A 53,125-nucleotide genomic window follows, 5' to 3' on the forward strand; every position below is an offset into this window, starting at 1 on the left:
TCACAGAGCTTGTTGCTCAAGCTTCGAGCATTCGTGTACATTACCCGAAGAACATTATTTTCATTATTAGTTTGCCCCTTATCATCAACAACTACATCTATTTTATTTACAGCTCCCTTTTCATAAGCTTCCAGAAACTGATTTATCATCATTGGTCGGGGACAGAAATCCTCCACATCTGGTAGATCTCTGTCCCCTTTACCTAGTTTAAATGCCTGTCCAAAAAAGTTCTGAATTCCTCACCGAGCACCTGGGTACCTCTGTATGATGGATGCAAACCATCCCTCTTAAACATTATTAATAAATAATTAATAATAAAATTATTATTATTATTATTATTATTATTATTATTATTATTAGATTTGTATGCAGCCCTTTTCCAAAGACTCGGGATTAGATTAAAGTTGGGGGGGGGGTTATGAATGAATTTTATAAACAATAACATTTTTGGGAAGACTTAGGGGTAATTTTTCAATTTGAATATATACCATCAGTCTGCTAATTATGAGTTGACCTAGGATGGGAGAAACTCAGGAAAGGCTAAAGAGGGTGGAAGAGGAAGAAGAAGGGGAGGAAGAGGAGGAGAGAGAGGTAGTAGAGTAGGAGTGAAGGAATTAATAGGTAGGAGGAGGAGGTGGAGAAAGAGGGAGGGAGTGCAAGAAAGAACAAGAAGAGGGGCAGACTGGTGATGGATAAGGAAAGAAAACCAATGAGGTGAATTCTGGAATAATGGACTAAATTGTGTAACTATATAGGATGCTTGTAATATTGAAAGGTAATGTAAATTAATTGGTGAGAAGATGGAGAAAAATAAAATGCTGAATAAACTTTTGCAATAAAACAGGGATCCCCACACTGGGCAATTTTAAGACTCTCAACTCCCAGAATTCCTCAGCCTGCAAAGCAAAAGGAGTTTGAGGTCTACGAGTTTTAAAGTTGCCAAGCTTGGAGATCCCTGCTCTAGGGGATCACAGCCCCTGAGAGGCCTTGGGAATTTGCCCTCTGCAACCCCAGATGGCTCCCCCTCCCCCTTTCTTTCTTTCTCTTTCTCTCCCCCCTCTTTCTTTCTTTCCCTCCCTCGCTCCCACCCACGCAAGCTTCCTCCTCAGTCCTTCCTACCCTCACTCCCTCCCACGATTGAAACCCCTGAGAGGCCTTGGGAATTTGCCCTCTGCCACCCCAGCTCGGTCCTCCCCCCTCCAAGAAAACCCCGAAGGAAGTTTTACCTGTTCACACAGCAGTTCACGCGCTCTGCAGGGGGTCCATTCAGCTCCCGTGGCCGGTCACTTGCAAAGACATCCACCAAGCTGCTCTGCCGAAAGAGAACTACGCTGCTCTAAAACGTCGTCAAACAGCGTTCTGAGGAGAGAGGGCGGGCTTTTCCTCAGGGAGCAAAGGGCGGGAAAAGGAAACAGCTGAGAGGGAATGGAGAAGAGGGCGGGTTTCCAAAGGGGGCCCCTGAAAACTGACAGGAAGTCAGGCGCTACGAAATGATGTTGAGGAATGCCAGGAGAAGGGCACACAGGAAGTCAGCAGTGCTTACAAGGGCGCTGGGAAATGATGTTGGTGAGGGATGCCAGGAGAAGGGCACACAGGAAGTCGGCCATGCTTAGAAGGTCACTACCAAAGGAAGTTGGGGAGGGATGCCAGAACAAGCGCACACACGAAGTCAGAGTTGGTCAGGGATGCCAGGAGAAGGACACACAGGAAGTCGGCCATGCTTAGAAGGGCGATGCCAAAGGAAGTTGGTAAGGGATGCCAAGAGAAGGACACACAGTTAGTCGGCCATGCTTAGAAGGTCACGACCAAAGGAAGTTTGTGAGGGATGCCTAGAAGGGCACAAAGGAACTGCGGGCTTCCCCGCCCCCCCCCCCGCTATCCCTATTTGAGCCTTAATGATAGAAAACTGCCGCCATGTGGTCAAAACCGGTATTGCAGTCACAATACTAGTATTAATAGGCGATGATGCATTTTGCTAAATTAAAGGAATGGGGAATAATCCTGTAAAAGCCTGAAACCCAGTTAAGAAGGGTTGTGATGGCCTGAATATGAATAATAAGTTTTTAATAAAGAAGTTGGCAGCCATGCAGACAATTATTATTGTTATTTGTAGTAGTAGTAGTAGTAGTATTACTCTTATTATTATTATTATCATCATTATTCTTATTAATTATTATTAATAATAATAATAATTATTATTATTATTATATTTGTATTCCGCCCTTCTTCCGATCACAAACACTTCCCTCCTGTGTTGTAATCATAGGTTCCAGTTTGTTCCAAGCATCTACGACTCTTTCAGTGAAATAGTATTTTCTCCCGTTGCTTCTGATCTTTCCCCCAACTGACTTCAGATGGTGTCCCCTTGTTCTTGGGTTCACTTTCCTATTAAAAACACTTCCCTCCTGTGGTGTAATCATAGGTTCAAGTTTGTTCCAAGCATCTACTACTCTTCCAGTCAAATCATATTTTCTCATGTTCCTTCTGATCTTTCCCCCCAACTAACCTCAGATTGTGTCCCCTTTTCTTGGGTTCACTTTCCTATTAAAAACACTTCGGTCCTGTGTTGTAATCATAGGTTCAAGTTTGTTCCAAGCATCTACTACTCTTTCAGTCAAATCATATTTTCTCACGTTGCTTTTGATCTTTCCCAACTGACTTCAGATTGGGTCCCCTTGTTCTTGGGCTCACTTTCCTATTAAAAACACTTCCGTCCTATGTTCTAATCATAGGTTCAAGTTTGTTCCAAGCATCTACTACTCTTTCAGTGAAATAATATTTTCTCACGTTGCTTTTGATCTTTCCCCCAACTAACTTCAGATGGTGTCCCCTTGTTCTTGGCTTCACTTTCCTATTAAAAACACTTCCCTCCTGAACCTTGTTTAACCCTTTAACATATTTAAATATTTTGATCCTGTCCCCCCTTTTCCTTCTGTCCTCCAGACTATACAGATTGAGTTCATTAAGTCTTTCCTGATACGTTTTATGCTAAGACCTTCCACCGTTCTTGTAGCCCGTCTTTGGACCCGTTCAATTTTGTCAATATCTTTTTGTAATTTCGTGCTATCTCCCCCCTTACGGTCTTCCAGAAACCCGTTAGGATCTGACTTTTCTGGCAGGTCTGGAATAGCATTGACCGTGGGGTGTGTATGGTTCTTTTTAAGACATTACATTATTCTTATTGTATGACTGATATGTCCCGTCAACAAAACAATGTTGTTTGGTGGGCCCCAGGGGAAGAGCCTTCTCTGTGGTGGCCCCGGCCCTCTGAAACCGACTCCCCCCGGAGATTAGAATTGCCCCCACCCTCCTCGCCTTTTGTAAGCTCCTTAAAACCCACCTCTGCCATCAGGCGTGGGGGAACTGAGATATTCTTTCCCCCTTGGCCTTTACAATTCTATGCATGGTATGTTTGTTTGTTTGTATGTATGTTTGGTTTTACAAATAAGGGTTTTTTAATTGTTTTAGTATTAGTTTTTAGTATTGGATTTACATGATGTTTTGTACTATTGTTGTTAGCCGCCCTGAGTCTACGGAGAGGGGCGGCATACAAATGCAATCAATCAATCAATCAATCAATCAATAAATAAATAAATAATGTCATTTTCATTTAATACTGTTCTGTTTATACCACGTTAGCCTCTCTGAATCCGCTTTGGAATGAGCCGCGTATAAATACGATCGATCCACGCATTCCTGCATCGATAACTAAATACAAAAAACACTAACCTTTCCCCAAAGATGCAAAAAAGGAATTCTGCATCTATTACTTATGCGTAACTGTGCCGGAGACCTGTTCCCCGAATTTGGGAGAGAAAACCTGGACCTTTACTTTTCCCAGGGGCTTCTCGCCCTTGGAAAAATACAAAGAGCTCTTCAAAATAAATAAAAGAAACTTGCATTGACTAAAAACAAAGCGTATTTATTGCAAAGAAATAAGAATAACGGTTTACAAAGTGAGATGGATCTTTTAGCTTCGCTGAGCTTTCAGCCAAAAGCCATTCCTGAAAGCCGTCTCCTTTCTGTTCTCTGCTCCCCCCCACCACATCTCGATAGTGGAAAGAAGCAAATTCTTCATCGGCTGAGTTGAAGCTCTTTCTCTGGCTCCTTCGTAGCGGCGTGGGGTCGCTCTGTTTGCGCTGGTGTACGGGGGCTCTTTCCTGAATCCCTGAAACACACTTCTAACGCCTTCTGAGGAAGACTCTGGACAAATGCCTTTTATCCTCATTTTAGAAAAAAAGAAACGGAAAACAAACGTTATTTTTCTACCTTTCCTAGGTCAGGGGAACCACGGTGGCCTTCTCCTCTGCCTACCCCCGGGGACGGCCGATGGATGTGGGGTCAGCTGAAAAGTCTTTCTGGTCTGCTTTGACTTCAGAGGCCGGTATCTATGACGATGGACCGAGTGGCACCTGTTAAGAAATGTTATAGAAAACACCCGCTCCTTACCTTTAAAGGCCCAGCTCTCCCCGTGCCCCGCAAAGGACGGGATGGTCATCTTCGCCGGCGACACGCTAGGCGGGCTGATGTAACGTCGCCTCGGTAGGATTCCGCCTGCATCCCTCGAGTGGCCGGGTTCCAGAATTTGGGAGAAAAGAGTGTTATATGATATTGGAACCGTCCTATGCTTTAAAGTGAGTCTTGAATATTGTTAAGAATCAGTAGCCGAGCGGCTAAATAGAAACGACTTTATTCCGTTACAATGAGAAAATGCGCAACAAGTAAAAACCCAATGGCGCGGTGAAAATCTCTGAGATGCTGTGCTCTCCTGGCTCTCAAATATCCACTCTCCCAGGCTGTGACCGATCAAATGGTCCAGCTCTCCACCTGGAGATTGACCGGTTCGTGGTAGGATGGGCTGCCCCTCCCCGCCTGGCAGCTTTAACTCGTGAAGGATTCCTTCTGTGCCTGCGTTGCGACCCCTGGTAAATACGCTTTGTTTTTAGTCAATCCAAGTTTCTTTTATTATTTTGAACAGCTTTTTGTATTTTTCCAAGGGCGAGAAGCCCCCGGGTAAAAGTAAATGTCATAGATGCAGAATTACTTTTTTACATCTATGGGGAAACGTTAGTGTTTTTTGTATTTATTTATTGATGTATACAAGGATGGATGGATCGATAGTATTTATATGCCGCTCATTCCAAAGCGGATTCAGAGAGGTTAACGTGGTATAAATAGAACAGTATTAAGTGAAAATGACAATAAAATCAGTAATACAATAAGAACAATGTTTTTATTTTATTTTTTTATTTCATTCATTTGTCCAATACACAAATACATAGGAAGAAAAATAGACATGTGGTAATATAAGGGTAAAAGTGAACTTAGAGGAGAGGATATATGAAAGGAAGAGAATATATATGATAGGTGAAAAAAAGGGAAAGACAATTGGACAGGGGACGAAAGTCACACCAGTGCACTTATGTACGCCCCTTACTGGCCTCTTAGGAACCTGGAGAGGTCAATCGTGGAGAGTCTAAGGGAGAAATGTTGGGGGTTAGGGGCTGACACAATTGAGTCCGGTAATGAGTTCCACGCTTCGACAACTCGATTATTGAAATCATATTTTTTACAGTCAAGTTTGGAGCGGTTCGTATTAAGTTTGAATCTGTTGCGTGCTCTTGTGTTGTTGCGGTTGAAGCTGAAGTAGTCATTGATCAGTAGGACGTTGCAGCAGCATATGATCTTGTGGGCAATACTCAAATCGTGTTTTAGGCGCCATTGTTCTGGGCTTTCTAGGCCCCGGATTGTTAGTCTATTTTCGTAGGATATTCTGTTTCGAGTGGAGGAGTGAAGGGCTCTTCTGGTGAAATATCTTTGGACATTTTCAAGGGTATTGATGTCTGAGATGTGGTATGGGTTCCAGACAGATGAGCAGTAGTCTAGGATGGGTCTGGCAAAAGTTTTGTAGGCTCTTGTGAGTAGTGTGAGATTGCCTGAGCAGAAGCTGCGTAGGATCAGGTTAACAACTCTAGAATGAATGAATTTTATAAACAATAAATTTTTTTGGAAGAGTAAGGGTTTTTTTTCAATTTGAATATATACCATCAGTCTTCTAATTATGAGTTGAGTGAGGATGGGAGAAACTCATGAAAGGCTAAAGAGGGTGGAAGAGGAACTAGAAGGGAGGAAGAGAAGGAGAGAGAGGTAGTAGAGTGAAGGAGTTAATAGGTAAGAGGAGGAGGTGGAGAAAGAGGGAGGGAGGGAGTGCAAGAAAGTACAAGAAGAGGGGCAGACTGGTGAATGAGTAAGAGGTGGATTCTGGAATAATGGGTAACATTGTATAACTATATTTGATGCTTGTAATATTGAAAGGTATATAATGTAAATTAATTTGTGAGAAGATGGGGGGGGGGAAAACTGTTTGCCAAAAAAGAGAATAAACCTTTGCAATAGAGCAGGGATCCCCACAATGGGCAATTTTAAGACTGTTTGGACTTCAAGTCCCAGAATTCTTCAGCCAGCAAAGCAAAGGGAGTTTGAAGTCTATGAGTTTTAAAGTTGCCAAGGTTGGAGATCCCTGCTCTAGTGGATCACAGCCACTGAGATGCCTTGGGAATTTGCCCTCTGCAACCCCAGCTCGGTTCCCCCCCACACACAAGAAAACCCCGAAGGACGTTTTACCTGTTCACACAGCTCTCGACCGGCAGGCAACGCGCTCTGCAGGGGGCCCCTCCAGCTCCCATGGCCGGTCACTGGCAGAGATATCGCCCAGGCTGCTCTGCACAAAGAGACCGGTGCTGCGTTCGAAAGACCCAAAGTACAGCTGAGGAGAGAGGCCGGGCTTTTCCTCAGAGAGCAAAGTCGGAGGAGCAGAAAATTCCAAGGTAAAGAGAACAGCTGAGGGGGAAGTGAGAGGAGGGCGGGGTTTCAAAGCGGGGAGAGCGCTGAAAACTGACAGGAAGTTGCCTGTGCTTAGAAGGGCGCTGCGAAAGGAAGTTGGTGAGGAATGCCAGGAGAAGGGCACACAGGAAGTCAGCCTTCTTGAATCTGTTTAACTCTTTTGAAGGATTTCTTCTGTGCCCATGTTGCGACCTCTGGGCCTCCTGTTCCCTATGAATGTTAATAAGGAGTTTAATGATAAATGTACAGAATAATAAAGTTAAAATCCGTTAAGAGGGTTCTATTCCTTTTTTGACCAGAGGATGGCATGGTTTTCTGTCCCTTAAGGATAGAGTTGAGGCCATCGAAAAGTCCTAGGATGGCCTCGTTGTTAATGATAGAAAAGTGCCATCCTGTGGTCAAAGTGGGTATTGCAGCCAGAAAAATTAATCGATCTTTTATTTAGGTTTAAAATTTATTAACTTGTATTTGTATTATTAAAACCTTATTAATATTAATAAGGCGACGGGAGGCACGTTTGCTGCAATACAGAAACAGAAAAAGAAATCCTGTTTCAAAAGCCTTAAAATTGAGTTAAAGTCTATTATGGCCTATTAATATTAATGATAAGATTTTAATAGTAAAGGATAATAACCTTTCGCTGACGCTACACGAATCCTAACCCTAAACCCTAATCCCTAAACCTAACCAAAGAAACCTGGACTGATTAAAAACAAAGAGTATTTATTGGAAAGAAATAATAGCCGTTTACAAAGTGCGATGGATCTTTTAGCTTGAGTTTAAATTCATGTTTGAGCCAAAAGCCATTAATGAAAGCCATGTTCTTTAATACCTTTCCGTTATTGCTCATAAAATATTTCGCTAGTGTAGTTCTTTCTTATCTCTATTGCCTTGACGTTAAGGAATATCGCTTTTGGTTGCACCCCTTTCTAACTAAGATAATATCTACATGAAACCGCTGGGTGAGATCATGATGGGGCATGGGGTGAGGTGCCATCAGTACGCTCATGGCACCCAATTGTACATCTCCATCCCATGTCCAGTCAGTGAAGCAGTGGAAGTGATGTGCCTGTGCCTGGAGGCTGGTAGGGTCTGGATGGATGTCAACAGGCTCAAACTCAACCCTGGCAAGAAGGAGTGACTGTGGGTTTTGCCTCACAATTGACCCCCTCGGAAAGGGTCCGCAACTTGGGCATCCTCCTTGATCCACAGCTAACATTAGAACATCACCTTTTGTGGCAAGGAAGGTGTTAGCCCATGTTCGCCTGATGTTACAGCCCTATTTGAACTGCTCACAGTCACTCATGTCCTCATCACCTCGAGGTTCGTCTACTGGAACGCTCTCTACATGAGGCTACCTCTGAAGAGTGTTCAGAAACTTCAAATCGTGCAGAATGCGTCCGCCAGAGCAATCATGGGCCTTCCTAAATACACCCATGTCTCATCAACACTCCGTGGCTTGTACTGGATGCCTATTAGTTTCCGGACGCAATGCAAAGTGTTGGTAATAACCTATAAAGCCCTTCATGGCATCGGGATCGTCTTCTGCTGCACGAATCCCAGCGGCTGATTTGGTCCCACAGAGTTGGCCTTCTCCGGGTCCTGTTGACTAAACAGTGCCGTCTGGCGGGACCTAGGGGAAGATCCTTTTCTGTGGCAGCCCCGGCCTTCTGGAATCAACTTCCCCCGGAGATTCGAACTGCCCGAACCCTCCTCACTTTCCGCAAGATGTTGAACACTCATTTATGTCGCCAGGCATGAGGGGACTAATTCCCCCCCTTTCTGACGTTGCATTTGTGTGCGGTGTGATTTTGTAGCTTTGATTGTTTTTAGTAATAATGGGTTTTAACTTGTTATTTTTAATATTAGATTTTTATGATATTGTACTGTCGTTATTGTTCTGAGCTGCCCCAAGTCTTCAGAGAGGGGCAGCATACTAATCTAATAAATTAATGAATTAATGAATTAATTAATAAATTATATTATTATTATTATTAATTATTATATCCCATTAAAAACCATTTTTCTTTTCCTCCTGCTATCCCTGCTTGAGCCACGCGAGGGCGGTGTTTTTCTTTCTCTCCTGTACGGTTGAGAAAAAAAGTTGGAGAGATGACCAAAGAGGGACAGAGGGGAAGTCGGGTTTTTTCCCCTTCAAAAGGCACTGAGGGACAGACGGACGGTATGGACAGCAACTCGTCCGTGCTGAGGCAATTTTCGGTGCACTACTGGCACAGAAGTCGGAGCGGTGGGGGGGGGGGAGAAACGGACGGTTGCCCTTTCTTTTGTTTTCTCCTAAACAATGAAATGATTCTGTTAACGAACTACAGTATTTATACGTTTTTTCTCTATACTGTACTGTACTTTGGGAAATCGTTCTTTTTCCTGTGCCGGAACCCCGCACAGCTGCATTGCTACCCTTTGGCGGCATTTTAGATACAGATACACCCAGTAAAGGGCAGCAACATTTTTTAATACCACTGTGGGTGTGGCTTATTTATGGGTGTGGCTTGCTGGCCACGTGACTTAGTGGGAGTGCCTTCACAATCATCTGACGGGGTGGCTTAAAGGTCATGTGACTGGCTTAAAGGTGGCGGTCAAGGGTTTGGGATACAATTTCCCTGTTTACTATGACTCAAGGTTAAAAATATACTATTGAATTCTATGTATGTATGCCATAGGTGTACATTACACACAGCCATACAAAAATAGACATCTGCTATATCCCCTCCGGGTCTCCGGAGAAGGGCGGCATACAAATCCAATAAATAAATAAAGTATGTACGCACACACACACAAACCCCAATATCTTTGCTTTTTGCAGGTTTTAATATCCTGGGCTTTTCAGTTTGAAACAAAAGGCAAAAACCCACAATCTCAGCTTTAATTACACTCTTTATGTGAAAAAGCAATATTTACAAGCAGAATTCCCTTTTTAAAAGTTCGTGGAATAGATTTCACCACTGTGAACCTATTAGATAGGCCTCCGGGAAAGACAAGGAGTCACAGGGCATACAGCCTCTAGCAGAGCAAAAATCAGGTGTTTTCAGGGAGGAATTTCAGGAACCCCAAATCCATGACATTATTATTATTTATTACATTTGTATGCCGCCCTTCTCCGAAAACTCGGCTCGGCTCACAAGATGCAAAAAACAACACAACAACAAATCTAATTAATTAAAAATCCCATATACTGTATATTAAAATCAGTCAGCCAATTCATTCACAATCACACATTACATCTCGTAAACAGGGGAGGGGGGCTTGATCTAATTGTAACATAAATGAGTCTTCAGACTCTTGCGAAAGGCGAGGAGGGTGGGGGCAGTGTGAATCTCCGGGGGAGTTGGTTCCAGAGGGCCGGGGCAGCCACAGAGAAGGCTCTTCCCCTGGGCCCTGCCAGATGACATTGTCTGGCCCACTCTGTGAGACCCCACTTGGAGTGAGTCCTGTGTCCAGTTCTGGTCACCGCACCTCAAGGAGGATAGAATGGAACTGGAAAAGGGGCAAAAAAGGGGCAACTAGTATGATGAAGAGAATGGAGCCCCTCCCTTAGGAAATCAGGTTGCAACGGTCTCTTCAGCCTCGAAAGGCGGCGTTTAATCTTTGTTGTGAGCCGTCCAGAGTCCTCCGGGAGTTGGGCAGCATACAAGCGTGTTCATTAATTAATTAATTAAGTAACTAACATGCGGGCAACCACATTACAGGCGATGAAAAAAATGAGCGGCGAAGGGGGGGAGGGGAGGGTGTCATGTGACTGGTAACTAGGTAACGAGGGAGCGAGGGGGAGAAAGACACATCCGGGTATCTTTTGTCTCCACTACAGACTTCGGGTTCTCTTTCGACCAGGCAGCACTGAGGAAATGCGGGGCTGGCCCGGCTTTTGTCTCTTTCTTTCGGCCCGGCCATTCGGCCCTTCCGACCGACCACGCGGGCTCAACCGAAACAAGCAGCTCCGAAAGTCACCGCGGCTGTGAGCAGAGGGATAAGAGTTGACAGGAAAAAGGAGCGGACTCTGTTGGAAAGAGAGGCGAGAAAGGCCGGAAGTCCGCCACGGCGAGAAAGTCGTTCTGACAGGAAGTGGAGAGAGGACCGGAAGTGGGGCTGGGAAGGGGCGGCAGGCGACCTCCGTCCGGCAGCTGAGCACATGGGAGGGCGGCGGGCGCGGGAGGGCGGCGGGGGGGGCGCGGGGGGGCCTTCCCCTCCCCTCCCCGAGGGTGAGCGGCACCGGGGACAGCAGCGCCGCCAGTAAGAGATCTGCCGCTGCCCATGGCTACACCTCGGACCGCTTCGTGCCGCAGCTACTGCCGAGGGGGGGGTCCGCGCCGCGCCCCCGCCATCCACCGGTGAGGACCGCCCGCCCCGCTCGGCGCTCCCGGAGGAACGGAGGGGGCGTGTGGGGCGCCGCTCATGCTCTTCTCTCTCCCCTCCTGCCCTCCTCCCCGCCACGCAGGGGCTACTACATCCGGTCCCGGGCGGTGGAGCTGAGCCTGCGGGCCTTCCTGATGGGCACTCGGGACCTCCTCCGCAGGCAGGCAAGTTCGCCCCCCTCCCTCTGCAGCACCACCTGACCCCCCCTCCCTCCGCATCACCATCTGACCCCCCCCTTCCCTCCCACAGGTGGTGTCTCTGGGCGCTGGCTGGGACTCGCTCTACTTCTGCCTGAAGGATGCAGGGCTGCTGGTGGGAAGCGGTGGGTGGTTCTTCGAGGTGGACCTCCCAGAAGTGGCTTCCCGCAAAGCGGCCCAAATCTCCGGCTCGGTGGAGCTGCGCGCCTTGGCAGGAGGCGGCGTCCGCGAAGATCTCGGTAGGTATGCGGATGAGTGGAGGAAGGGAGCCGCCTGGCCGGGCACCGAGCGCGCTTTGCCTCCTCTGCAGGAAGTGTCCGGTATTCTGGGGATGATTACCAGCTCCTGGGCGTGGATCTCTCCCAATTGGCCCTGCTGGAGGGGGCCCTATGCAGTGCCGGCCTGGACCCCACGACGCCCACCCTGATCCTTGCGGAGGTGGTCCTGCCCTACATGGAGGTCGAGAGGTTCGTGCCTTGATCATTGCGGCCATCAGGTAACACCCGCCCCACCGAGGCGCCTGCCCTTCACTTGAAAAAGCAGGTTTTGCGTTATATCTCAGCAGATTGTGGCTTTCCAAGGTTAGGGTGCAAGAGTCATTCTTGTGTTGTGTTTTGCGTCTTACACTTAAGGTGCTTTGTAAGCAGCTTTTGTGGTATGTTCGCTGATTCAGTGGATACAACTACCATATCTTGTAGTTGTCATTTGGAGCTACAAAAGTAGAAGCAAGCCAGGTTTTCATACCCAAGAGCCCTATCACAATATGTTGGACTTGAAGCCCAGATATTCGTTTCCACTCTCACAAAGAGGCAGTTGGAAATCTGCTGCTAGCATCAATTACTGCTGAAAATTGCAGACAGATTGCAAGGTCAAAACCAGATAGAGCGCAGCTGCCCTGGCCACAGTTTCCTGCTCGGGAAACAGTTTTGGATGGATCCTTCTTCTTTCCCTTTAATCTCCTTGGGGGATACTCAGCAGCAGCTATTTCCAAGCTTTGCCAGGTGAGGCGTCTGGTCGAGGTCTCAGATCCATCTCCAGCTTTGAACTGGGCAAACCGTGAATGGCCCTGAAGCTCCGGACAGCTTAGACTTCCTTGTGGGCCAGCAGGCTCCCTGGCCTGGGCTCTTGCCCCTCCGCGTGCTTCCCCTTCTTTCTGGCTCCTTCCAGGTCGGATGCTCTGATTCAGTGGGCAGCTGGGCACTTCCTGAGGGCCTGGTTCATTCTGTACGAGCAGATTCATCCCGGCGACCCTTTTGGCCGTATCATGCAGAATCACTTCAGCCGCCTGCAGTCTCCGCTCCGCTCTCTGACCGCCTACCCAGATTGCCAGGCTCAACGGATGCGGTTTCTCCAGAGGGTGGGTGTGACACGCCCGGGGCTGGTGGGGGGAGGCCGGAGGGAGGGCTGTTCCTCGGTCTTAACGCCACGGCCTTCTCCTCTTTAGGGCTGGACACAGTGCCACATCATGGACATGAACGAATTCTACAGGAGCTTTGTGCCTGGAGAAGAGCAGGAGAGGATGCAAGCTCTGGAGCCCTTTGACGAATTTGAGGTCGGTTTGCCCCGGTGTGCGTAGAGAGGGAAGAGGGAGGCGAGGGGGCCGACAGCTGGCCACAAGGCCCAGCGATTCTTTCTCCGTGGCTGGCTCCATGGAAATAGGGTGGGAGGGCAGCGGGATATATATATTTTCATCTGGTGCAAACAAAATACGATATCGTAAACTAGAATATAAAATAATTCCTACTTGTAGTACTAAAGCAATTGCATTAGTGTGTGCAGCAATATGACATTTAGGTTACCCTAGAAGCGCAGCAGGTGTTCCTAGTTTGCTGCCAGTCCTCAGCGTGCCCCAAACTGTAGAGGGGTTTGTTGTGACCGAGAGCCTCTCTTGTTCCAGGAATGGCACCTGAAGTGCTCCCATTATTTCATCCTGGCCGCGTCCAAGGGGGAGGCCCCCTCTGCACCTCCTCTTCTGTCCAGGACGGAAGGTAAAAGCATGACCTCTCCTCTGCCCTGGGCGCCAGTGATGCCTTGGTGGGATGTTTCCATCCTGTCTCATCTCCCTGACCGGTGCAGTTGCACAAGGTCTAAATAGCACCACAGTGGCATCAGCTCTTCTAGCTCCTAGAGCGGTTCTGTTCAGAGAAGTAATTAGCTTTGAAGGGTTTTTTGTTTTGTCCTCTTGTCCAGATCTTCTCTTGAAAATCCCTTCCCTGAAAAAGGAATTAAAATGATACCCCCAAAATGTTTCCTTCTCAGTAACAATCTCTGCCACTGATTAATTCCTAGGTAATTGATCGGAATACCAGGGGTGTAGTTCTGAGCAGAGTTTACAAAAGTTCTCTTCCAGGGCAGTTTCTTTGTTAAATTTATTTGCACCCACTCGCTGTCATCTGGGCAGCTGACAATATGGTAGAAGTACATTAGAACATTAATACACTGCTCAAAAAAATAAAGGGAACCCTTAAACAACACAATATAACTCCAAGTAAATCAAACTTCTCTGAAATCAAACTGTCCACTTAGGAAGCAACACTGATTGACATTTCACCTGCTGTTGTGCACATTCAATTTTGTACAGAACAAAGTATTCAATGAGAATACTTCATTCATTCAGATGTAGGATGGGTTCTTTGAGTGTTCCCTTTATTTTTTTGGAGCAGTATACATTAAAACATCAATAATTAACAGTTTGAAAGCTAAGTTTCCCAACAGTGCTGTTGACTGTGAGATGAAGGGAATCCCAAGGGGGCCTCCCTTGCCCAGTCCAGGCCATCCCAAAGGGATGGCTCTCCAATCACCCCTTGAAAAGGCTTCCCCTTCTCTTGCCTCTGGCACAGATTCTCCCCATCCCGGCCACTTAATAATAATTAATAATAATAATTTATTAGATTTGTATGCCACCCCTCTCTAAGGACTTGGGGTGGCTCGCAACAGCAAAAACAATGCAATAAATACAAATCTAATATTAAGAAAAGGTGGCGCAGCAGGTAGAGTGCAGGACTGCAGGCCACTAAAGCTGACTGTAGATCTGTAGGTCAGCAGTTAAAATCTCATCACCGGCTCAAGGTAGACTCAGCCTTCCATCCTTCCGAGGTGGAATTAAATAAATAAATAAATAAAATAAAATAAGAAAAACAAGTTAAAATCCATTATTACTAAAAACAATCAGTGCTACACAATCGTACCACACTCAAATGCTACAAGTCTCCAAGGAGGTCAATAATCCCCCCCCCCCCCCAGGGTGATGGAATTGTCCTTGGGAGGCAAAACCCACAGCCACTCCGTCGTGTCAGGGTTGAGTTTGAGCCTGTTGACACCCATCCAGACCCCAACAGCCTCCAGGCACCGGCACATCACTTCCACTGCTTCACTGACTGGACATGGGATGGAGATGTACAACTGGGTGTCATCAGTGTACTGATGATACCTCACCCCATGCCCCTGGATGATCTCACCCAGCGGTTTCATGTAGATATTAAATAGTAGGTGGAAAAGGACTGACCGTTGAGGCACCCCACAAGGGAGAAATCTCAAGGCCGACCTCTGACCCCACACTAACACCAACTGCGATCAGCCAGAGAGGTAGGAGGAGAACCACTGAAGAACAATGCCTCCCACTCCCAACCCCTCCAGCTTTCGTGGAAGGATACCATGGTCGATGGTATCGAAAGCCTCTGAGAGGTCAAAAAGCACCAGGACAGAGGATAAACCCCAGAGGAACCACTGAGTGACGGCAGATTGAAGTCCCCCAGGATAATGAGTCCGGGGAACTCCACCGCCAGCCCAGCTACCTCCTTGAGCAGTGCAGGCAGGGTTGTTGTCACGCAGCTGGGAGGCAGGTACGTGAGCAACAGGCCCACCTGAACCCCTAGGTCTAGCTTCACAAAAAGGAACTGGCAACCCGCAATCTCAGGAGCAGCAAGTCTGCGTAGGCTATAATAGCCACTCCTCCCCCCCTTCTCTGGGGTCATGGCTGATGCCATACCTGAAACCTGGCTGGGCATATTTCAGGGAGAGGAACTCCTCCCTCTGGGCCCAGCCAGGTTTCAGTCACACATACCAGGTCCGCCTCCTCCTCTAGGATCAAATCCTGGATGAGGAGAGAACACAAGAACATAAGAAGAGCCCTGCTGAATCAGGCCAAAGCCCATCGAGTCCAGCATTCTGTGTCCCACAGTGGCCCCCCCAATTGTCCATGGGGATCTTGAGCAGAAAGAGAAGGCAAGACCCTCCCTTTCCCTGGACCCCCAACAAATGGTACTCAAGGGAACCCTGCCTGCCTCAACCAACATAGAGGCAGCACATAGAGGTCCGTTTCAATAACCACTTATGATACATTTTGCATCCATGAATCTGTCTCATCCTGCCTTGAAGCTATCAAAGCTGACGACCTCTTCTGGAAGGGAATTCCATCAACCAAGGACCCTCTGAGTGAAGAAATCTTTCCCTTGATTTGTCCTCACTTTCTTACCTATGAGCTTTAGGGGGAGGGGCTCGTCCTAGTATTGTGTGCTAGAGAAAAGAAATTTTCTCCATCCACCTTTTCTACCCCATGCAGGATTGTACACACTTCGGTCAAGTCACCCCTTCAGCGCCATTTTTCAAGGCGTTGCAACCTGGTTTCATAAGGGAGGGGCTCCGTTCCCTTGAATCATTCTCGTGGCCCCTTTTTTGCACCTTTTCCAGTTCCAAAGGAGAACTTTATTTACAGCCGACCTGGCATTGAGCAGCAGCAGCCTGAGCCCAGGGCCCGGATTACACTTGTCGCCAGAGCTCATGGGGCCGGAACAGGGGATCTCTTTCAAGCAGCGACCCCTCATTCCCCAAGAGCGGCCTACTCAATGGCTCCCGCCATATCTGCCTCTCCCCAGCAGCACCGGAATTTTTTGTCCCTCCACCACCCCGGAGATGGGCTCCCCCACCCCTCCCGTCTCTATGCCACTCTGACCTTCCCATCCGTGACATCACACTCATTCGTATCGTATGTACCCTCCGTCCAGCCCCAGTCATCCACCCCCCTCTTCTGGAAGGCCAGTCCCGTGCCCCCCCCGGCCTTCCCTCCTTTCGGCTGAGAGTTCTCCCTGAACGGCTCAGCCCCACTGCCTTGGCCGCAGCCCCCCCTCCCTCGCAGGCTGAAGGGAATCCTTGGGGAGTGGGGGAGGCGGAGGACTGGGGTAATAATAATTAATAATAATTTATCAGATTTGTATGCCGCCCCTCTCCACAGACTCGGGCCGGCAGTTTTGTTCACCAGGTGTTGGGCGCATAAGCAGCCGCCCTCTTTCTGCAGGATTGTTTGGTTTGGTATTGTGTTTTATATTTTGCTTTCTGTACCTTTTAAGAACTTTGGGGTCGATGTAACGTTTTATTTATTTCTTTTTATCAAAAACTGCCCAGAATCTGGTTTGTAAATACAACACTAATCCAGCAAAGTGGGGGGGACTTTTCCTGCCTCTCTCCAGACACCAGCCTGGCTTTAGTAGCACAGGAGGCAGAAGAAGGGGGGGCATGGAGTGGGTCTCAAGGGCCCCGTCTTCACTGGGGAGGGAGGGAGGGGCGGTGTGCCTCCAAACGATGGAGAGAGAGGCTCTCCCTCCCCCAGAGACACCAGCCTGGCTTTAGTAGCACAGGAGGCAGAAGAAGGGCGCCTCTGCACCCGGTCTTGACTTGCCCGCAGCCTTGGCTTCCAGGAAGGGGGGGGGGGGGGCTGAACCGGCGTGTGTGTCACCAGGGCATGGGGTGGGTCTCAAGGGCCCCGTGTTCACTTGGAGGGAGGGAGGGGCGGTGTGCCTCCAAACGATGGAGAGAGAGGGCTCTCCCTCCCCCAGAGACACCTGGCTGGCCACAGACCCCCCCAGCCCAGGTGAGCCCGGCCCGCCTTCCTTGTCTGGGTTAAATTCAAGGACAGTCCGTGGCCACTGGAAAGACGCGTCAGCCGGGGCTGCGCAGGGACCTTCTCCTACCGAGGCAGAGCGCACGCACACCCATCTGGACGGGGGGGGGGGGGGGGGAGGCTGCCTGCTGCAGGGGGGTGTCCCTACTGGAATGACGTGGCTCTTCCTTTCTCTGCCTTGCAGCCCCCCCGGCTCAACCCGCCCCTTGCTTTGCCGGGACCGTGGCGGCCGCATCCCTCGGTGGGGCTGGCCTGAAGCGCTACGGCCATTGCTCGGTGCTCCTCGCTCCAGGCGTAATCCTGACCACTGGTGGATTTGGGGACCAAGGCGGGCGCCATTGCCGCCTGACTGAGCTGCATGTTCTGGCCAAGGGCCCGGATGGTTGGAGAAGGGACAAGGTCAGACTGGCCGAGCTGGAAATGGCTTGGGGTAAGTGGTGGGGGTGGGGTGGGGGTGGGAGGGAACCACTTGGTGCAGAGAAGCACTCCCCCCCCCCGGCTACGAGCGCTCCCTCCTCTCCTCCCACAGACGGGCGACTTTTCCACACGGTGAACGTCCTGCGCTCTGGCCGGGCTCTTGTGCTCGGAGGCCGCAAGTCCCCAGCAAGCCCTGCCCTGCCCCCGCTTCTCCTAAAGGGGCCGGCGGGGGCCGATCCTTTGAGACCCGGCAGCCCCGTCCTTGAGCTCGCTCCGCTGCCGCCTGTCGAGGGCCTCTCGGTGCCCCGCTGGAGACACAGCGCGACAGAAGTCACGCACGAAGGTAGGAAGGGAGCGCTCGCCCCTCCCGGGTGGCCCCAGCAAAGGCCGCTCTCCTGAGGCTTCTTGGGGACCACTCCCCGGCTGGCCCTCGCCCCCCGTTTACCCCCCTGCTCGGGCCCTCAGGTCCTTGGCCAGCCGTTCAAGATCGAGTCGTGTGCCCCACCTGTGCAGACGCTCCAGATTCTCCTCAGAACAAAGGGGTCCTGGGGCTCACGGGGGTCCCCGGCCTTTGGCCTCATGGAAGGGTCTCTTCCCCCTAACGGGCCTGAGGTGAAGGAGGGGGGGAGAGAGAGGAGGGGGCCTTCTGACCTTCTGCTCTGTTTGTAGGGCAGGCTCACCTCTTCGTCTACGGCGGCTGCAGTGCTGGGCAGCTGGTCCTGGCCGACTGGCATTTTCTTCGCTTGGAGGAGGGGCTCCACCATCAGCAGGTGCGGATGGATTGGGGCCTCCTGGGGTCCGTCCGGGAGCCTGTCCTGCAGGAGCCCTTTCGGACGTTCCTTCGTGCCTGGGTGTCGAGGCCTGGGCGGGATGGGTGTGCTGTCCCTGGGTTTGGAGGCTGGCCCCAGTGCCACCCCTTGCACCAGCGGGGGGGGGGGGGGGTCGTCTATAGTGCTCTTCCAAAGAGCTTGGGACCCCGGGGGGCTCTTTCCCCAATTATCTTTTCTCCCTCGGCACGAATAGCAGCTAGCGAGCTTAAACTCTGCCCAAATAAAACACCTTGTGGGCCTTCCCAGGACAGTGATGGCGAACCTAAGGCATGGTCTGCCTGCCACAGGTGACACGCACAGCCATATCGGCTGGCACATGGGCCATTGCCTTAGCTGACCTCCAACGTGGCTGTGTGTGCCAGCCAGCTTATTTTTGGCTCGTACAAATGCTCCGTGAGGGCGTTTTTGGCTTCCAGAGAGCCACCCGAGGGATGGGGGAGGCGTGTTTGCCTTCCCCTGGCTCTGGGGAAGCCTTTGGAGCCTGGGGAGGGCGAAACAGAAGCCTACGGGGCCCACCAGAAGTTGGGAAAGAGGTCATTTCCAGCCTCCAGAGGGTCCCCGGGGAAGGGGGGGGGAGAAGCTGTTTTCGCCCTCCCCAGACATCGATTTATGGGTGTGGGCACTCACACATGCATGATAGCCTCTTTCGGCACCCGAGGAAAAAAAGGGTTCATCTTCACTGTCCTGGGACATAGGAACCTAGCGTTGCAAGGACTTGGGTTGACCCCTTGAGTGACCTCTTCTGTGGGAGCTGTATGGACTGCCAGTTTGCTTCCAGGTGCAATAAAAGGCTTTGGTAACTGCCTTTAAAGCCCTTGGTGGTTTGGGGCTGGGTTATTATTTATTTATTCATTTTTTTTTTTTATGCCGCCCTTCTCCTTAGACTCAGGGCGGCTTACAACATGTTGGCAATGGCACTTTTTAAAATAGAGCCAGCAATATTGCCCCCACAATCCGGGTCCTCATTTGACCCACCTCGGAAGGATGGAAGGCTGAGTCAGCCTTGAGCCGGTGGTGAGATTTGGACGGCTGACCGGCAGTCAGCTTCAGTGGCCTGCAGTACTGCACTCTACCCACTGCGCCACCCCACTTTATCTGAGAGACCGTCTCTTGCCAGTCATATCCACTTGACCCACCAGAGCGGGAAGGTGGTAATGTTGCAGGTTCTGTCCTCTAAGGAGGTCCATTTGGTGAGACCCCTGAAGAAGTGCCTTCTCAGTGGTGGCTCCCTCCCTTTGGAATATTACCTCTGCAGAGATTAGACTGGCCCCCGCTCTGAAGGCCCCGAAGACTGAGTTCTGCCAACACGCCCCGGGAACCCAAAGCGGGATGGAGCTCATCGAGGGGCCCAGTTGATTGGGTGTCATCAGCAAGGGGCGGGTGGGTGTTTGCTTTTTAAATTCTCTCCTGCTGGGTTTCTACTCTTTGTAAACCATGAGGGAGAAAGTGCACGGAACGCTTGACCCCCACCTCTCTCGCTTGAGGGCTAGGTTTTATTCAGGAGCGGAGATTGTGGCCCGATTGTGTCAAGCCATCCATCACCCGTTCTCCCATTTGGTGGTCAGTGGTCAAATGCTTTGGCCAGCTGATCCGGCCCTGTCCGAAAGTCTCTAAGGTTTGCCTACCAGGCACTGCAGGCTGCTGGCGACCGTCTGGTTCCTCCCAAAAGGCTTGTGACCCTGCTGGGTTGCTCTGTGGCCTCTCCCGAGATGGAAGTCCCTTCTCCAGCCTTCTGGTTGTCTGAATCATTGCCCCAGGGCTGTCCTGGGTCCCTGGGAGAAGGAGGCCAGTGGCTGATCTTCACCCTTTCACTCCAGATTGGTGGCTCTGGCGGCCTCTCCCGAGTTAGCTGAGCCGTCCGAGCTCTTTGGAAGGGGGTGTGGGGTGTGTGTGTGTTGGTAAGGCCTTTGTGACATGTTTCACTCTGTGCTGCTTGGTCAGAAGAGGAAGCAGTGGCAACAATGCTGTTGTCCCCCCTTCTGTGCACGAAGCCTTTTCCCAGTTCGGGACACTTATTAGCCAAATCCGGATTTCACCACAAGGGAGGTGAGTGTGTGCCCTGTGTGAAAGCCGGCCCACTGTGGTGTGCAACTAAGAAATGTGCGTGCTGGGGGGGGGGGGATATTTTTCATTACATTGCTTACTCGGGGGGGGGGGGCATGTGTCACGCATCTGTGCAAAAGGCAGTGGACACTGAGCTCTGTGTGTGTGTGTGCGTGTGCGCAGGGAGAAGCCGTGGTTTTGCCAGCTCCCTCTCTGGCAGGGGCTCCATCCAGGGAAGCAGCAGGGGTCCCCTTCGCTCACTAATGGGCAGCTAACGGTACAGCAGGGCCTCTCCTCTGCTCCCCCTCCTCAGATTCCAGTGGAGGGTCCCGTTCCAGCCGGCCGCCACTCCCACAGCGCCTGCAGCTGGGCAGGGGGCGTGCTCATTGCGGGGGGGCTGGCAGCTTCGGAGGAGCCGCTGGGCAGCCTCCTGTTCCTGAAGCCGGCCGGGAGAGGTTTCCAGTGGGACACCCTCGAGACCTGCCCCCCGCTCACACCCAGGTGAGTGTCAGCCCCGCCTCCAGCAGCAGAGCCCACCTGTGGCGGTTGCTGGTCTTTTTAGCTTCTCTGCCAACCACCAGCCGCTGCGCTGAGCCCTCTCGGGGAGTTTGCCTGCCACGGCTGCCCGGAGTCGCTTTTTTAGCCCAGGGCTTCCAGAGGGGGGGGGGGGGGGGCTTCCTGCACATCCTGTCAAGCAGCCACCGTGGCTTTGTGGGGAGGATCCCAACGTCCCTCTGGAGTTAACTTGAAAATAAGCCTTCACCCTGTTCAGCAGGAAAGCAGACAATACCCGCGGAGACGCTGCCCCTCCCCTGGCGCCTTCTGGGGTGGTGGGGTGGGGATCCCTGGAGACCTCTAAGGCCTCTCCCAGCCTTGGGAGTCTGCGGGTGAGCAGAGCCTTGTCGGCGTTTCCCCCGAGAAGACCGCCAGGCAAGATGCCCGGGGGGGGGGGGGGCAAACGGGAGCCTTTGTGCTTCCGAAGGTGGAGACTCTCGGCTGAAAAACAAAAATAGGCTCCCGGAGGAAACAAACCATCATGGCTTGTTTCTAACGGCGGAAAGCAAACTGAAGGACAAGAGGACAAGTACGAGAAGGGGGAAGAGGGGGAGGCATAATAATTAAGGCGGAACGACAGCACACAACCCGAGTCTGCAAAGGTGAAGTCAGGAGAGCTCAGAATGAACTGAGGCTTTTAAACTAACCTCAAAACTAATTTTAAAAACTAATTTTAAAAAGCTTTCAATGTGCAATGTGTCAACCAGGTGGACTGGTCCATTAAGGAGGGAAGGTGGGGGGGGACATCAGGGAGGAAGCGGAATGGCTTCCAGTCTGCCAAAAACCGTCATGCATCTTGACGAACCCTGTCCAGTGATACGGAATTGGGGGGTGGGGGTCCCTGGTGCATTCTGGGCCTGTGACTCTCCTGCAGAGGCCCCATTGCCCTGACCAGCTCACACCAAGAGTGCTGCTGCTGAGGAACTTGCCGTCCGCTTCTGCTTTGGGGTCTTGCCTGTCCAGGGGTGGGGGTGGGGGGCAGCCACAGGGATTCTTTGGGCAGGAGGCCGTTTCTCGATTTGGGGTGTTGCTTCCTGGAATGCTGGTCTGGAGCTGACCCTGAGTATTGGTTTCCTGCCGGAGCCTGTTTCTCTTTAGCTACCTGGCTGTCACCTACAAATCCAGAGGTGTAGAATAAGTGGGACCTGGCTCAGCAGCAGCTGCCGTGGGAATTCTCTGGAGGTCCCAGTGGGTGCTCGCCTGTGGGTCCTGCCCCAAAGACCAAGGCTACCCAGGCTGCACTAACAGAAGGACAGAGCCAACACCACGGGAAATGCTAGCACCACTTTATAAGGCCTCGGTAAGGCCGCCGTTGGTCACCCCAGCGTGAAAAGGGTGTTGAACGCCTGGAAAGACTGCGGAAAAGAGCAACCAAGATACGCCGGGGGGGGGGGGGGGGCAGAGGCCAAAACCATTCGAGGAAGGACTGCTGGAACGGGGAACACCCCCGGACTGAGATAGCAGGGTCCCAATATCTCGGGTTGCCACAAAGAGGGGGGGAGGGCGCCAACCTGAAATCAGGACAAGACGCCGTGGCTGGAAACTCAGGAAGGAGAGAGGCCCAGCCGAGGGATAAAAGGAAACTCCCAGGCCAAACAGTGGAACAGCTGACCTTCAGGAGTGGTGAGTGCCCCATCATGGGAGGAGAGACTGGACAGCCGTTCGTCTGAAGGTCCCCTGCTTGAGCAAGACCTCCAAGGTCCCTAACTAACAGCTCTGTTATTCCCTTGAGAGGCAGAAGAGGAATACAAGCCGGAACAGGCAAGGGAACCGTCAGAGATGAGTTCCTGGACCGTAAGGATTACGTCCCAGAGTCCTGGAGGAGCTGACAGGTGGGACCTCAGACCTGTCACAGATCCTGGAACCCCGGGACCAGCGGAGGGCTGTGAAAGGGTCGACGCACTTTTGTTCTTCAGAAAGGGGGTCCAGGAAACTACGGACATGACGAACCTGGAACAAGCAAGCGGTGGGTCCACTTACCTCGCCACCAGCTCGCTTCCTCCTGCGCCATGTGGCCGTGCGTCCATGCGCAGGGCTGAAAACCAAACCTCTCCACATGCCCAGAAGCAGAAGGCGGCGGCTGCACATGAGCAGAGGACAAGAACGAAATGGGGCCAACCCGCAGTGGGGGGAAATCCCCGCTTCTGCCTCTGTAGGACCGGTCCGAACCGGGAGCAGCCCTCCTCAGAGTGGACCTACAAACACCTGGAAAGAAGCAAAGCTGTTGCCCAGAAGTGGACGTGGGATTTGTCCGAAACACATCATGCCAGACAAGGGGTCCCGGGTCCCTCTCCACTCCGTTATTCTGACGTCTGTAAGTGTGAGGACCGCTCATAAGTCATTTTTTCAGGGCCACGTTAATTTCAGATGGTCACTAAGTGAATGGTCGTAACTCAAGGGTTACCTGTACAGTACAGAGCCAGAATAGGAAAGCCGGCACTGGGGCAAACATCAGTGGGTCTCCCACTACAACCCATCTTAATATCTGCACCTCTCGGGGGGGGGGGTGTAACGGTGTTTAAGAAGGTGAAACTTGTAGAAAAAACATACATGTCACCCCAGCCAGGAAAAATGAGAAAAAACCTCAGCCTTTCAGCACAAGGGGCTGCGTCTCAGGCCACCTCTGCGCCCTTGTTCCTTCCTGCTTGATTTGCCCCCCCCCCAGTTCGGGTTCAGGGAGAGCTGGGGGCCAGTTCTGCGCCCGGGAGGGGAGGAGAAAGCGGGTGAGAAAGAGCCGGGGGCCTGTCCACGTGGCTGGAGAGGGCTGGAGAAAGCCATTGAGTTTCCTCTCTTCTCTCAGCAGAATGACAGCAAGCAAAGAAATCTGATGCCCAAATTTGGACATGATCACAATTGTGCTCCCTATTTGGAAAAGGGTGTGGGGCAATTTTTTTTCTCCCGTTTAAACAAACGTTGCCTTAAAAACTGTATTTCCATCGGAATTGACCGTTTCATTCTTAGATGCTGGGCCTCCCTTCTTTCTCCTTCCACTTTGGACCTTGAACAGACTCTTATCGGACCTGCTTTTGTTCTGGCTGGAGGTCACATTTGCAAACAAACAGAACTTTTTAAAAAAAATTATAGCTTCTTCAGCTTTCATTCAAATTTGGATGCTGTCCCAGGTTTGGACAAGCTGGTCCTTATGCAAACACCCCTGAGCTCTCAGAAAATCCGAGGGCGATGAAGGGAGGGCCCCCCTCTTCAGCACCTTGGCAGAGGGGAACCCACCGTCCCCTAGCAAGAACCCCTGGGAACCGCATGGGAGTAGCTTTGCCCCTGTTTACTCACAGCCTGCGCCATCCTGGTCCAAAAGAATTTCTTTGGGGGAGGAAAAGGAGCCGGAATGTGTTCTGGGCAGAACTGCAGGGCTGCCTCCGGGCTCTTTCCGAGGGAGGAAGAGGAGGGCCTGGCATTGCTCTCTGGGCCAAGGAAGAGGGACAAGTGGCCTTGGACGGCCCCAGGACAGAGCTAGCCAGAGGTGTGAGGGAGCTGCACTGGCAGGAGGCGTCAGCTGCTGACCATGGTGACTCCAACCCTCGGGGTTTGGGGTGGGGCAGTGGGCACCCGTCGCTGCGTTCTCTCTCGCCAGGCATCCGTTGCTGTGGCCCACCGCCTGGAGAGGCTGGAGCCGGCCCTACACTGCAGGACTGACCCTCTCGTGTCCTCCGCCCCCCAGGTATTCCCACACTGCTCACGTGCACCGTGGGAAGCTGCTGCTCGTCGGTGGGGTCTGGCTCACCCCCCCTTCGGTGCCCGGCGTTGCTGTGATAGACCTGGTCACAGGGACTCTGGCTGAGTATCACATCGACACAGTGAGTTGAGACTTCGAGGCAGCTGGGTTCCCTTGGCCAGGGTCAGCGGGGGCCGGTCCTTTTCTCCTGAAATATTCCCCGTCCAGTGGTCTTCCAAGGTGGGTGGTGGGTTCAGGGGCCAGAGCATCAGCAAGTACCCTTGGGGTCAGTTCTTCCAGCTCCAGAGGTGTTCCCAGGCCAAGCCCACAACTGTCCACACTCCCTTTCCTCTTGGAGTTGGGGTGAGGGGTTGTCCTGAGGATCTTTGCTCCTTTTCCTTGGGGGTCTCGCTCCAGATGCCGTTCTGAGCTGATGTGTCACGTCTCCGGGCAGAGACCACTGAAAAGAATTGGGGGGCCAGGGGGAGGCACTGTGGTTTCTGCCTGGGATTTGCAGTGCATTGAGAAAGTTATTCACCAGAGTGTGGGTTCTGCTCCTCCTCTTCCTCCCCAGCACACGGGACCCAGTGCCCCCCTTCTCCGCCCTCCTCCTTGGCACGGACCCCTGCGCGCCTATATCCTCAGCTCCTCTGCCCTTTTCTATTCACCTCCACTCAGTGCCCCATAATGACGAAGTGAAAACAGAATTTTAGAAATGTCTGTACATTTATTAAAAAGAAAAGACTGAACTGTCACAAAAATATTCAGACCCTTTGTAGCAACATTTAGTTCAGGTGGCCAAACCAGAGCGTTGCTGAAGCCTTGGTTGGCGTTGGCCTGGCGTAGGTCGTGGCTCAGGGACAGCCCTGAATGTCCCCGAGTGGCCAAACCAGAGCGCGGACACGAACCTTATTGAACATCTCTGGAGGGACCTGGGAATGGCTGCCCACCAACCAATAGGCACCAATTCCAGCCTGACTGAGCTTGAGGAGGTTGGCCAGAGTGAAAGTGGCAGAAAGCCTCCCAGGTGGGCAACGTTTGTACTGAGGGGAGATGAGTGACCGACTGTAGAATCGGGCTGCAGCATAACAAAACGGGCAAGAGGGAAGCAGGCGGTCTGGATCCTTCCCGGACGCCCTGCGATTTACAAGGTGAGGAAGGGGCGAGAGGTGGACCACTCAGGTGCTCTCACCAGCAGGTCCAGAGTTTACCCTGCAATGTTGGGCCTGTGGCTTTGACTCCCAGAATCCTCTCAGTTGAGACCTGCAACTCCCTGCAACCTGAACCTCTTCTGGTCACAGTTGAAAAAACACTCTGGACTTCAACTCCTAGAATTCCCCAGCCAGTTCCAGCAGGTCCAGAGTTTACCCAGCGCTGCCAAGGGCAGAGGGGGCGGGCACTGAGGAAGGCCCCCAGGTATCCACGCCAAGAAGGAAGCGAGGCTGGAGAAGGGGGGCTCCAAATAGCACCTGGGGAATAAACCCCAGTCCAATTCTCTCCACCAGAGCTCGGTTTATTAACAGAACCATGTTGGCTGCGCCATTGTCGTTCCCATTCTGAATCCTTCCCAGAATCCCACCTGGGTTAAGGTTCATCTTGCATCCCCCACACCCACAAGTTCATCACGAGAGCCAGTCCGAGTGCAGGGGGCCATCCACGTTGAGGCAGAACAAACGTTGGCCTTGGCTTGGAGAAAGGAATCTTTGGTTGTGCCTGGTAACTTTCCCCTCCCGACCCCCCCACCCCCTTGTGTTGTGTCAGGCCGAACTCTCTAACTCCACCTGAAGACTTCGGCCTGACAGGGGCCCTGCGGGCTGGGCAGAAAGTGCTGCGCTGTGATTTGGATCTTCCTGGGATTTTTCTGACAGGCGGAGACGATCGTCCTGCTTCACATAACCCGGAGCCCCCTCGCCCACCACTTACCCCACTCACACAACCCGGAGTCCCCTCGCCCACCACTTACCCCACTCACATAACCCGGAGCCCCCTCGCCCACCACTTACCCCACTCACACAACCCGGAGCCCCCTCGCCCACCACTTACCCCACTCACATAACCCGGAGTCCCCTCGCCCACCACTTACCCCACTCACACAACCCGGAGCCCCCTCGCCCACCACTTACCCCACTCACATAACCCGGAGCCCCCTCGCCCACCACTTACCCCGTGATGCCCACCCTTACGGGGGAACGAGGGAGAGAGATGGTTTCCGGTTCCTGAAGCTGCCTCTCTTGTCTCTTTTGCGGCAGGCCTGTCTGGAGTGGCCCCTGATGCTTCACAACCACAGCAGCGTCATCGTGCCTGACACGGAGGAGGTGATTCTCACGGGTGGGGGTGGGAGCTGCTTCTCCTTTGGGACTCACCTGAACTGGTCGTCTGTCCGCCTGGACCTGAGCAGCGTCTGAGCAGGGCCGGGCTTTGAAACCTGGCAGGTCAAGAGGACAGGAGTCACGGTCCAAAGCAGCACTGGGTGATACAGCGGACTGGACTCCTTGCGTTCAAGGACATCTGCTGCTCCATGGAGAGGGCAGTCCATTGGTGGCCCAGGGGCAGGAGGTCACCCGCCCTCAATCGCTCAGCCCCGCCTCCTTTGCTGCCTCTTGGACCCTGGTCGCTACCAGCAAGGGGTCCCGGTAGCTTCCTGGGGGATTTTCTTTAGTTTCCTCCCTATACCTCCCTCCCCCCCCCCGCTTCACCGGTGCCACTTTCTAGGGATTCAGAGAGAGCAACACTGAGCCAAAGGGGTTTGTTCCCAGCAAAAAGCAAAGCCCGTTTGCCCCCCAGGGATGGACCTCTGTCGTGCAGGCCGCCTTGGGCTCTGGGCTGTAAACCCTGAAGAATTGCAGTTGCCTCCTGCTAAGTGGCCTGGCTGTTCGCCTAATAGCAGCAGAGCAAACGCAAGAGTTTGTTATACTGAGACAAAAATCCCGTCTTAGCAGGAGTCTGTGTTAAAAGAAAGGAAGCTGGAGACTGAAGGTCCAACCCACCAGCCCACAGCGCTTGAGCTGCTCCTGCTGCTGCTAGAGTTGGGGGAAGAAGCTCCTGGGCTCTGCTCCTGCTCTGCTCCGGTTCCTGTTTTGGCAGCAGACGCCCACCACCAGCCCAAAGGCGGCAGGGGCAGCGTCCATCCTGGGACAGAGCGGAGGGCCTCTCTCTCCTGTGGCCGCTAGGTGGGGGTGTTTCCCACCGGAGGGCGGAGGGGCTGGGTTAATTGGACCCCCTTCCTGGCCGCCAGGGAGCTGAGTTGGGAGCTCAGCCTGGGACTGCTGGTCAGCCACCAGGAGGCCCTGGCTGGGGTCTCGTAGCCCACCCGTCCCCATTCAGCCAATCTCTTTCCAGCCTGGAATGCTCTGCAAAGCATGGATTGCTGGCTCTCAGGTTGTGCAAGGAGGACTGTGTTGCGCCTCCGGGGCCTCCTTCCTTTGAAAAGGTGGCCCCCGTCTCCTTGGTGCAGGCTGCATCCTATTCCTGGGCAGGATGTTTGCCTGACAGCCCCTTCCTCCTCTCGCTTCTCCTCTGGCCCAAATGCCCCCCTGCTCTCTGCGCCCTCCCCTTTCCCCAGCCAGTTTGGATTCGAACTTGGCCCCGCAGCCTGTTTCAATCAGGACTAGAAGCTGAGTCTTTTCAGTCCCTGGAGCCCACTGTTGCGAAGGGGGTGCGTTTATCTTAGGATGAATCTATGTTTATCCCAGGCATGTTTAAATTCAGTTACTGTGGATTTACCTACCATGTCTGCTGGAAGTTTGTTCCAAGGATCTACTACTCTTTCAGTAATATAATATTTTCTCATGTTGCTTTTGATCTTTCCCCCAACTCACCTCAGATTGTGCCCCCTTGTTCTTGGGTTCACTTCCCTATTAAAAACACTTCCCTCCTGAACCTTATTTAACCCTTTGACACATTTAAATGTTTTGATCCTGTCCCCCCTTTTCATTCTTTGGGCCAGAGGAAGCCGGCTCGGCTGCCTTTCTCTTCCTCTCTGGAAGGGAGGTGGTGGGTGGCAGGAGACGAGGACCCACAGGGATGGCCTCCGGTCGGCAATCGCCTTCAAGGAATCTCCTGCCAAGGACTCCGTGGCCTCCTTCCCTCCACGTCGCCTTTAAAGCCCTAAGTGGCTCAGGGCCAGACTGTTTGCAGGACCGCCTCCTCCCTCTGTGTGGCCAGTCAGGGCCACAGAGTCGGCCTTCTCTGGGTCCCGTCTGCCAAACAATGTTGGTTGCCAGGACCTCGGGGAAGAGCCTTCTATGTGGTGGCTCCGACCCTTTGGAATCAACTGCCACCAGAGATCTGCACGATCTCCACCCTACCGTGGACATAGAATTAGGCTGATGTTGTTTTCTATGTTATTACTGATTTTTATTATTAGATTTTTAACTGTTTCTATTACTGTTGTTTTTATTCCTATTGTCAGCTGCTCAGAGTCCGTTTGGAGTGAGCGGCATATAAATACAATAAATAAATTACAAATAAATATATGTGCTTAACTATGTCAGGGCTGGGGCAGCGTGTTGTATGATTTCACCCAAACTGCTAAGATGGTGAAAAGATGGCAGTGTAGCGCCCCCCCCCAGCCCTCCCCCCAGTCCTGACCTTGTGGGATGCTGGGCAGGGGTGGAGTAAGAGGCGGGGGCTGATATTCCACACCACACGCCCAACCAGGCAAGGAGGGCTGTATAAGACACCTGCTTTTGAAGACCTGGAGGACCCCTTCCCCTCCAGGACCCCTGCGGTGGCTGCTGTCTGCGGTCTTGCCTCCCCCTGGGCACTCGCCCAGTGCACCTGCCCATAGACCCCGGGCGCTCCTGGCCTGGGAAGGCAGCCTGGAAGGGGCTGGGCCGTGCTGGCGGGCCATGGTAGCCGCAGCCTCTTGGAGGGAGAGGGTGGTGGGCCATTGCTGACCCCCGTGGCCAGCAATGGCCCTTTGGAGAAGGTGACTGAGTGGCAGCCCCAGAGGTTCTCAGAGGGGGCAGGATATCTCGGCCCATTTCAGTCAGGCGTGAGACTGGAGAAGGTTGTGGAGATGAAGTTGGTCACACCTGTGGGTGCCTTGGGCTGGTGCCTCCGTCCATCATCTCTCGCTGTTTCTGGTAGCCTTGAGCCCAGCTACGGGCCATGGAGTTGGGAGGTCGAGGTGGTCAGACCCTCGGTGGCCGGTCTCCGTCAGTGTGGGCAGGTGGTGGAGAGATTGTGCCCGTGGACCCTTTCTCCGAGGTCAGCGCTCTCTCCCCCCCCCTCCGTTTACTGGGTGGGGTCATGAGCTTGGGGCTTGTCTTGTAGGCAACCCGAGTCCTGCCTGGTCCAGCCAGTGAGCTGCAGAGGTGCCATTGCGACCCATTGCTACAGTGTCCCATTGGCCTTGCCGGAGGCATCAGTGCTCCCGGCTCTTGCCGTCTTGCCAAGGGGAGTCGTTGCTCTCAGGTGGGCGTGTGAGGACCCAGGGGTTGACACTTGGGGGCTGCAGAGGTTTTACCAGTGTTGGGTGAAGGTGAACTGCAAGATCTTCTCCCATCCATCCATCCATCTATGCCAGGATTGCTAATGGAGATATTGGTTCGGCTTGACATCTGTTTTGCGTAGAGTTGTCTATTTTAGGTTTTTCAGCATCTGCTTTCATTTGGAGTCCATGACGCAAACTAAAACTCTCTTCAGAGCTGCTGTGAATGTCACGAACTTCTCTGAAACTCCCACCCCCCTTTTCCTCTTTCCGAACACGCTGTGCTGCTGCAAAGGGGCAGGCGTTATGGGGTCTCAGCCCATCTTGGTTCAGTCACCATGAAGGTGGGCGACGGGGAGGCTTGCCATCCCCCCCAAAAGGGAGTTGGACAAAGGAGGAGGGAAGGGCTGGCCAAAACCTGCCCCTAGATTCCTGCATCTCTCAGGATTCCATCTTCTGCCTCCCCCACCTGCCCGGCCGATACTGTAGACGCTGCATTTATTTATCTCCTACCTGCATTGTTTTTATGAATGGTGGCAGATATCTCCCAACACACATGCCTGCCCCTATTTCTCTCCCCACCACTCCAACAACTGCAAACCTGTCAGGAGGGTCGGGCTGAGACAGTGACTGACCCAGCTGACCACCCATCTGGCTCTCCTGGCTAAAGTGGGACTAGAACTCACCGTCTCCCGGTTTCTAGCCTGCACCTCATCACTAGGCCACAGTTGTTCTCACAAGGAGGAAAGTGGTAATTTTAAAACACAAGTGTCTCCCTTCCATTCTATCCCTTTCTTCTCCAGTTCCTTCAGTTTGAATGCACTTCAGAAAAACAATTTGCAGAAAGTCTTACCAAGAAGTTAACCCCGCCCTACAATTCCCATGAGTTAGAAAGGGCCGAGATTGGCCGGTGCCGCCAGGCCACCAGTGATTCATTTGCAGGAGACCCTCCCCAACACCTCTGAACTGCTTAAAGGCAGCAGAGAATGCAAAGGAGTGGGGGGCACCCAACCCGGGGAGGAGAGCCCTAAAGTCCAGTCAACAAAGCAGTGGAAGTGATGTGCCGGTGCCTGGAGGCTGTTGGGGTCTGGATGGGTGTCAACAAACTCAAACTCAACCCTGATAAGACGGAGTGGCTGTGGGTCTTGCCTCCCAAGGACAATCCCATCTGTCCGTCCATTACCCTGGGGGGGGGAATTACTGACCCCCTCAGAGAGGGTCCGCAACTTGGGTGTACTCCTCGATCCACAGCTTACATTAGAGAAACATCTTTCAGCTGTGGCGAGGTGGGCGTTTGCCCAGGTTTGCCTGGTGCGCCAGTTGCAGCCCTACTTAGACCAGGAGTCACTGCTCACAGTCACTCCTGCCCTCATCACCTCGAGACTCGACTACTGTAATGCTCTCTACATGGGGCTACCTTTGAAGAGTGTACGGAAACTTCAGATCGTGCAGAATGCAGCTGCGAGAGCAATCATGGGTTTCCCCAGGTATGCCCATGTTTTACCAACACTCCACCGTCTGCATTGGTTGCCAATCAGTTTCCGGTCACAATTCAAAATGTTGGTTATGACCTATAAAGCCCTTCATGGCATCGGACCAGAATATCTCAGGGACCGCCTTCTGCCGCACGAATCCCAGCGACCAGTTAGGTCCCACAGAGTTGGCCTTCTCCGGGTCCCGTCGACTAAACAATGTCGTCTGGCGGGACCCAGGGGAAGAGCCTTCTCTGTGGAGGCTCCGACCCTCTGGAACCAGCTCCCCCCGTGTTCTGTCTGGGTTCCCCCAGATGTCAACACCAACTAAAAAGAATAGCCAGACACACTGGTAAAACACAAAGTCTTTTTATATCTTTTGAAAACAAACACAGATAACAAAAACTGTTCTTACAAACTGGAATGCTATGAAGCTTCACAGAAGAGTCACGACGGCCAGACAATACAACAGGCTTCTTGCTGGCACACACACCACTGTAGATAATAAAACCCACGCCTCCCCCAAGTTTTCAGCCTTCAAGGCCACAAGCCAGGATCAGAGACGCCAAGGATCGAAGCAAGGTCACAGGACTCCCAAAAGATAACTCTCCACAATACAGGAAGGGCGGGCCTGTCTTTTCAACCTTTCTGAGGAGAACCACACCCAAACCCAGCTGTTGCCTATTAGGGATGGAAATACCTGGCTAATTGTCCCCTTCATTGTGCTGCTCTTCTCTGCCTCATATCTATGATGGCTTGTGCGTTCTCATCTAATGATTCCAGGCTACTCGCTGGGGAGAGCTCCCCCCCCCGGGGGTCTCAGGCTGTTCTCCCTCCTCCTCGTCCTGACATTCCTCTTCCCCGTCTGCCTGGTCCTCCTCCTCCTCCTGTTCCTCGTCCTCCCCCTCTGAGCATGGAGCCGGCAGAATTCCAGCCGTTCCCTGAGGAGCCTCAGAATGAATCACAACACCCCGGATATTAGGATCACCCCCACCCTCCTTGCCTTTCGTAAACTCCTTAAAACCCACCTTTGCCTTCAGGCATGGGGGAATTGAGACATCTCCCCCAGGCCTATATAGGTTATGTATGGTATAATGTCTGTATGTTTTTTTAAATTATGGGTTTTTAGATTTTTTTAAATATTAGATTTTTATTGTACATTGTTTTTATTATTGCTGTGAGCCGCCCCGAGTCTATGGAGAGTGGCGGCATACAAATCTAGTAAAATAAGAAAAAATAAATAAATAAAATAAATTATAAAATAAAGACGAGCAGTGAATGGATGAAATGGATGATTTTCTTTCGCTGGGCTTTTGAGAGGAATGGGGAGTGGGGACTGACCATACTCCTTTCAGATGCAAAGTGTTTCCTACTTTATGAAATACCTGTTTGAAAAATTCTGGTTTATTACATGCAATGTAATATAAGTGCAACATTTCTTTTTGTTTGTTTGTTTCATATGGCTGCTCATTTCACAAAATAGCACTTCTATGCAGTATACAAAAATCAATGGAACAGCAAATGTACCAAAAACCATCACTATTAAAACATAAAACCATAAATATAAAATTATTAAAAATCATTAAACATTACTATATTGTAAATTATTATACCAACCACAATGCAGCGAGATTGACTATCAACTATTGTGGAGCATTCTGATATCCAGGGAACGCCCCTTCTCCTAAAGCTTGGAGATTTCACCGGGGCTTGGGGGGGGGGGTTTCCGTGATATTAACGGGGGTGGCGGAGCCAACTTGACTGGGGGAGGAGGGAGGCGTTCCATAGGGCGGGTGTCGCGGCAGAGAGGACCCATCAGACGCAGATCCCCGGCAGTCGGACCCCACCGTGCCTCCTCCGCCGGAGCCAAAACGAAGACGCGGGCATCCGCAATTGCCAAGCCAAAGGTTGCAAACGGCGCTGGAGGACCTGGAGCGCTTCCAGCTGTTTGCGGGTGGGGGGCGCGCAATTGCGTAGAAGAGGCGCCAATCTGATCAGCCCGTTTGGCAATTCCGCCCCCCCTCGCCCAGTCAGCGCCCCGCCCCGCCCCTTTCCTCCGCCTCTGGTCCTCTGGACGGCGTCGTCCCCCCCCCCCCCCAGTGCAGCGGCCAAGCCCTCCCTCCGCCTTCATCCTCCGCAGGACCTTCCCACCGGTTCTGCTGCCGAGGGAAATGACGGCTTTGAAGAAGGTTTGCTCGTTCTTTAGGCAGCCAAATCTCGAGGTGGAAAGCAGAAGCAATCATAAACTGAACTGAATGGGGGCAGGTGCTGCTAGCTGAGTTTATTTAGAAGAATGTCTGGTCTGATGGCCTTGAATGTTGAACTAAAGTCTACAAAGTGGACCCTTGTGTACGTTTTTGGAGATTCAAGATAGGATGCAGTGCGGAGCCACATTAACAGCATCATCTGTCGATCTACATGCCAGGTATGTAAATTGCAGGGGGTCTAACAGTGGACACCCCCTCCTACAGTATCTGCCCAGCTGGTTTGATCTGGCAGGGTTGGTATGATCCAGGCTCCGGGTATTAAAAAAGGACACTGGAAGTGTGCTTTCTTTGCAGCAGCACCGCCCCCCTGAATTGAGGCTCCCCCAGACTCACATGACTCCCACGGACTGGCATTTTCAAGGGCCCCGAAGAAGCGACTCTTCGCCCAGGCCCCTGGCAAGCGCGAATGGCTGCTCTTCATTCCTCCTCCTTCCTTTGCCACAGCCGTTCTGTCTTGTGCTGCTTTTGTGTTTTAGTTTTGTCCTTTGTTTTTAAACGTTTATAAACCATCCAGAGTCATAGGGAGCCAGGGCCTATAAATGTACTAAGTCCCCATCCTGGAGCATTTGATCCTTTGAATAATTGTGCCCCTTTTTTGGAACAACTGAAGACACCTTTGCCTGGACAGATCCTTTGGAGAGTTTAGCCACCAGATCTGATCCTTAGGCTCTTCGGTCTCGGTCTCTCTTTCTCACAGACACACAAACACACATACATACGTACACACACCTTCCTCCTATCCAACGGGCTCATCCAGGGCTGTCTGCCCCTCCTGCCAACATAGCTGGCCTTGGTCCCATCTCCCAAAAGGCTGGACACAGCTGTGTCCCAGGCGCAAGGGCTTCACCGTCCTCCGAAACAGACCTGGCAGCCGCAGAAGGGTCAGCGTGGGGCAGAGGAGGTGCCATTAAGGACAAACGGACACACCAGGAGATCCCTCTGAGGAGGCTGAGGGGCTTCGAGGAAAAGTGGGGAGCCCCCCACCTGCCTCCCAGCCGAGCTGGCAACAGTCCCTGGAGTGGAGGCAGCTCCCTCTCAGTGCTGCTGACATCATGGATCAGCACAATGTTTTGATTAAAATATTAGCACGAGAATATCTCCGTCAAGCACACTGTCTGGCATCCGCCCAGTGGGTGATTCCCAGGGAGCAGCAAGCTTGTAAAGGGCTTTTGTGCAGAGTGTCAAGGAGATAAACTGTGTGTGTGTGAACCTTTTTAATGAAACCAGGCAGCTTTGTTTCAGTCAGTCGCCATAGCTACAGGGTGAGCCTGGAAACCAGCAAGAGGGCACTGGGGAGACGAGCCCCCCTCCCCACACTTGGCCACCTCCTAGAGCTTCCTGGGCCTCCATTCCTTTGCAGCCCTGCCAGCCACAAATTATAGCCTGCTTCTCTCTGGGTATAAAAGAAGGAGCCATGTTGGTGCCCTTGGACGGCACTCAGACGCTGCAGAAGAGGGGGCTGCCGTGGGCTCCCTCACTGTGCTCCTGTAGCACTGCTGGCCTGCCCTGGTTCCCAGGGGACACATAGCGAAGATGCTGGTTGATCTCCCCCCCATTTATTCATTCATTTTCGGTGCCTCCGAGTCAGCCTTGACTGGTAAGGCTTTGGAAGAGGTTTGCCATTGCCGCTTCCCTCCGGGGCTGAGGGAGGGGCCCAACGTCAACCAGCTGGCTTCGTGCCCAAGACAGAAGGAGAACCGTTGTTTCCTGGTTTCTAGACTGGCACGTTTGGCAATTCGGAGAAAGAACGAGTCACACCCCCCACCAGTCCTCCCCCTCCATTAAGCAATGCCCTCCAACATGTGAGTGGTCCCACTGGTCAGTTTTCCTTAAGACGCTGAAGACATGGCAGTTCCCCAGGCCTTTTGGCTGGGATGTTAATAAGATTTGCCTTTTAGTGGGTTCGATGGTTTTGTGGTAAATTGGGAGTTTGTTGACCTTCGACCTTGATTCATGTGGATGTTTAATTGATTGGTTTTTTTGTTCTTTGGACTTAACCTTTGATATGCTACTGGAACAGTGAAGGGCTACAAAAACTTTTACTACCATGCTGTGGGCGTGGCTTATTTTTAGGGTGTGGCTTGGTGGCCATGTGACCAGGTGAGAGTGGCTTGATGGTCATGTGATTGGGGATGGCTTAAAGGTCACGTGACTGGCTTAAAGGTGGCCAACTTGACATCACTCACATCAAGGGTTTGGATTAGGGTGCCTGGCCTCTCCTCGCCTCAAAGAGATACAATTTCCCTATGCATTTACTATTACCGAACTTCCAAAATATACTATTTAATTCTATGTATATATGCCATATGTGTACATACATATTACACAGGCACATAAAAATATACATTATCTACTATATAAATGCACACACACGCAAGCTCTTCTAAAATTCAACCTCATTTACTGTGATAGGAAAAACATGCACAGAAGGGAAAAAAAGGGGGGGGGTCAGTTTTTTTCTACCAGTTCTGAGTACCTGATTGTACCTGTAGGAGCCCATCACTGCACCAGAATCATTGCTATGAGATGATGGGCATTTACATTGTTTAAATAAATATATCTTGAAAACATGCTAGCTGTAAGGTCATCAGATTCAAAGTGTTGGTAATGACCTATAAACCCCTACATGGCATCGGACCAGAGCACCTACGAGACCGCCTTCTTCACAAATCCCAGCGGCCAATTAGGTCCCACAGAGTTGGCCTTCTCCGGGTCCTGTTGACAAAACAATGCCGTCTGGCTGGACCTAGGGGAAGAGCCTTTTCTGTGGTGGCCCCGACCCTCTGGAATTGACTCCCCTCAGAGATTCAAACTGCACCTACCCTCCTCATCTTCCGTAAAATGTTGAAGACTCACCCTTGCCGTCAGGCATGGGGGGATTAATCCCCCACTCCTTTTTTCGCTGACCTTTATTATGTCTATGTTCAGTTGGACTGAGTGTGTATGATTGTGTAGCAGATAAGTTTTTTATAACAATTTATTTTTAAATTAGGTTTTTAAATTTTTTAACATTAGATTTGTATTTATATTGTATTGCTGTTATGTTGTGAGCCACCCCGAGTCTTTGGAGAGGGGTGGCATACAAATATTATTATTATTATTATTATTATTATTATTATTATTATTATTATTATTATTATTATTATTATTGCTCTACACTACATCCTCCAACATCTTGAATCTCCAATGACCTACGCTAGGGTCCTCTTTGTGGACTTCAGTTCAGCATTCAATACCATCGTACCGGACATTCTCTTAACCAAACTAAATCAGCTAGCGGTACCTGAACACACTTGTAAGTGGATCACAAGCTTCCTAACAGACAGGAAGCAGCAGGTGAAGATAGGAAAAATCACATCAGATACATGTACAATTAGCACAGGTGCCCCCCAAGGCTGTGTACTCTCACCACTTCTCTTCTCTCTATACACTAATGACTGCATCTCAAACGATCCATCTGTTAAACTACTGAAGTTTGCAGATGATACAACAGTGATCGGACTCATTCGAGACAATGATGAATCTGCATACCGACGGGAAGTTGAACAACTCTCCTTGTGGTGTGACCAGAACAATCTAGAACTGAACACACTCAAAACCGTAGAAATGGTGGTAGACTTTCAGAGAAACCCTTCCACCTCTCACAATACTAGACAACACAGTATCAACAGTAGAGACCTTCAAATTTCTAGGTTCTATCATATCTCAAGACCTAAAATGGTCACCTAACATCAAAAATATCATCAAAAAAGCACAACAAAGAATGTTCTTTCTGCGCCAGCTCAGGAAGCTCAAACTACCCAAGGAGCTGCTGATACAGTTCTACAGAGGAATCATTGAGTCTGTCATCTGCACCTCTATAACTGTCTGGTTTGGTGCTGCAACCCAACAAGACCGACACAGACTTCAGAGGATAATCAGAACTGCAGAAAAAACAATTGCTGCCAACCTGCCTTCCATTGAGGACCTGTATACTGCACGAGTCAAAAAGAGGGCGGGGAAAATATTTACTGACCCCTCACATCCTGGACACAAATTGTTTCAACTCCTACCCTCAAAACGTCGCTACAGAGCACTGCACAGCAAGACAACTAGACACAAGAACAGTTTTTTTCCGAACGCCATCACTCTACTAAACAAATAATTCCCTCAACACTGTCAGACTTTCTACTAAATCTGCACTTCTATTCTACTAGTTTTTCTCATCATTCCTATCACCCATTTCCTCCCATGTTGACTGTATGACTGTAACTTGTTCCTTATATCCTAAGATTTTTATTAATATTGCTTCTTCATTGCTTATTTGACCCCTATGACAATCATTAAGTGTCGTACCACATGATTCTTGACAAATGTATATTTTATTTTATGTACGCTGAGAGCATAGGCACCAAGACAAATTCCTTGTGTGTCCAATCACACTTGGCCAATAAAAATCTATCTATTATTATTATTATTATTATTATTATTATTATTATCATCAGATACTGATTTTGAAACATGGAACTAGGACCATTTTTCTGTTGCGTCTACCTCAGTGTAAGTCCTCGGCCTTGGGTTTGTGCAAACAGACATAGCAGAGAGCAACAACAGTGGAAGAACTTGCCAGTCAAAGTGAATTCTGAAAGAATAAAATAAAGTAAAGATGAATTAAAGTTATGTCCTGGCAGTTCCTCTTTGAAGGAGATATAAAGCGCTTAAGGTAGGAAATAACAGGATTACATTTTAAAATACAATAGCAATAGTTGTTCTGCCTCAGCTACATAGTTTGTTCAAACTTATTTTAATCAATAACCGACTACTAATAAGTGTCTTAGTAGAAGTCACACACGCAAACCTAAAGGCAATATTTTCTTGCAAGAGGCCAACTGTTAATTAGTCATCATTAACAGCTGGCATAAATTCAGAAAGTCTTAAATCATATAATAGCAATTAGTCTTTGATAGCTCATGAAACTTGGCAAAATGCCCACAAGTTGTCCTCAATAAACAAACCGAAGCAGATAAGCAGAGCAGAGATGATCCAGACAGATTTCTCTTTTGTTTCCTACAGAGTCTCTGCTTTCCTTAAGTACACTAGGAAAATCTCCGGAGTCTACAGAGAGGGGCGGCATACAAATCAAAATAATAATAATAATAATAATAATAATAATAATAATAATAATAATAATAATGTGGCCAGTTACCCCAAATCTTACCCTGAGGAGATGCCTTTTAGCAGCTCTGTGTGCTGCCTCTTTTTCATCATCACTGCCGTGAGGTGGCTGGAGGTTCCGAAGTCTCTGGCTGAACCTCTGCTTCAGCCTCCTCCCTGTCTGACTCGGGTGCAGCTGCACAGGCCTCTGGCGCATCATCAAGTTGTTCTCCTCTCCAATGGGATCCGCTATCAGCTGCATGGACTGCTGGGGGGCCACAACAATAGTACTTAGACTCATGTACCGCTTCCTGTGGCTTTCACAGCCCTCTCTAAGCAGTTTTACAGAGTCAGCATATTGCCCCCAACAATCTGGGTCCTCATTTTACTCACTGTGGAAAGGTGGAAGGCCGAGCCAACCTTGAGCCTAGTGAGAGTCAGACTGATGAATTGCCGGCAGCCGGCAGTCACCAGAAGTAGCCACTGTGCCACCACACCCTGAAAGCAGTAACCGTGGACAGAGGATCAGACTGCTTTGACCTGTCACGGCAAACCTATGGCACGTGGGACACAGGTGGTATACAGAGACCTCTATGTGGGCACACACGCAGTCGCCAACTGCTCTTCTGGTTTCTGGCACAAAAAGCAGCACTGGCCAGCTGGTCATCACAGCCCCCAAGGTGTCCAGAATACAGGCTGTTTTCTGGGCCATTTCCCAGCTGGTTTTGAGGGCATTTCCAGGCAATTTTTCAGCTTTTTTTGGGGGGGGGGGCAAAAACAGCTGGAAAAATGGCCAACAAATTGACCAAAAAACAAGCATGCAGATGCTGGCCAACTGGTCTTCAGGTTTCTGGCACTCCAGCACGCGCATGCATGCACATTCCGGTTTCGACAATCAGTGGCAAAAATATTTTAGATTTAGATTTATTATTAGAGTCGGAAGGGACCTTGCAGGTCATCTAGTCCAACCCCCTGCTCAAGCAGGAGTCCCTACACTATTTGAGACAGATGGCAGTCTGGTCTCTCCTTGAAGGTCACAAGTGTTGGGGCTCTCACAGCCTCCGCAGGCAACTTCTGTTCCACCGCTTGATCGCTCTCACCGTCAGAAAGTTCCTCCTCACTTCCAGGTTGAATCTCTCCTTGGTCAGCTTCCATCCGTTGTTCCTTGTTTGCCTTCCTGGGCAATGGAGAATCGCCTGACACCCCCCCTCTCTGTGGCAGCCCCTCAAGTATTGGAACACTGCTATCATGTCACCCCTGGTCCATCTCTTTGCCAGACTGACCGTGCCCAGTTCCTGCAATCGCTCTTTGTGTGTTTAGTCTCCAGTCCCCTGATCATCCTGGTTGCTCTCTTCTGCACTTTCTCTAGAGTTTCAATGTCTTTTTTATAGTGTGGTGACCAAAACTACATGCAGTACTCCAGGTGTGGTCTGACCAAGGCTTTATAGAATGATACTAGTATCTCCCTAGTGCTTGATTGTATCCAGTCAACGAAGCAGCGGATGTGATGTGCCGGTGCCTGGAGGCTGTTGGGGTCTGGATGGGTGTCAACAGACTCAAACTCAACCCTGATAAGACAGAGTGGCTGTGGGTTTTGCCTCCCAGGGACAATTCCATCTGTCCGTCCATCAACCCTGGGGGGGGGAAACATTGACCCCCCACTCAGAGAGGGTCCGCAACTTGGGCGTCCTCCTCGATCCACAGCTCACATTAGAGAAACATCTTTCAGCTGTGGCGAGGTGGGCGTTTGCCCAGATTCGCCTGGTGCAGTAGTTGTGGCCCTATCTGGACCAGGACTCACTGCTCACAGTCACTCATGCCCTCATCACCTCGAGGCTCGACTACTGTAACACTCTCTACATGGGGCGACCTTTGAAAAGTGTTCGGAAACTTCAGACCGTGCAGAATGCAGCTGCGAGAGCAATCATGGGCTTCCCCAAGTATGCCCATGTCACACCAACACTCCGCAGTCTACATTGGTTGCTGATCAGTTTCCGGTCACAATTCAAAGTGTTGGTTATGACCTATAAAGCCCTTCATGGCATTGGACCAGAATATCTGCGAGACCGCCTTCTGCCGCACGAATCCCAGCGACCGGTTAGGTCCCACAGAGTTGGCCTTCTCCGGGTCCCGTTGACTAAACAATGTCGTTTGGCGGACCCCAGGGGAAGAGCCTTCTCTGTGGCGGCCCCGACCCTCTGGAACAGAGGTCAGAATTGCCCCCACCCTCCTTGCCTTTCGTAAGCTTCTTAAAACCCACCTCTGTCGTCAGGCATGGAGATATTCCTTCCCTCCAGGCCTATACAATTTATGCATGGTATGCTTGTGTGTATGTTGGTTTTTGTTTTGTTTTTAATAAGGTTTTTTTAACTATTTGAAATATTAGATTTGTTATTTGCTGTTTTGATTACTGTTGTTAGCCGCCCCGAGTCTACAGAGAGGGGCGGCATACAAATCGAATGAATGAATGAATCCCTCTATTTATGCAGCTCAGGACTGTGCTGGCCTTTTTGGCTGCTGCTGCACACTGCTGGCTCATATTTAGTTGGCTGTCTACTAGGACTTCAAAATCCCTCTTGCAATTGCTGCTATTGATTGTGGTTTTCCCAGTTTGTATGTGTATTTTTTATTCTTCTTATCTAGGTGCAAATTTTTACTTTTCTCCACGTTAAATTAAATTTTATTGGTTTGGGGCCAGTGTTCGAGTCTGTCGAGGTCCCTCTGGATTTTGAGTCTGTCCTCTGGGGTGTTTGCTACTCCCGCCAGTTTGGTATCATCTGCAAATTTGGTTAGTTTTCCTGCTATGCCCTCATCTGGGCCATTTATGAAGATATTAAACTGGACCTAAGACGGAACCTTGCTGTTCCCCGCTGCTTGCTTCTCTCCATGTGAACTTAGACTACTCGCTGGGTACAGTTGGTCAGCCAATTGTTAATCCATCTGGTTGTGTAGGTGTCTACCTTGCTTTTTTCTAGCTTATGAAGAAGCAGGTTGTGTTTTATTTTGTCAAATGCTTTGCTAAAGTCCAGGTATACTATGTCCACTGCATTTCACTAGTCTACTAACTTGGTTATAGTGTTGAAGAATGAAATGAGGTTAGTTTGACATGACTTGTTCGTAACAAATTCATGTTGGCTGTTGGTTATTACTTGGCTTGTTTCTAGATTATCTGGTTTTTAATGATTTCCCCCCAATATTTTCCCAGATATTGACGTTAGGCTGATTGGTCTGCATTTTCCTGGGTCTAGTTTTTTTTTTTAACCTTTTTTGTAGATGGGGACCACATCGTCTCTTTTCCAGTCCCCATGTAGTTCTCCTGTGTGCCAGGATTTGTGAAAGATGTGGTGAAGTGGTTCTGAAATGACTTCTGCTAGTTCTTTAGGACTCTGGAGTGGAATCCATCTGGTCCTGGCGCTTTGTTTTCTTTCAGTTCAGATAGGAGATCTCTTACTGTACTTTTATTTAGGTTGAGTCTTGCTTTGAATCTGTTTGCCATCACTGGCTTAGACATTTGATCCTGGGTTTTGTTTTTTCCACTTTTTCTATATTTTCTGATAATAAATGTGATTTGTCTCTTTCTGCTTCATCCATCCATCCATCCATCCATCCATCCATCCATCCATTCATTCATTCAATTTCTATGCCGCCCACTCCCTATGAGACTCAGGGAGGCTTAAAACAATATAAAAAATACAATACAACATAAAATAAGTCAAATATTAAATTAAGAAATAAATAAATAAAACCCCATTATAAAACCTACAAGACAACAGTCCACTCAACATTTATGTATGTATTTATTTACTTACCTATAGGATTTATATGCTGCCCTCATGCACTGTTTGGCCGTGGCAGGTATAATATTCACAGCCCCATGAGAGCGTGGACAGCAACTTCAGGAGCCCCACAGTTTTGTTGTTTTCTTTGTAGGGTGCTGGTGCCACAGCACAGCTGGGCCCATGGTCAAGGCATGGACATCTCAGTCACCTCTTGCTTGGACCTTCTAGGTCTCAACCACTGCTAATCTTGCTCCCCTCGTCTGCCAACCCCAGCCATGGAGAGAGACTGGCCTCTATGGGGAGCCCTCCGTGCTGAGTGATGTCCACTCGTGGATGGCCGGGGTGTGTTTCTCAGTCGTCCAGGCCACAGTTGTTCCAAAAGTGTTTTTTCAAGGAGCAACTCAACTTTCTTGTTTTTCCTAGAAGAGGTTTTGCTTCTCATTCTAAGGCAGACGCTTGTCCATCCCAAGGATAAAACACCCAGACGCAAACGGATCGATGTGGTGTATGCAATACAATTCAGTGAGTCATGTGCAAAATGGCTTTGGGGAAACAAAGCCAGCACTTCATAAATGCATGGCACAATATAGGCGAACAAGCCCGTCGTCAGGACAATCCGTCTCCATTTAAAAGAACAAAAGGCCACTCACCTGAAGGCAGCAAAGTCCACATTCCGGACAGAGAGGATCCCTGGTTTGAAAGAGGGGTCAAAGAGGCCATCTAGGTCACAACTGAACAGAGAGGGGTGCGGGGTGCGACACCAGTCTACCACACAGCCCTTGCAGCAGTTCCAAGAAGGGTCCACATCCATACTCAGGTAGTCCCAAGAATGCAGATAAACCTCCAGGGGGCCTCAATGACCCTCCAGGAGGATGCAGGTGAACAGCTGTCTGCACGCAGTATAAATCCTTCCGTTCCCCACCATCCTTGTCTCTTGGATAAGAAGAGAAAAATCTTCAAAGGAAAACAAGGAAGTCCAGTTGCCTCTTGAAAAAGCACCTTTGAGATAAAATGGGGCAAAATTCACTCAGCAACATAAATTTTGGGCTCAATGGTGGTCAAGTCAAGAACTACCTGTATGTCCACAGCTTTTTGCTAGTCCGCTAATTTAGTCAACTTTGTCAACGAATGCAGTAAGATTTGTTTTGCATGGTCTGTTTTCGACAAACCTGCGTTGGCTTCCAGTAATAGCTTTGCTTGCTTTGAGATGTTTGCAGATCTGTTGCTCGATTATCTTTTCCAGGATCTTCCCAGGCATTGATGTGTGGCATCAATGGATGATCCTAAACGTTATTTGGCTACAAGGTGAAACTAAGGATCCTGAAGAATCATTAGCACACCTGTCAAGTCTCCATATTGGCCAGTGGGCTGACTTCTTCCCTTCTCCTGGCAACTGGTCCTCTTCCAGATGTTTCCAGCACAGCAAGGTCATCTATTTCTTCAAAACATGTATGTAGCCACCCGTCTTATAACAAGCTCTAGGTGGCTCCGACTCAAAAAGTAAAATAACTGAAAGCCCCTATTAAAACGATACACATGAAAGCAGAGGGGCGGCATACAAATCCAATAAATAATAATAATAATAAAGTTCTGGTTAGAACTTTGGCTGATTCTTCCACTGTCTGCCAAATTCTTTCCCAACTTGACAGTCATCATCTTCTCTTGCTGGCCGTCCTTGTCAGTTCCTCTAAGGTGCCTCGGATGTTAAAATAGAATAACAAAAGAGTTGGAAGGGGCCTTGGAGGTCTTCTAGTCCAACCCTCTGCTTAGGCAGGAAACCCTACACACCACTTCAGACAGATGGTTACCTAACAGCTTCTTTAAAAATTCCAGTGTTGGAAGCATATTGGAGCATTCACAACTTTTGGAGGCAACTTCTGTTCCACTGATTAATTGTTCTGACTGTCAGGAAATGTCTCCTTACTTCTAAGTTGCTTCTCTCTTTGATTAGATAGTAGTAATCTCCAACTTTTTTCAGTCTGCCCATTGACATACTTCAGCATACAAGTTTGAGACTGGAATCTCTTTCAGAATTCTAAGACTTTCCTTGTTTTTCTATATCTGTTTTCATCTTTGATGTTTCTTGTTCTTCTAATAATTCTCATTGTTAAATTCCTTCCCGAGCTCTTTGTTTTTCTTGCCTTTGGTTTCTCTTCCCTTCTTGGACATTTCCACAGTTTGTTTGGATGCCCAGTTTTGCTTCCTCCTGCTATTCGCCTTTTGTTTTCCTAGCTAAAAGAGACAAGACAAGAAAGAAGAATAACAGGAGAAAGCAAAACTGAAAGAAAACACAGAGCTGCTCCCTCTTTAAGCCCCTCCCACTGATTCAAGACTTCCAAGCAAACCCTGGTGCTCTCCAAGAGTATCTGCCGGTCGTATGCCCAGGACCATCTTACGGAGAGGGGCCGATTCTCCTTTTCCCCTCTGGCTAAATTTGAAATGGGAACAGTGTGTGATCAGTACAGGGGTGGGCTCCAGATTCTTCTGCTGCCGGTTTGCTCAGGGATCTGCCGCACCTGCCCAGTACTAATGTTGTGATTCAGTCTGAGGCTCCTCAGGGAACGGCTGGAATTCTGCCGGCTCCATGCTCAGAGGGGAAGGAGGAGGAACAGGAGGAGGAGGAGGACCAGGCAGACGGGGAAGAGGAATGTCAGGATGAGGAGGAGAGAGAACAGCCTGAGACCCCCGGGGGGGAGCTCTCCCCAGCGAGTAGCCTGGAATCATTAGATGAGAACACACAAGCCATCATAGAGATGAGGCAGAAAGGGCAGCACAACGAAGGGGACAATTAGCCAGGTATTTCCATCCCTAATAGGCAACAGCTGGGTTTGGGTGTGGTTCTCCCCAGAAAGGTTGAAAAGGCAGGCCCACCCTTCCTGTATTGTGGAGAGTTATCTTTTGGGAGTCCTGTGACCTTGCTTCGATCCTTGGCGTCTCTGATTCTGGCTTGTGACCTTGAAGGCTGAAAACTTGGGGGAGGCGTGGGTTTTATTATCTACAGTGGTGTGTGTGCCAGCAAGAAGCCTGTTGTATTGTCTGGCCGTCGTGACTCTTCTGTGAAGCTTCATAGCATTCCAGTGTGTACGAACAGTTTTTGTTACCTGTGTTTGTTTTCAAAGATATAAAATGACTTTGCTTTTTACCAGCGTGTCTGGATACTCTTTTTAGTTGGTGTTGACGTCTGGGGGGACCCAGACAGAACAACTAACAAAAAAAAAGCTTCCGTGCAGGACCAGAAACAAAAAATAAGATGGCGGCACCTAGGGCGCTGCCGAGATAACCAGCCGAGGGGCGTGCCAGGCCTCCGCTTTACTAATGGTTCTATAGAACTGGTCCGAAGCACTAGGAACCCACCTCTAGATCAGTGCCACAAGCAATCACCTTATCTAATTCTTACTACCACTACTACTGTACTAGTAGTAGTAGTAGTAGTAGGAAAAATACTATGGCATCTCTCTTGAGTTTGATGGTTTTCTCACAGGCATTTCATTACCAAACTAGGGAATAAAATGTTTGTTCTGCACTTAAGATGTTACCTAGTTTGGTAATGAAACGTCCACGAGAAACCCACAGTGTTATGCCAGGCTATTGGCAATTAGCCCCCAGTGAGTTCAGAATAGGTTTCAAACACACACAGTCAAAACTAATAAAGCAAGTTTATAATAGTCTTGGAACACAAGCTTCGAGAGGAGTCAAATTACTCTCACCCGAAAGTAATATGGAAGCGTGCCAAAACAAAGGAATAGATAAGACAGCTGTAAATCCACACAGCCACATCCGCCAAAAGTCCTCAAAAGTTCTTTAACCATGAAATATCCAAAGTTTACTAAAAGTCCTTGAATGTTACAAGCTCTCCACGCTGTAGCAATCTTCTTTCAAAAGTCTCTCTTTCCCAAGCAGATAAACGCCCACAACCCATGCTTCCCAACGCCCCTATTTATCACAAACTCATTAACATAATTACCCCTTGAACAGGTGTATTCACTTATCTTCTGAGATGCCTGTGCAACTGTTCTCTTCATGCCACAAACCTGCACACACGGGAAACCAGTAGTGGGTCCCCCTCCAATTCTGATGACTCACTAATTGGAGTACTGACTGGTGGGCTGGCTGCACCCATCTCCCCATCTGTTTCCTCTCCCTCACTGTCTGTACCTAACTGTGAACCAACTTCACTGTCCAATTCCGCTGGCAACAAAACAGGTCTCTGATAAACCGAGGATTCCCATAAATCAACATGAAAATTCTCCGCTGCAGGAGCTGGTCCAGAACCAACCACAACACTTAGGTTTCCTCACTAAGCTCATAGAGCACTGAGAAGAACCCCAGAGTTCAACCCCAAACTACCAATATTCGCTTTTATCAATACTTCTCCTTCTCCTTCCTTGGTTAGCCATGAGGCACAATCAGAATACAATTAAAAGGCCGTCCGTGAGAAATCAGAGTAAAAGGCAGAACTAAAAATAGTAATGGAGATCCTCTTGCTTTAACAACAGTAATTTGGGCTGGAATTTCCATCTCTAAGCGATGCCATTGTAAAGAACATCCTCATTTTCAGGCTGGGTGGGGGGACACCTATCAGAGCACCCTCCCTGCTGGCTTTTTTAATGGCTTTGCTTGCAGGAAGTGGCAGGGAGGGTGTGCATGGATGGAGTTCATGGGGGGCTCTGGCGGTTGTTGGTGCAAACCAGTTGCCAGGATTGAAATCACATGATTGGGGGGGGGGGGCGGCAGGCGCAATAGCTGAAACTCTGGAGACCAGTCGTAAGTATTGTTCATTCACCATCATTGTGATTTCAAATGGTTGCTGAACAAATCGTGAGTACAACTCATATTTGTACTGCACGCATCACTACAACTAATCCCAATCCGTTTTCAGTTGTACTTTTCTTTTCTTTTTTTTTAATTTTTTAAATTTTTTATTACAAATATTTACACATTTACATACAATATATGTTTTATATTAATACAAGGCTAAATCAACGCATAACAAATAAACAAACAAACAAACATGACAAACAAACAAAAAATATTCTTAAAAAAAGGTCTAATTGCTTATTTAAGTACATTAATAACAATAACTATTCACTTAGCATATTTTATAATATTTGTACTTGTATTCCCTTCAGGAGGTAAATTTTGAATGATTTTTGATTTTAAATTGTTTTCTGGTGAAGTATGTTGTGTCCTCAGCGTACTCAGTTGTACTTTTCTATTCAGATAAAAGTCTCTATGCTGTAGTACGATATTTAATACCTGGGTTCTGCCCACACAGAATAATATGTTGTTTGAATGAATGGATCCCAATGGGCAGTTTGTTCAAAATGCGGTTCAAGAATCTCTCTCTCTCTCTTTCCTCGTCCTTCCACAAACACAGGCAGAATTGCCGTGAATAATCCCAGCTTGGCATTCCAGTCCCAAAATATAGACAGCTTGTCTTGTTCACGTTTTCTCAGTTTCAGACTCAACCTGGCCATAAAACCCATCAATCTCTGGCCATAACTTGCTTAATTGCCGTATTGAGGGGTTGCCTACAAAAACGGATTGATAATAATGTGGCTGCTATTTGGGTTGCGGCCATGAGCTGCTCTTGACCTTCTGAACTATGAAAGCAAAGCCACACATTGTTTTTCAGGCCCCGAGTGATAGATGACGAATCCCAGCGACCGGTTAGGTCCCACAGAGCTGGCCTTCTCCGGGTCCCGTCGACTAAACAATGTTGTTGGTGGGACCCAGGAGAAGAGCCTTCTCTGTGTTGGCCCCGACCCTCTGGAACCAGCTCCCCCCAGATATCAGAGTTGCCCCCACCCTCCTTGCCTTTCACAAGCTCCTTAAAACCCACCTCTGTCGTCAGGCAGGGGGGAATTGAAATTTTCCCTTCCCCCTAGGCTTATAGAATTTATACATGGTGTGCTTGTATGTATGATTGGTTCTGTAAATTGGGGTTTTTAAGATTATTTTTAATATTAGATTTGTTCACATTGTCTTTTTATTGTTGTTAGCCGCCCCGAGTCTTCGGAGAGGGCGGCATACAAATCTAATAAATACAAATACAAATATTCTGACCGAAAGCATCCCGAACAACTCTGCCTCGATCCACTCAGGCCTTCAGTGGTCATTTGTGGCCATTTCTTCTTTTGCTGGGGAGCTTCCTCTTGTTCGTACTTCTTACCTTCTGTCATTCCCCTGTATTTCTGTCTTTGCAGCTTCAATGTTTCCTGCCTGACAACATCGAGTCTTCGGAGAGGGGCGGCATACAAATCTAAGTAATAAATTAATAAATAAAATCAGCAACTCAATGTTGCAAAGGCTTTAAACTCGCTTTGCCAAAAACACATTTAATCATTTTAAAGATCCTCAACTCTTCCTCAATAGCAGGTTGAGTGCTACCCCATGTAGCACTCAACCACCCAGGTGGTTTTCTCGGTGAAATACAGGTGTGGTTTAGCATTGCCTTTTCCTCCCAATGTCAATGGCTCTCTTGGCCATTGTTGCCCAAAAGGTCCTTTGTCCCTATAGCGGGGCAGCTGCAGTGGGTGACCCTGCTGGCCAGGTGGCTGCTTGGCCTCCCCTCCCAGTGCACTCACCCCTCCCTCCCAGGAACGCACAACTCTCCCCACCCCCACCCAACTCTGGTCTGCTAGCAGTAATAAAGTAATAGAACAGAAGTGACATCCCAAAGGAGAAACAATCACACTAACAATCCATGCACAATGTGCCAAGGTCCTAACAGATCCCTCTGCCAGAGGGACAGAAAGACAGGCATGAAACAGCTGGCAAGGGGTCCACATCACCAGCCCCAAAGTCTGAGGAAAAAGTCAAGTCCTTAAACACCCCAAAGGGGGCCAACACGATTGGGGCATTTCCAGAGTCCATGGAAGAGAATGACGCACCCCCCACCTCTCCTGAGCCCTGACCTGAAAAGACCCCTTGAGTCCCCAAAAGAGCAGAGAAGAACCCGCTCCAGGGTGGAATCACAGAAGCAGTCTCCGCCGCCAGCCCAGACCGGGGCCCACAGAGCAGCCCGGAGCAGCGCTCCTTGAAGGCCACCCTGGACTCAGAAGGTCCTCAGCCCAGACAGCTGACGGACAGGTCCCGGTGGCTGCATTCTCTTGGAAGAACCAGCCTGTTTCCTGTCATCAGGAAAGTTGTGGAGGGGGGGCATCCGTCCCATGCCCAGCTCCCCCCACCGGGTGGTTTGTTCCAGCCACCCCCAGGCTGAAACTGTGGCCCTGGGGCCTTCACCCTGTGCAAAGGGCTCCTTTCTGAGGCTGGAAAGCTGTGGCCAAGGCGCCCTGGCTGAACCCCGGGGGAAATATCCATACCAGGATATACACTGTATAGGAAGGATAGAATAGAGAGAAGTGGAGGTAGAGTAGCCATTTATGTTAAAGAAACTCTAAAAACAACACTAATTCAAAATATGTGTAAAGATCTGGAGACTCTCTGGATTTGCATGCAAAATAAAGAAGGTTCTGTCATTAGAATTGGGGTGATCTATAGGCCTCCAGGGCAATCCGAGGAATATGACAACAAGATGGTGGATGAAATTACCCTAATGGCAGTAAAGGGAGATATTGTGGTTATGGGTGATTTCAACATGCCTGATGTTAATTGGAATATCCCCAGTGCCCTTACATGCAAAAGTAAGAATATAGTAGAGGCCTTTGCAGGAGCAGCTCTGGCACAGCTGGTTAAGACACCAACTAGAGGGGAGAATATTCTAGATTTAGTTTTTATGAATCTAAATTGGGTTTCAGAGGTCAAGGTGGGAGAAAAATTAGGTTACAGTGACCATCTATGTTTGTGGTTTGATGTAAAAACCGATTGTGAGTAATCCTATACTGCAACCAAAAACAAAATTTAATGCAATGGGGGAATATTTAAATAATGAATTAAAGGGGAGGGATAAAATGGCAGGAGCAAGCACCCAGGGGACTGTATTAAAAAAGGCCATCTTAAAAGCCACTGGACTGTATGTAAGGGAAATAACTAAAGGTAAAAGGAAGAAGAAACTGCTATGGTTTAGCAATGATGTAAGGGCTATAGTCAATGAAAAAAGGCTGCCTATAGGAGGTATAAAGAGTCTGGAAGTATAGCTGATAGAGAGGTGTATAAAATGAGACAGAAGGAGGCAAAACAGATAATATATGCTGCTAAAGCCTCAAAAGAGGAAGAAATTGCCAAATCTGTAAAGAAGGGGGATAAAACCTTCTTCAGATAAATTAGTGATAGGAAGAAGAAAAACTGCAGCATCGCAAAGCTTAGTACCTGGAATAATACATGCATTGATGGGAATAAGGAGATCGCTGACCATTTCAATAGCTACTTCTGTTCAGTTTTCTCAAAACACACCTTACAAAATAATACTATAGGGGGATATAGCATTGCTTCCAGCTGTACGGATTCAGCTCCAGTGATCTTAGAAGCCAATGTCTTAGAAGAACTTGAACGATGAAAGATAAATAAGGCCATGGGTCCAGATGGCATCCACCCCAGAGTTTTTAAAGAACTCAGATCTGTCATTGCTACCCCCCTGACTGATTTGTTTAACCAATCCTTGTTAACAGGAGATGTTCCTGAGGACTGGAGAATGGCCAGTGTTGTGCCTATCCACAAGAAGGGCAGTAGAGAAGAAGCCGGTAACTACAGGCCAGTTAGCTTGACATCAGTTATAGTTAAAATGATGGAGACTGTACTCAAAAAGAGGATAAATCAGCACCTAAAAAACAATAACTTATTGGACCCAAATCAGCATGGCTTTACTGAAGGCAAATCATGTCAGACTAATCTCATTGATTTCTTTGACTATGTCACAAAGGTGTTGGATCAAGGTGGTGCCGTGGATATTGCCTATCTGGACTTCAGCAAAGCCTTTGATACGGTTCCACATAAATAGCTGATAGATAAGTTAGTGAAGATTGGACTTAATCCCTGGATAGTTCAATGGATTTGCAGCTGGCTGAAGCGTAGACATCAGAGAGTTATTGTTAATGGCGAGTATTCTGAGCAGAGTCAGGTTACAAGCGGTGTGCCACAAGGGTCTGTTCTGGGTCCTATTCTTTTTAATATGTTTGTGAGTGACATAGGGGAAGGTTTGGTAGGGAAGATTTGCCTATTTGCCGATGACTCTAAAGTGTGCAATAGGGTTGATATTTCTAGAGGTGTCTGTAATATGGTAAATGATTTAGCTTTACTAGATAAATGGTCAAAGCAATGGAAACTGTAGTTTAATGTTTCCAAATGTAAAATAATGCACTTGGGGAAAAGGAATCCTCAATCTGAGTATTGTATTGGCAGTTCTTTGTTAGCAAAAACTTCAGAAGAGAAGGATTTAGGGATAGTGATTTCTGACAGTCTCAAAATGGGTGAACAGTGCAGTCAGGCAGTAGGGAAAGCAAGTAGGATGCTTGGCTGCATAGCTAGAGGTATAACAAGCAGGAAGAGGGAGATTATGATCTCGCTATATAGAGTGCTGGTGAGACCACATTTGGAATACTGTGTTCAGTTCTGGAGACCTCACCTACAAAAAGATATTGACAAAATTGAACGGGTCCAAAGATGGGCTACAAGAATGGTGGAAGGTCTTAAGCATAAAACGTATCAGGAAAGACTTAATGAACTCAATCTGTATCGTCTGGAGGACAGAAGGAAAAGGGGGGACATGATCGAAATATTTAAATATGTTAAAGGGTTAAATAAAGTTCAGGAGGGAAGTGTTTTTAATAGGAAAGTGAACACAAGAACAAGGGGACACAATCTGAAGTTAGTTGGGGGAAAGATCAAAAGCAACATGAGAAAATATTATTTTACTGAAAGAGTAGTAGATCCTTGGAACAAACTTCCAGCAGATGTGGTTGATAAATCCACAGTAACTGAATTTAAACATGCCTGGGATAAACATATATCCATCCTAAGATAAAATACAGGAAATAGTATAAGGGCAGACTAGATGGATCATGAGGTCTTTTTCTGCCCTCAGTCTATGTTTCTATGTTACTGGGCCCACCTTTTGGTCTCCCAGCCAAGCCCTGATCAAGGGTTGCAGCAGGTTTCCTTGAGCTCTGGGGTTGTGCCCACAGTGAGCAGATGAAGGAGAAGTTGAGAAGGGCAAGTGTCAATCCATCCGCTGAGGGGGCTGTCCAACTGGCAGGCAGGCAGGGCCGAAGCAGCTTCAGAGCAGCTCTAGGGAGCCACCGAGGGGCCCCCGAGTTTGAG

General features: G+C 49.5%; 1 protein-coding gene and 1 long non-coding RNA gene across 8 annotated transcripts in view; one reads left to right on the forward strand and one right to left on the reverse strand.

The window, feature by feature from the left end:
- The window catches only part of LOC139166131 (uncharacterized), a 5,264-nt gene extending 3,770 nt beyond the window's left edge, over positions 1-1,494 (reverse strand). For both annotated transcript variants that reach the window (XR_011558910.1, XR_011558911.1), the window contains exon 1: positions 1,227-1,494. This is a non-coding gene — a long non-coding RNA (uncharacterized lncRNA). The remainder of the gene's footprint in view (positions 1-1,226) is intronic.
- Positions 1,495-11,013: 9,519 nt separating this feature from the next.
- LCMT2 (leucine carboxyl methyltransferase 2) lies at positions 11,014-29,293 on the forward strand. 6 transcript variants are annotated; one of them, XR_011558915.1, is made up of 14 exons: positions 11,014-11,189; positions 11,297-11,378; positions 11,464-11,650; positions 11,722-11,878; positions 12,579-12,768; positions 12,856-12,963; positions 13,309-13,399; positions 17,492-17,737; positions 17,837-18,067; positions 18,394-18,494; positions 20,911-21,098; positions 22,887-23,118; positions 23,217-23,466; positions 24,829-24,917. XR_011558915.1 is itself a non-coding variant. In XM_070749327.1 (13 exons), the coding sequence occupies exons 1-13, from the start codon at positions 11,113-11,115 to the stop codon at positions 27,225-27,227; spliced, it is 1,950 nt and encodes a 649-aa protein (XP_070605428.1). In that variant the 5' UTR covers positions 11,014-11,112; the 3' UTR covers positions 27,228-29,293. The 6 variants fall into 6 exon arrangements, 2 of the variants coding, with proteins under 2 accessions (XP_070605428.1, XP_070605429.1); XR_011558914.1 differs by having other exon boundaries at positions 22,887-22,984; positions 23,069-23,466; XR_011558912.1 differs by having other exon boundaries at positions 22,887-23,466.
- The last annotated feature ends 23,832 nt before the right edge of the window (positions 29,294-53,125 follow it).

The sequence above is a fragment of the Erythrolamprus reginae genome, chromosome 4, assembly GCF_031021105.1.
Source record: "Erythrolamprus reginae isolate rEryReg1 chromosome 4, rEryReg1.hap1, whole genome shotgun sequence".
NCBI classification, from domain to species: domain Eukaryota; kingdom Metazoa; phylum Chordata; class Lepidosauria; order Squamata; family Dipsadidae; genus Erythrolamprus; species Erythrolamprus reginae.

Coding starts and splice junctions, on each gene's coding strand:
- LCMT2 (XM_070749327.1), top strand. CDS start 11,113: ATGGCTACACCTCGGACCGCTTCGTGCCGCAGCTACTGCCGAGGGGGG. Junction 11,379..11,463: donor GGGACCTCCTCCGCAGGCAG/GCAAGTTCGCCC, acceptor TCCCTCCCACAG/GTGGTGTCTCTGGGCGCTGG. Junction 12,964..13,308: donor AGCCCTTTGACGAATTTGAG/GTCGGTTTGCCC, acceptor CTCTTGTTCCAG/GAATGGCACCTGAAGTGCTC.